Source organism: Dendropsophus ebraccatus, chromosome 3, assembly GCF_027789765.1.
Source record: "Dendropsophus ebraccatus isolate aDenEbr1 chromosome 3, aDenEbr1.pat, whole genome shotgun sequence".
Taxonomy (NCBI): domain Eukaryota; kingdom Metazoa; phylum Chordata; class Amphibia; order Anura; family Hylidae; genus Dendropsophus; species Dendropsophus ebraccatus.
In genome coordinates this window covers 60037848-60109936 of record NC_091456.1, presented here as the reverse complement: position 1 = coordinate 60109936, position 72089 = coordinate 60037848, and the positions used below count along the sequence as shown (strand labels likewise).

At 43.1% G+C, this 72089-nt stretch overlaps 1 long non-coding RNA gene across 1 annotated transcript; it reads left to right on the top strand.

Annotated features, from left to right (window-relative positions):
- Positions 1 to 52979: 52979 nt before the first annotated feature.
- On the top strand, positions 52980 to 71860 carry LOC138787123 (uncharacterized). Its single transcript, XR_011362304.1, has 3 exons — positions 52980 to 53074; positions 69369 to 69559; positions 71736 to 71860. It is a non-coding gene; the product is annotated as an uncharacterized lncRNA (long non-coding RNA).
- Positions 71861 to 72089: the final 229 nt, after the last annotated feature.

The window sequence follows — 72089 nt, the reverse complement described above, 5'->3', positions numbered from 1 at the left end:
AAATTAGGTGTGGGATGTTTTTTGGTGGGGAAGGGGATATATAATTTTAGAGCTACAGTATACAGCTAACCCTTTTTTCTGTTTGTTAGATACAAACTGGTAAATACTGATGGTTTCTTTCTTTATCTAATAAAAAGCAGTTGTGTGAGGTTAAAGAAAAGTCACTCCTTATCCAACATAAGCAAAGAAAGAAAATCACAGTGACCTAATGACACACCATGTCATTGTCAGGTCCAGCGTGGGCATTCTATCATATACTTCCTCATAACATAAGTCGAGTCATATGCTAATTTTCACTTTGTGAGTAGAATTAGGCTTTAAAGTAAATAAGCAGATAACTCAAGTGTTGTACACCATAAGGCAAGAGAAAAAGTTTTGTCTCATTTGATGATTTATGATGATGATTAATGTTGTCACATGTTACTCTAAAGAAATATTCTTATATCTGAAGATACTAAAGAAGATCCTCCACAGGATTATTAACAGCCCCTTAACACACTACACAACAAAAAGGTCATAAAAAGAATACTCCCAAATGCAAACCCATCAAAACTGGAACTGCAACATAAGTGTATCTGGTAGTGGCAAACTTGAATGGCAGAACCAATTTACCAGTAATTATAAATATAAAGTCAACATACAAAACAGCATGCAAAAATGAGCCACAAAACATTAAAGTGCTTATCGAGAGGGAGTAGAGATCACGATTTCAAAGGAAAAACTGCTCTTGTAGAGATCACATATGATGGGCTCTTTTATTCCTTTCATCCAACCCTTTGCATAGAGCACATGCTATTTGTATGTTAAGCAGAAACAGATGGTTTATTTATACGTAGAGAAATTAATGCAGCTTCAAACAGCATAGGTAATCTTCAGGACTAACAAAAAAGACATCCATACCTTTAACTTTATTAGTTTTATTATACATCAGTATAATAATTTTTGTGGATTAGGCTTGACAAGCCTTCTAGTGTTATAGCTACCATTTGTGGTCCTGAATGAAACCAGTAATATGTTTATATTTCTGCACTATTCCGGACTTGGTCATATGCCTATTAACTGTATTGGAAAAAAACAGAAGACAAAAACATTGGGGGACAAGTATTATGTGGTGTAGGCACCCATTTTGTGGCATAAAGGGGCCCGATGCAAATAAACTTTTTGGCGAAGGACTGTTTTGCAAATATCTTTATATCGGGACCCTTTGCGCCGCTTATGCCAGAAGAAAGGGGGCAGAATGGGGGGGGGGGGGGGGGGGGGTTGCAGCCACACACAGAGGAGGAGCAGCCTCTGCATGAGCCGCATTTAAAATTTTTCACCAGAAAAATGTCAGTGAAACCTATGCCAGTTCTAAGCTAGTGTGGGTTTCACTGCGTGTGAGCAGAGGGGCTCCGGTCGCACAGGATTTATGTACCATCATTGCGTCTCTACATAAATCCTCAGAGCCTCTGTGCAGAGGGGACATTTCTAAGCAAAAAATCCGGACTTAATAAATGTCCCCATTGTCTACATTTTTTTAATTTTTTTCTCTAGCATAAACATATGCAAGAAACACATATAAAAGAAATTGCTTTATATTAAAGAAGGGCTGTAAAAAGGAGAAAGAAAAAAAACATTGCAATAGTTTATAGTTGGATCTTTTTTTTTTACTTTTTTAGTATACAAGAAAACCCACACTCTTGAAGGTATATCACAAATTGTTTAAGGCCTTTGGTACATGGCTTCCCTGGAGCCATAGAAACTTCACATTATGGTCTCTCCATATAGCATAGCATGTGTGATGTTTCAAGGGGGAAAATACCTCTGAAATATGATAGAGAGCACATAATTAAATATCCAATGGTACAGGGAGGTACAGTATGTCCCATCGATAATTCACAGCTTGCATGGCGTTGTAAAACTGCAGTGTGCATGACACCAAATAATAGCATTTAGGTCACAAAGCAATCAAATCTCAGCAAGTTTTGTAATAACTAGACCTAGTACAAGCAGTGTATACTATAACTAGACCTAGTACAAGCAGTGTATACTATATGTGATGTGTTTTTAACAAATCACAAGTAAAATCTTCACCATGTCTCTGACCAAGATTTAAAGGAGACTCGTCTGAGAATTTTAATATGTTCAAGTACCCAGCAAGATTTGCTTACACATCTGTTATCTAACATTCTTTTTTGCAATTTAACAACATACAATAAGCAAACACAATACTTTCTGCATGTAGGTTTTATTATAAAACCTAAACACCAATAAAAGAATCCTACAAGTGTTGCATTCCCAGCAAAACAGCAGTAATAAAGTTTTTCCCTTCTAAAAAAATAACTTTTTTAAGTCTATACTTTCCTAATAATTCAAACATAGACATAGCATATTTATATGAATTATTTTTAAATTGTTTATCTTTTACTTTACCCAATTTTATATTATCTATTCATGTCACAATTAGATTGCATCCAGAATAAAACTTCCCCGTACAATAGTGCTTATAAATAAATAAACCGACAATGAGAATTGCTACATTCCTGACCTTTCCTACATAATAACAAACGACTACTAAACAACATGTGGGAAAACTACAAGTATTATAAAGAGCAATGTTTTATCACTTTAGAGATCTCATAGATTTTTTTTTATAGTTATATTGTAGTGTTTAACCAGTATACAAGCTAATCTACAAATTGTATGTGCATAAAGTATTACTATATCAAACATATAAAAGTTACATACTAGATAGATGGATAGATAATAGACAGACATTTTATGTAGTTCCTGTTCATATAGATATAATAAAGTATACTCATAATAATATAAATTTATCTGGAATTGTTTCCCCCCTCTAAAGAATAATAATTTCCATCACATTGTCCATTTGACAAGTGAGGCACTCACCAGACTGGCTTGTTTGTTTTTCATGTCTGCAGCAGGTTAGTATGGATTACTGACTGGCATCCAGCAAATCCTCCCTGGTTTTTGGCAGTCCTCACAGTTGTAGCTAGGTGATTCCACACCAGTTTTTGGAGGATAATCTTCAAGGTTAATTTAGCCAGCAGCTCACAGGGAAAGCTAAAGCAGATTGTCTTTCCCACAAGTGACAGTGATTGGCTTTGGCTGACAATTTCCCTCAGTGACTTTGCTCCCTGTCGAGCTGGGATTGTGCAAATGAAGACTATCCACTGTTTGCTTAGGCTAAATGTTGGAGTTATAGACTGTGATGTTTCACCATACAGATACAAAATAATAAGAGGATTACTCCACCAAAGGTCAAGTTGCTATTCACTTGCACTAATATTCAAACTTCTTTATGGAAAATAATAATAAACAACAAAATGCCTAAGTTTTATTATATCACATGGATCCTTCCTTACTTTTCTCGTTCCGGGTTTTTTTTGTTTGTTTTTTTTTCCTGCATGACTTTACCAAAAATCACAGAGACAAAATATTTGCAGACAAACTGCAAAGCCAAAAATGATTACTAAAGATAAGTAACACAAATCTGTAACCCAGATACTAATATAAAATCATTAGCAGAACGTACTGTAAACTTTGATTACAATTCGGACAACCTGCACAAACTCCATTAGCCTCCAAAAATATCACTGACACATATATTTTCTAGCCAAAAATTATTAAGGACAGTTTGTGTGTTTATAGGCAGTTGTCAACCCTGCCGGGTATTATTATGTACAATAAACTGTGACTGAGCTATGTTCCATCAATTTGTAATTTTAGGCAGAATTGCGTGACTTGCGAAACGTCCTATATCTGTGTTGAGGTTTTGTTAGATTAACAATTTTTAAATTACTATATACCCATTATCTCCATCTTTCAAGAGACTGGATATATTGAGCAGCAAATAAACTGGGAGATTCTGAACTTAGGGGCATCCACACATTCTGTGATTACGGTCTATGCACGGAAGATGTGCTAAGGACCGGCATCACAGAATGTCCTTAACCCCTTGCCAAAAAATGACGTTTGGGAAACGTCATGTAATGCAGGTATTTCCTGCAACATGACGTTTCCAAAACGTCATGCTGTCCCTAACGACAATCAGGCAGTGTGTCATACAGCCTCCTCCCCCTGCCACTGCCCGGAGGGGATAAGGCCTCTGTGACATGATATAATGGCTACAAAAAAAACTGAAATAAAAAAGGCCCCAAAATTCACCATGTCTGCGGCCTGTGGTTGAGTCAGGTGACGCACTGTGGCCACATATGGGGGATTTCTAAAAACATTGGAATAAGGGGGATCAATAGTGAGTAGTATTTCTCAGTTAGTATTTGCTGTGATAGAGGAAAAAAAATAAATTAAAATCGAATATATGCCAAAAAAAATTAAATTTTTAAATTTCCCCTCCAACTTGCTTAAATTTCTGTGAAACACATAAAGGGTTAATTTACTTATGAAATGTTACTTTAAATACTTTGAGATGTGCAGTTTTTAAAGTGGAGGGATTTATGGGGATAACTAACATACAAGCCCCACAAATCCACTTCAGAACTGAACTGGTCCCTAATAAAATCAAAATTGAAATTTTCATAAAAATTAAAAAAATTGCTGCAAAATTTCGAAGTCCTCTAACATCCTAAAAAGTAAAAGGAATTTCACCAAATGACGTCACCATAAAGCAGACATGTTGTAGATGTTGCAGTAATAATAAGTTTATGACTATCTTTCCTAGGAAAAGAGAATTTTGAATAAAAAAAACTATCTCAGAATAGTTAAAAGCACCGTAGAGTTATCACTACATAAAGAAAGACAATTTACACACAAAAAAGGCTATAATTTAAAAATATTTCAACAATTTATTGGCATGATTTAAAATCTACAACAAAAATATACATTTAGTGCAAGAAAAATCCAGTAGAAAAAAAGCAACACAATGCCACAGTACTTAATAGATCATATTAGCATATATCTGTAATGTTAAGCATGGAAATCACTGTTAATACACATGTAGCGTACCCACATGGTCTCCCAGGCATCCTAGGCATAAATATACCTGACCTGTATCGGTTCTAAGCCCTAATCAAGACACATGCTTACCCATGGCAATGATGTCGCTAACCCCGACGTACGTTTCGCGTACTTCCGCTTTCTCAAGAAAGACAAGTCAAATTTGAAAAAAGGCCCTGGGCATTAAGGCCAAAACAGGCTGAAGAGGCAAGGGGTTAATGTGTTTGAAGCAGTAAACGTGGATCTAAAGGCCCTATTCCACAGGCTGACTGAGAGGAGCAAACGAGCGCTATCAGAGCTCATTTGCTCCTTGTTCCCAGCTCGCTGCCGCCACTATTCCGCGTGGCGGCAGCGAGCGGGTGAGTGTGGGAGGGGCCACGGTGAAGTGCATGGGGGGGCTGCCCAGGTGATCGCTAGATCGGCCAGGCAGCCCATAGCATACAGCAGCGGTCTGCTGCCACTGCTCCTATTCCACGGAGTGGAATCGTTGCTGTTTGAGTTGTTTGTCTTTCAACACATTTGAAAGACAAGCGACGCAACAATCAGCCAACATGAACGATGTTGGCTAATCGTTGCCTTCTATTCCACGGGACGATAATCATCCGTAACGGCCAAATACGTCCTAATACGGCCGTTAATCATTCCGTGCAATAGGGTCTTTAGTGACTCTGGTAACTAGAAGACAACAGCAACCCTCTGATATATCTATCCATCAGCCAACTACAAATCTACTGAACTATCCAGGGATTAAGTCCAATTTTCACCTACTTCTCTTATGAGGAACTGTATAAAGGGCTTTGTTAAAGTCCAGATTCATTAATTCAATTATCTTCTCTTTCAGAAGGGTGTCCATCATTTCTACTACTACAGAAGTAAAGCTAACTGGCCTGTAGTTACTTACCTCTTCTGTACTTTCCTTTTGCGGATGGATATAAGATCAGCTGTTCTTGAACTATCAGGAACATGTTTGGAGAGATTGGTAACACAGATCTGTGAGGAGGGCAGCAATCACAGATAGGAGTTTAGAATGGATGGGGCGGAGACCATCTGGACCCATCACCGTTTACAAGTTTAAATGGGCAAGTTCTTTTGAAACATTGGCCTCTTCAAACACTGGCGCTGAACCCTCACAACTGGAGGCAATGCTATGTCCAACCATATGGTAATTTTGAAAGCCTATGTATCTCATGTGTACAGTAGAATTATGAAACTGTTTTAAAAGTCCATACAGATGGCAAACAGCAATATCAGACCAGCCCTTTACAATAGATAAATATTAGGCAAGTGGCCTGCAAAACTATACACAACAACCTGTTTGAGAATCATTACACCTGATACTGCTAAATGACTTACAAATCTATACAAAATCTTAACCCCTTAGTGTCCGCCTATATGGCTTTTTACGGCGGTCACTAAGGGTCCTTATTCTGCCGCCATCAGCTTTTTACGGCGATGGCAGAGAATAAGGCTGCGGGGCCGGGACGGGACGTTGGGGCAGTGTGTGGGGTCCGTCCTGCCCCCCCCCCCCCCTTACCGATGATCGCCGCTATTAACGTTATAGCGGCGGCCGTCGGTAAAGGGGATTACAGGTGCCGCCGCCTTTCATCTCCCCCCGCCGTGAATCCACGGCGAGGGGAGATGAAATAAGTGTCCCCCAGACCTCAGATCAGCCCCCCCCCAGTAGGGCGATCACTAACCCCCCTCCCCTGGCGGCCATCATTTCCAAGATGGCCGCCGCCATCCCTGCGAACAAACGATGTTTGTTCGCAGGGATGGAAAAGTTTAAATGAATGAAAGCCCCATGCTCTCCGCCACCAGAGGTAGCGGAGAGCATGGGGCAGTCATCGGGGGACCCCCCTGTGGGGTCCCTGGTACAAGCGTATACTATATAACGCTGATCGCTTGTACCATGTGCCGCCGGCACTTTTTATCCCCTGTCACCATGAATGATTGGTGACAGGGGATAAAAAATGATGTCCCCCCCACCCCCCAAGTCGCCCCCCACCCCCCCCTGTCATCCCCGTCCCCCAGTCCCCCCCCCCCCCTTCTCCATATACGTTACCTGATCCTGGAGCTCCTTCCTCGGCGTCCTGGCTGGTTGTGAAGTGCGTATGCGCTTCACAACCAGCTAACTCTGGAAAATTTAAAGTGACAGAGACCAATTTGGTCTCTGTCACTGAACTATGATTACTGTGATAGAAAATATCACAGTACTCATAGTAATACAGTGAAAATGAATGTATAAAGTACAAAAAGTGACAAACATACAAAAAAAATAAAACACACACTTTTTATTATAGTAATAATTGCAGTTTACTCCCAAATTACCCCTAACCCCCCCCCCCAGATTACCCGTAACCACCGCACGTTGCCCGTAACCACCGCACGTTGCCCGTAACCACTGCACGTTGCCCGTAACCACTGCACATTGCCCGTAACCACCGCACATTGCCAGTGACCCCCTCCAGATTGCCCGTAACCACCCCAAATTACATGTACCCACCCCAGATTACCTATAAGCACTTCAGTTTATCAGTAACAATTCCAGATTGTCTGTAACCCTTCCAGGTTGCACATAACCCCCCCAGGTTTCCCATAATCACGCCAGATTACATGTAACCCCCCTAGATTGCACGTAACCACCGAACGTTGCCTCTGACCACGCCACGATGCCTCTGACCACGGCACCTTGCCTCTGACCACGCCACGTTGCCTCTGACCACCCCAGTTTATCTGTAACCACCCCACGTTGCCCGTAACCACCCCAGATTGTCTGTAAGCACTGCAGGTTGCCTGTAACCACCTCACATTGCCCGTATCCACCCCAGATTGTCTGTAAGCACTGCAGGTTGCCCGTAACCACCCCACGTTTCCCGTAACCACCCCAGATTGTCTGTAAGCACTGCAGGTTGCCTGTAACCACCCCACGTTGCCCGTATCCACCCCAGATTGTCTGTAAGCACTGCAAGTTGCCTGTAACCACCCCAGATTGTCAGTAAGCACTACAGGTTGCCTGTAACCACCCCACGTTTCCCGTATCCACCCTAGATTGTCTTTAAACACTGCAGGTTGCCCGTAACCACCCCACGTTGCCCGTAACCACCCCAGATTGTCTGTAAGCACAGCAGGTTGCCCGTAACCAGCCCACGTTGCCTGTAACCACCGCACGTTGCCTCTGACCACCTCACGTCGCCTCTGACCATGTCACGTCGCCTCTGACCATGCCACGTCGCCTCTGACCACCGCAGGTTGCCTCTGACCACCGCAGGTTGCCTCTGACCACCCCAAATTGCCAATGACCCCCTCCAGATTGCGGTAACCATGCCAGAGTACAGGTACCCACCCGAGATTACCTATAAGCACTTCAGTTTATCCGTAACCACCCCACATTGCCCGTAACCACCCCACGTTGCCCGTAACCACCCCAGATTGTCTGTAAGCACTGCAGGTTGCCCGTAACCACCCCACGTTGCCTGTAACCACCCCAGGTTGCCGTAACCACCCCAGGTTTCCCGTAATCACGCCAGATTACATGTAACCCCCCAGATTGCACGTAACCACCGCACGTTGCCTCTGACCACGCCACGATGCCTCTGACCACCGCACCTTGCCTCTGACCACGCCACATTGCCTCTGACCACCCCAAATTGCCAATGACCCCCTTCAGATTGCGGTGCCCATGCCAGATTACAGGTATCACCCCCAGATTGCCTATAAGAACTTCAGTTTATCCGTAACCACCCCACGTTGCCCGTAACCACCCCAGATTTTCTGTAAGCACTGCAGGTTGCCCGTAACCACCCCACGTTTCCCGTAACCACCCTAGATTGTCTGTAAGCACTGCAGGTTGCCCGTATCCACCCCAGATTGTCTGTAAGCACTGCAGGTTGCCCGTAACCACCCCACGTTTCCCGTAACCACCCTAGATTGTCTGTAAGCACTGCAGGTTGCCCGTATCCACCCCAGATTGTCTGTAAGCACTGCAGGTTGCCTGTAACCACCCCACGTTGCCCGTATCCACCCCAGATTGTCTGTAAGCAATGCAAGTTGCCTGTAACCACCCCACGTTTCCTGTAACCACCCCAGATTGTCAGTAAGCACTACAGGTTGCCCGTAACCACCCCACGTTTCCCGTATCCACCCCAGATTGTCTTTAAACACTGCAGGTTGCCCGTAACCATCCCACGTTGCCCGTAACCACCCCAGATTGTCTGTAAGCACAGCAGGTTGCCCGTAACCAGCCCACGTTGCCTGTAACCACCACACGTTGCCTGTAACCACCGCACGTTGCCTCTGACCACCTCACGTCGCCTCTGACCATGCCACGTCGCCTCTGACCACCGCAGGTTGCCTCTGACCACCCCAAATTGCCAATGACCCCCTCCAGATTGCGGTAACCATGCCAGATTACAGGTACCCACCCGAGATTTCCTATAAGCACTTCAGTTTATCCGTAACCACCCCACATTGCCCGTAACCACCCCACGTTGCCCGTAACCACCCCAGATTATCTGTAAGCACTGCAGGTTGCCCGTAACCACCCCACGTTGCCTGTAACCACCCCAGGTTGTCCGTAACCACCCCAGATTACCTGTAACCACCTCAGGTTGCCCATAACCACCCCTGGTTGCCCGTAACCACCCCACAATACCTGTAATCTCATTTTTTTTTTTTTATTGTAGTAATTGCGCTATTCTAATAACCATTACTAGCTGCGGTTTTGCTCCAGTAAATTGGCACTCCTTCCCTTCTGAGCCCTGCTGTGTGCCCATACAGTGATTTATGCCCACATATGAGGTACCGTTTTACTCAGGAGAACCTGCGTTACAGATTTTGGGGTATTTTTTCTCTCCTGTTCCTCGTCAAATTGAGAAATTTCAAACTAAACCACCATATTTCGATTTTTTTCATTTTTACTGTCTAATTTTGAATACTTTCCTCTAATACCTGTGGGGTCAAAATGCTCACCACACCCCAAAATGAATTCTTTGAGGGGTGTACTTTCCAAAATGGAGTGACTTATTCGGAGATTTTACTCTGCTGGCACTACAGGGGCATTGCAAACGCACCTGACGCTCAGAAACTTCTTCAGCTAAATCTGCATTGGAAAAGCTAATTGGCGCTCCCTTCCTTCTGAGCCCCGCTGTGTGACCATACAGTGGTTTACGCCCACATATGGGGTACCGTTGTACTCAAGAGAACCTGCGTTACAAATTTTGGGGTGCTTTTTCTCTCATGTTCCTTTTGAAAATGAGAAACTTTAATCTAAACGTATATATTATTGGAAAATTTTAATTTTCCATTTTTTTACTGCCTAATTATGAATACTTTCCTCCAGCCCCTGTAGGGTTAAAATGCTCATTATACCCCTAGATTCATTCTTTAAGGTGTGTAGTTTCCAAAATGGGGTCACTTATGGGGGTTTTCAGGATACCAGACTTCTAAATCCATTTAAAAAAAGAACTGCTCCCTAAAAAAAAAGTTTTGGAAACTTTCACGAAAATGTGATCATTTGCTGATAAATTCCTAAGCCCCATAACACCCTAAAAAAGTAAAATATGTTTACCAAATTATGCCAGAATAAAGAAGACATATTGGTTATGTGACTTAGTAACTAATTTATGTGCTATGACTTTTTTTTAGAAGCAGAGAATTTCAAAGTTCATAAAATGCTAATTATTTAAATTTTTCATGATATTTTGATGTTTTTCACAAAAAACACACAAAGTAGTGACCAAATTTTGCCACTAACATAAAGTGCCATATGTGACGAAAAAACAATCTCAGAATCGCTAGCATACATTAAAGCATCACTGAGCTATAAGAGCATAAAGTGAGACAGGTCAGATTTTGAAAAATTAGCCTGGTCATTAAGGCCCAAACTAGCTGCAGCACGAAGGGGTTAATTAAAAGCTTGTATGTTCATCACATGGGGGAGATCTATTAAACTGGTGTAAAGTAGATTTGTCTTAGATGCCCCTAGCAACCAATCAGATTCCACTTTCCATTCCTCATAGACGCTTTGAAAAATGAAAGGTGGAATCTGATTGGTTGCTAGGGGCCACTTAGACAATTCTACTTTACACCAGTTTGATAAATTTCCCCCGTAGTGTTTACAAAAGACAAGTACTGAAGGAATATACAAGAACATTCACTTACATTATCTTTCCCTGCTTGGGCTTCAGGAATAGAACAACCACCTATCCTGCTTGTATTTTGAAGTGGCGTGTAGCTTGATTATCCAAAATTACTATGTTGTGAATAGTTCCATTTTGAGTCATCTCTAAGTAATTTTCTTTTTTGTTTTGCCTTTTGAAATTGAGGTCTTTAGAGCATCAATGTGCTGTGATGTTCTTGATAGTTATGTCTTTTTGCGCTGTACGACCTCTATACAAGAGGATTATTAAATATTTAGTTTCTAACATTTAGTTTCTAACAGTTTTTATAATGAACTCAAAATATTCAGTTCATGTAAAATGTTGTTTGTGTGTTTGACTATGATTCCTGACTGTTTTTATAGTCTTCTCTTCTGTAAGGCTGGGTTGTCATGTAATGTACCTTTGAAAAGCTGTGACTATTTTTTGGGGGACCAATTGTACTTTGTAAATAAACTCTGGATTTCTCCATAAAACATGCAGTGAAAATGGGGAAAAAAATTATTGTTAAGGAAAATTGAAAAAAAATATATATATAATTTAGGTGTTGTTTTATTCACTGTGTAGTAAACCTGATGTGTCTTCTATATTCTTCAGGTCAGTGTGATTAAAAGGATACCTACTTTATGTACATTTTTTAATTTTGCTACTTAAAAAAAAACATAGGCGGACGGCCTCCGTGTCATTCCTGCAACCGATACTGCTGTATGGGCTGCAGGAACATTATTTTTTTTACAATTGAATTGTGGGCACCATTGGGTGTGGCCACAAATCAATAAAACACTAATTACAATGTAAAGTATGGCCGCTGGCCGTACTTTACATTGTGTGATAAGCTATTTTTTCCAGATGCTGTTTACATGCTAAAAAAAAGGCGTTAAAATAACAATGTTGGAACACAGCAGGCGACATTACATTTTTGCTTTTCCCTCCTTGCCTTCTAATAATAATATTAATAATTTTTATTTATATAGCGCCAACAGATTCCGCAGCACTTTACAATTCTGGGGGTACATACATAGACAAAAAATAGACATTACAGAGATATACATATAATTATCCATACATGAGGAGTGAGATCCCTGCTCGCATGCATGAGCTTATATACTATCAGGAGGGGGTGCGAGACAAAATGGCAGAGAGCAAAGGGCATCATTGTCCTTATGGTCCAGCCATCTTTATAAATAAGGCAGTGCAGGTAAGGGTGGGTGAACCTGTCACCAGCCAATGCCTGCATGCACAGGTCTAAGTGCTTAAATGCTTGGCGTGTGTGTACAGTATGTATGTGTCTGTGTGTGTGTGTGCGCTTGGTGGAGGTGTGTGTGTGTGTAGGGGGGGGGGGGTTGAGGGTAGCAGTCAAAATTAGGGAACCTGGGAAGCCTGCTTGAACAAATGTGTTTTGAGGGCACATTTGAAGTTTTGTGTATTGGAGGTGAGTCTGACAGTCTTGTGTAATGCATTCCATAGAACTGGTGCAGCTCGGGTGAAGTCCTGGAGACGGGAGTGAGAGGTGTGGATCATGGTGGGTGGATGTTAGTTGTAAGTCTTTAGAGGAGTGTAAGGCACAGGTAGGGCGGTAGACAGAGATGAGGGAGGAGATATAGGGAGGTGCAGCACTGTGGAGAGCTTTATGGGTGAGCAGGAGGACTTTTATATTGTATCCTGTGTTTAATAGGGAGCCAGTGTAGTGACTGGCACAGGGGGGAGGCATCGGTATAGCGGCTGGACATGGAGATGAGCCTGGCCGCTGTATTGAGAATGGACTGGAGAGAGGAGAGTTTAGAGGAAGGAAGGCCGATTAGTAAGGAATTGCAGTAGTCAAGACGGGAATGGATTAGAGCGACAATAAAAGTTTTAGCAGATTCAACAGTAAGGAAGGGACGGATTTTAGAGATGTTTTTTAGATGCAGGTTACAGGAACGTGAAAGAGATTTAATATGAGGAGTGAAGGACAGATCCGAGTCAAACATAACCCCAAGGCAGCGGGCTTGCTGAGCAGGGGTTATGGTTGCACCACAGACAGAGATGGAGATGTCAGGTGGAGGGTGTTTAGCAGAGGGAGGGAATAAAAGCAGCTCAGTCTTAGCAAGGTTTAGTTTTAGGAATAGGGAGGACATAGCATTAGAGACAGCAGGCAGACAGTTACTGGTGTTCTGTAGAAGAGCAGGGTTGAGATCACAGAGGAGGTATACAGCTGGGTATCATCGGCATAGAGATGGTACTGAAAACCAAACTTACTGATGATTTGTCCGATGGGTAAAGTGTAAAGTGAGAAATGGAGAGGGCCCAGGACTGATCCCTGGGGAACCCCAACTGTAAGGGGGATAGAAGATGAGGTGGAGCCAGAAAGTGATACACTAAAGGAGTGGTCAGAGAGATAGGAGGAAAACCAGGAAAGTGCAGAGTCCTTGAGGCCGATAGAGCGGAGGGTGGAGAGGAGGAGCTGGTGGTCTACAGTGTCAAAAGCTGCAGATAGGTCCAGGAAAGAGAAGTGAATGGTTACCTTTAGATTTGGCGGTGAGGACATCGTTAGAGACTTTAGTAAGGGCAGTTTTGGTAGAGTGGTGAGGACGGAAACCGGACTGAACGGGGTCAAGGAGAGAGTTGTCAGAGAGGTAGCGGGTTAGGCGGGAATAGACCAGGCGTTCCAACAGTTTGGAGATAAAAGAAAGATTAGAGACAGGTCGATAGTTGGCTGCGCAGGATGGCTCTAGGGAGGGTTTTTTCAGTAACGGAGTGATGACGGAGTGTTTGAAAGCCGAGGGGAAGATGCCAGAGGAGAGGGAGAGGTTGAAGATTTTAGTAAGGTAAGTAGTGACAACAGGAGAGAGAGACTGGACAAGGTGTGAGGGAATAGGGTTACTAGGGCAGGTGGTGGGACGAGAGGAGGATAGGAGTCTGGAAACTTTCTCCTCTGTTAGAGGTTCTAAGAGCCAGAGCGCTTAGATTTTTTTTTAACCTACAGGGCTGGTTGGTGGGGTCATTTTTGGGCCACAATTTCTAGCTTTTATAAAAAAAAAAAAAAAACCTTTATATTATTCTTATAATTTTTTTTTTCTGATAAAAAAAAGTTACAAAAATTGCAATCCTGGTACCTTTTTTCTCTTCTCAATAACACCATTTAGCACACCAGATTGCATACACTGGTCAATACTATGCCACAGCATATCATTGATCAGTGTTATTTGCAATCTTTACATAGATCCTACCTGTGGCAGACCCTATGTGAAGATTGCAGAGCTGACTGCACAAAAATAAAATGTTAGACCTCAGGCACTCAGGGATGGTAAGGACTGGTCCCACTTCTTTCAGTTACCGTATTTTTCGCTTTATAAGACGCACTTTTTTTCCTCCCAAAGTGGGAGGAAAAACTAAGTCCGTCTTATAAAGCGAAGACGGCTCCCAAGCAGTGCTGAGCACCGCATGGAAGCCGACCCGCCCGCCCCCTGTCTTGCTGCTCACTATGCATATGCATAGTGAGCGGCCCTGAGCGATCCCCTCCGCCCACCTTGCCCCTTCTATCCTCGCTCAGCTGAGCCGATCAGAAGCCCAGAAAAGTGCAATGAGCAGCACTTTCCTGGGCTCCTGATCGGCTAAGCGGCGATGGAGGGGGCCGGCTGGGCGGGCGGAGGGGATCGCTGTCCTACTCACCTCTCCGCCGGCCCCAGAAGCTCCTCTCCCGACACTCCGGTCTCCCGTCATCCTCCGGCCTCCCGTCATCCTCCGGGCACAGGCAGCGGGGTACAGAGAAGCTGCCTGTGTCCCGGAAGTGTTCTGCAGCTGCAGTCTCTCTGTCCCCCGCTGCCTGTGCCGGAGGATGACGGGAGACCGGAGTGTTGGGAGAGGAGCTGCTGGAGCCGGCAGACAGGTGAGTAGCCTGTTTGTTGTTTTTCTGGTTGCAGGGGATTGGCTACTATGGGGGGCATTGGCTACTATATGGGGGCACTGTATGGGGGCATTGGCTACCATGGGGGGCATTGTATGGGGGCATTTGCTACTATATGGGGGCACTGGCTACTATATGGGGGCACTGTATGGGGACATTGGCTACTATATGGGGGCACTGTATGGGGGCATTGGCTACTATATGGGGGCACTGTATGGGGCATTGGCTACTATATGGGGCACTGGCTACTATGCTGGGCACTATATGTGGGCACTGGCTACTATATGGGGCACTGGCTACTATGTGGGGCACTATATGGGGGCATTGGCTACTATGTGGGGCACTATATGGGGGGATTGGCACCAAACACACTGCTGCTATCTCCAAACTGTGACAATGAGCAAAATATTTTTTTTCTATCCCCCCCCCCCCCTAAAATCAGGGGTGCGTCTTATCAAAAGGCGCGTCCTATAAAGCGAAAAATACGGTAAATGCAGCGATTGCATTGAAAGGTTTAATGGTGTGCAGCTGTGCGGTGACGGTGGACCATCACAGTGAGGACCCATCTGCTGATAATATGCATGGATCGTTAAGGCACAAATTTCCATGGCATACATTTACGGCCATGGCATACATTTGTGTAATGCTGAAACATTGCATCTGGTGGGATTTAAGGTCACATTTTCATTTTAAGTGCTCTCTCTAACCTCCATTTTTTTGCTTTTTTACAGCAGTTTGTCTACAACATTAAAACCTCTCATGATTAAAAGGAGGTTATCCCACAAATGGAATAAAAACTAAAGCACTTAAGTAATACGTACCACTATTCTAACTTCATTTTAGCCTATTCACCTCTCTGCAGCTCTGGTCTCTTCACTTTCTGTGGGCAAGCCCCAGTTTGATCATGTAGCCAGTAAGTAAATTTCCCAGGATTGCATTACAGTCTGGTCCTTGGTAAGGCCCCCTTCACACGTCCGGAAAAACCACCCAGATTTCCTATCAGGAAATCCGGATGGATTTCCGGACCCATACACTTTGATTAGGCACGGACACCCTTACGGATTTTTCCAGAAGGGTGTCCGTTCCGGAAAAATGATCCGGAAAAAATAGGACATGTCCTATTTTTGTCCGGAATTCAGGCCCGGACGCCCCCATAGAAGTCTATGGGAGCGCCGGGATCACGGGCACTTTCCTGACAGACATCAGCTGCTGCCGCCGCCGCATCGCACCTCCGGAAAGGACATCAGCTGCCTGATCAATGCCCTCCCGCCCTGCCCCCCCCGGACTCCCTGCACCCGGACAACAACTGCGGCCGCCACCCCCGAACTTCCCTGCCCGCCGCCCGATCAGTGTCCTACTGCCCCGCCCCCCCCCGGACTCCCTGCACCCGGACAACAGCTGCGGCCGCCACCCCCGAACCCCCCTGCCCGCTGCCCAATCACCCAGCCGCTGCCAGCCTGCGCCAGAGTTCCGCCCCCCCCCTCTCCTGTGCGCCCAATACTAACCCCCCCCCCCAAGACCGCACCGGGTTCCCCCCGCTTGCCCGGGATTCACCGCCAGCTGCCGCCGCTGTTCCGCCGCCGACAGGTGAGATAACAGTCCCCCCTCCCCCGAGAACTAAAACTCCCACCATGTCCCCTGCTGACAGGACATGATGGGAGTTGTACTTCTGCAGCCTGTGGCCATCCAGGTTGCAGAAGTATAACCCCCATCATGCCCGACTGACAGGACATGATGGGAGTTGTACTTCTGCAGCCTGTGGCCATCCAGGTTGCAGAAGTACAACTCCCATCATGACCTGTCAGCCGGGCATGATGGGACTTGTACTTCTGCAAGCTGTGACCATCCAGTTTGCAGAACTACATCTCCCATCATGACCTGTCAGATGGGCATGATGGGAGTTGTACTTCTGCAAACTGTGGCCATCCAGTTTGCAGAACTACATCTCCCATCATGTCCTATTTTACTTCTTCCATCAGGAAATCCTGAAGGCTTTTCCTGATGGTTTCCTGAAGGTAAAAACGGATTACTGTCAGGAAATCCTGTTACTTTCCTGATGACATTTGAGGCCTCCTGATCAGGATTTCCTGACAGTAAAAACTGACACAGACGTGTGAAGGGGGCCTAACTCCCTAGTTTTCATGAATTAACTACTTCCACTAAGCTGTAGACAAAGTACTGCCTAACACACAGCTCCAGATATCTAAAATCCCTGTGTTTTCTACTGCAATGTCCAAATTACCATTCCTTTAAATAGTCAATCTTCATATAATTTATTCCTTTTAATAGTTGTCCTTCATATAATTTCTTTATGCTTTTTAATAAGCCTTTATAGCTAAAGAGAGACAACTATAGTAATACACAAAATCCATTCTCTCTTTTTCTTTCTCACCCTCTTACTCTATAAGAAAGATATATTTCTATGAATCTCCCTTTAGTACTAGTTTTCACTCTCTTCACATATAGGCTATGTCCACAAAATGTCAAAAATAAAGAAAAGGCGGCTGCTTATTGCCGTGATTTAATGCAACGCATTGAAGTCAATGGAAAGACAGACATCCAATGAACACACAATGTATTGAATAACAGACATTATTGCCGCGGACGTCAAAATAATGATCATGAAAGTAATTTTCAGACGTCTTTTGCAAACAGCGGACATTTTTTATTAGTTGATCACACAGTTTTTCTTTTGTCACCGTTCCTTCTCTATTTTTACTATTTTTTTTACTATTAAATTTAATGGACTTTTCAATTAAAGGACAAGTGCCATGAAACACTTTTTCCCAGTAATTGAAGCACATTACAAAGTTATATAACTGTGTAATATGCTTCAATCACCTATCTGCCCCCCTTCCCTGTCTTTTCCCCCCTCCACCCCCCACCAGGAAGTGTCCTGACTCACACAGACCTGATTACTGCCATCACCGTCACCAGGCAGCTCCTTCTTGTGAGGATGAGTCATCAGCAGGAGGGGCTGCTCTAGGTCCTGTTACACCAGCCTCCCCCTCCCCAGTCCAAGTGATGGCTTGCAGTTGTTCAGCCAATGGGAGCTAAGCAAGCTGAGTCACCTGACAAGGCAGGGGAGGGGGGAGGCTAGTGTAACAGGAGAAGGAGCTGAGAGAAGAGCTTGGTGACGGTGACGGCAGTCATTAGGTCTGTGTGAGTCAGGACACTTCCTGGTGGGGGGTGGAGGGGGGAAAAGACAGGGAAGGGAGGCAGATAGGTGATTGAAGCACATTACAGAGTTATATAACTTTGTAATGTGCTTCAATTATTGGGAAAAAGTTTTTCATGGCACTTGTCCTTTAAGCCACACCCTAAGGGCAATTAGTAATCCCAAACTAGAATAATGTAACAACAGCTGTCATTGCACTAAGGGAAGGCCAGGCTGTTAAATGACATCCGTTATTTTAGACTTACATCAATGTAAGATATCTCATAACAGAAACAGAATTTTTAATTAACTGCTGTGGAAGAAATATTTATTTTCCCACATACTGTTGACATACACACAATACTTTTTACAACAATTACTGTACCAGATACAGAACGGTCTCTGCAGTGTTGCTTTATTATTGTGTTTGTGTTGTTCAACTTCTATCTGTGTTGTTCACTGAACACACAGAGAACTAGTCCTAAAAACTGCTTCTTTTAGGAAGACTGTCATTTTAGTGCTAAAAGATGTCCGTCTGTTGATAACGGCTGAAAATAATGTTAATAATCGTCATTTACGTCCATCATTAACAAAAGACGGAAAGACCGCTGTGAAATCCTGTTGTGGTCACATAGCCCTATACTGCTTCCTGATTGGAGGGGAAGGCTGTTAGCAAGGCAATATGGACTACCCTGAGGTCATTTGATCTTTCTGCCTTCTCTTTTCTTCTATATGGCTGATGCTATTTTAGTAGGTTTGGCCAATATGATCTACCTAAACTTCAGGTTTACACTGTATCAAAAGTTCAGACCAGACAAGAGTTTTATGGGTTCAGTTCACTCATCTCTAATTCTAAAAAAAATAACTCTTCACTGAGTAACAGAGAGTTTCAATTGTAGAACCACCAGTTGTGAAAAAAGAGATTATCCATTGTGTATAACTAAATTGCTCAGTGCATATTTTTATCTTTGCCCATCAGCCTTTTTCCAAAAAAGTTTCTATGTAAGCCCTACTTTTAACATTGGTTAAATTACTAAGTAAGGCTATATTCACGCTACCTTAGTTCCGCAGAAATCACGGCTGGTATACTATCCGGCCGGGATCCCTAGCGGCGCTGTAGAAAACTGACTGTCAGTTCACACAATAGGGATTTCTGATGCAGGCGTGCACTTATGCGCCCACATCAGAACTCAGCGGCGCTAAAGATCATTCGACCGGATCTTATCTGACTGCGGCCGATCCTTGACCCGGCCGAGTCACGGAATGGCCGGTGTCATAAAATGTGTGAACATAGCCTAATACTGTATACTATAATCGAGTGTATGATTTATTGCATTGCAATGTACAGTAGTATCCTTTGCCCTTAACCCTTTATCATAGTGTACACAGCACGTCCTAGTTTGGATATATAAAAAACATACAGTTCTCTCTTGAGACCAAAAATTCAGTTACTTTTATAAAGTAAATTGTTGCTTTCAATTATTAAAGCTTAATTAGGAGACAAATGAATTTTCTAATGCCTCAACAATATTTTACCTACTTCTTGATGTGTTGAATGTAATTACTTTTAACAAGCTAAGCTATTTCCTTCTGTATTACATAATAAGACTGACAGGTTCTGAAATAATAATGGAATTTCACTAATAGGTATTCTAAAATGTAACTTACTTGTGTAACCTAGAGAATAGATTTTTACATCTGTAAGAAAATGTAATTCATTCTAAGGTTGTGTTGACATCTGGATTGTGATTTCTATCCTAAATGAAAGCCACAATGCAGTGCAGGATCTGTCATGCACAGTTACTGATGGACCACATTGATTTCTAATGGGACCTATCCAGTTCCACAATCGTGTCCATTGATTTAACATGAAAACTTGCTTCATGCTGCATTATTCTCCCTGTCAAATTAGGGTGAAATCTGCAATAAAGCATCAATGTGAACAAAGACTAATTAAGCTACATAGTAGCCAAGTGATTCATTTATTCACAAGAAATATGAGCATATACTTTATCATGCATGAGAGATTTATTCTTCTTCTAGCACGTCTATTCAGATCAAAATGAGAATCCAATCTGAACGCAAGACAAACAAGGATATTTTTTTTTATTATTTGAAAGGGAAAGTTCTTCCTCTCAGTTATGCGCCAATTAAATCATCTTTTGGATTTAAAAATATATATGGGGGGTCCATATCGCACATGAGGTATTAAGTTTCCCCACTAGGTGTCAGTATTTCTTATATGCTTATTTCTATGAACAGCTGAAGAAAGTAATGGGTTGATGTTTATCTGTGTGCCATGTGTTTCGTGCTGACCACTAGGAGGTGCTCTTTTCTTCTATCCTGTCCTCTTGTTTCTTCCTTCTGCACGCACCACGCACTGCATCCCCACCACTCACGGGCAGGTGCACGGAGAGGCCGCTGTGGGAGGAGTCACTGGTGGTGGAAGTTCAGTTCAGTCCTAGCTAAATTCTCAGTGAGAGAGGACACACAAAACCAAGTTCCTGCAGAAGCCAAGTTAGGGCCTGGCTTAGGCCGGGACCCTTGTCAGGGACAACAGTTCAGTTGAGTCTGGTGTTCAGAGTGAGCAGATGCAGTTAGAGACCAACGCTTCTTCTACAAACTCTACCACTTTTATTATGCAGTGCTAAGCACCAACAAGGGAGAGTAGTCACCAAGGAACACCCTAGCCTATGCCAGGAACACATTTAAAAAAGTGCAGGGCAGTATCATAAAGTAAGAGGAACTGACCTCAGTAGGACAAAGCAACCAGTATATAAAGGTCTACGTATCCTTATGCATAGTGCAAGTAACTGGGAAGACTCGGACACCTAGCTACACCCAGATAACCATGGCTGGGGCTTGTGCTACCCTACTGGGATGGGTTCTCCGATACCAGAGGGCAGAAGGCAGTCAAAAACAGTCTAAATATGACAAAGTATCACTTCACTAAAGATATCTATCAAGGTTCCGGCAGAGTACAAGTCTACATTGGGTTGGGGCTCCTCTGGCAAACTCCTCTTCTCTGTTCTCTACTCTCTAAAGCACTACAACAGCTGCTCCTTTGACTCTTCTCAAGCACCTACCTCAAGCACTAAGTTCAGCACTAAAGTCTGTACCAAAGTTATTGTCTGTGATACATGTACTGTGAAACTGCAAAACCTTACAGTAAAATTGTTATATTTTTATACTAATGCACAGGACTGTCATCTTCTGTCTGCACCTGTACACTCAGGGTTGCCGTGACAAAAGCCCAAGGGACCCACAAAAACCTGAAAGGTTACCGACCATTTGGGGAATACAACTGGCCATAAACAAACAGGTATAAACATTACACCTGTATGCTGAACTAGCACTGGCGTCTTGACAACTAACATTACTAGCCATACACCACAGACTTGGCGTCACGGGCTATGTCAATTACTGGCCGAGTACTAAATAAGTAGGTCCAGTGACAGTTAAAGAAAATTAAATGGTTTGTGATATTCAATTCCTATTCAAAATTATTGTACAACATTAACTGTGGAAAATTTTTGTTAAACTTTTTATTTGGAAGCATTGCACAAATACCTCTTAATAATGCCACATCCAGACGTCTTTTCTCAGGTCAATTTTTTTAATTTGTGAAACATTATACAATTAAGTTTGAAAAGAAATAGCCTTTAACCTACAGTATGTTGTCAGAATACACACATATTCTTTTCTGACTCATATGTTTATATTATTTGATCCTTTACATATCCATGGATTTATTATCTCTTGTATATATTTATTACATTACATACATGTCAACAACTGCCTTCCCGACTGCTGGAGAAAGGTGTAGGCAGTGCATAGCAGCCAGCTCCCACTGGACATGAAGTGGGCTAGACTCCTAAGCTGGTTCCATACACCCACGCCTAACATTTCTTCTACATACTAAAAATAATATAAAAGTCCCCTCACCCACTAGTATGTACCTAGTTCACATGTAGTATCTACATACCCCCTCCAGCTGGACTCATTTGCATGGATGAAGCGTTGTATTAGCAACCGGTGAGAATCTCAGGAGAAAAATCCATATTCCAGCAAACAGTAATCCACAATTTATTCAATTATTTTAAGAATGAAGTGGTCACCATACAAAAAAGTATTAAAACAGATAGTACAGATGTAAATTTGTGTTTGTTTGTTTTTTTTTCACCCCACAAATAATCCCTTCCATGCAGCTTTGTTACTGGAAACTCTAATCTTAAAGGGGTAATAGTTGGAATGATGAACATGAATGCTGAATTTAAGGGATTGTCTGGCACTTAAAGGCTTTTTATATGTTTCTGCCTTTATATAAAGCATAAACATCTTATCCTTACCTCTTCACACTCCCCCCGTGTCCTCCTGCAGTGTCTCAGGGTTCCCCACTGACTGTAACCACTGTTACTTCCGAGACAAACCTGTCTTGGCAGTGACAGCCCACTAAGCCAATTACTGGCCACAGCGCGGTCCCATATTAATCAGTGATTAGTTGAACGGGCTGTCACTGCCAAGAGGAGAAGTGGCGATGGCTGCAGTAAGTTGGGGACCCAAAGAAACTGCAGGAGGACACCACTGGAGTGTGGAGAGGTAAGTTTAAGATATTTTTATTTTATATAAGGGCAGCAACATATAAAAAGTTTTTAAGTGCCGAATAACCCCTTTAATGCAGCAGTCAAAACCCTGTACCAATCACTGTACCAAGAATTTCATATTTGTGAATACACAGATACTCGGTAATCCATCTGTCTCATCTGTCTTATGTCTGCTATAATATTTTTGTGAAAGATGGCTAGAATAATGTTCAAAATAAACACTTTTTACCTCATGTATTATCCCTCTTTCCACATTCTGTAGATTGTAAGCTCTCATGAGCAGGGTAATAGTCGGGGGAAAGAAAACTGAAAATCAAAAGGAGTGCTTTTTAATGATTACATTTTTAATTAAGAAGGACAAATTGACTATCTAGAAAGTAAAATCATAAAGACGCTTAATGACAGTTTATTAATAAATAATATGTCAAAATATATGAAGTTAATAAAAAACATACATGACAGCTAGATTTATGATTGACAGGTCATATCAGATTAATATTCATGCTATTAATGAAGACTGGAGGTAACTAGATTATCTGAACATTCAGGCATTACTTAAATTTCAGTGTCCAATATAAATAAAATGGCTTTGAAGGTTGGCAAAAAAAAAATGTTAGAGAGAAAAGGGAAGAGGTTGTTCAGCTTAGATCTTTAAGTATAATTTTTTTTTTTTTAAGGGAAACTGAAAGCACAGATATCTATATGTATTTTTGTGCTGACAGTTTCCCATTGCCGATCATCCGAGCAGTGCATACTTACCTTTCAAGTTGCTCTGTGATCTAACCTATTTCTAAAAAAACAATCTTTATCTCTGGGCTGACAGTGTCACAAAGGTGTATCTGTGACACCGTCTGTGCCTGCCCCGCACAGCCTCTGTCCATCCCTCTCTCCGGCTGATGCTGTATCTTCAGGCCGCTGCCCATTGTCAATTATTCTGGAGGAGGAGGGGAAATTTCCTAAAGATACAGCATCAGCCAAACAGCAGGGAGGGCTGTGCAGAGCGGGATAAGGCAGTGTCACAGATACATCTCTGTGACACTGTCCGCCAAGGGAACAGGCTGGATCACAGAATGGTGTGGAAAACAAGTATGCGCTGCTTGTGACATTAGGTATAGGAAACAGGCTGAGTGGATATATGCATTTCCATGCTGTCAGTTTCCCTTCAAACGAATAAATTATAGGCTAATAAATCTAAGCTTAAAAACCTACCTTGACACGCATCTGGTAGACATGCATTTAAAAAAAAATGATAGAAAAAAGAAAAAAATAAAAAAAAGTTTCCTCTGTATATTACACGTAACGATTATCGCGCGATAACGATCGAATTTGAACGATAATCGTACGTGTAAACGCAGCGAACAATCATACGACGAACGATACATCGCGCATTTTGATCTTTCAACATGTTATCAAATCGTCGTTCGCAAAAAAATTTGCAAATCGTTCCGTGTGAACAGTCGTTCGCCAATTTAACCAATGTGTGAGATAGGCTTAAGCGTTCGCAAAATGATCGCACAACGAATTTTCCGTACGATATATCGTACCTTCTAAACGCTGCTCGCTATGAAAAAAAAATCCTTACTCCGACATCGTTAATCGTACGATCGGGCCAATTATCGTTACGTGTAAACGCACCATAAGATAGTTGTGTATAGAATGCTTGCTTGGTTAATGGCTTTCTTAGAGTCCTTTTACACACACAGATTTCTGACCAATTTATCTGAAAGATTTTTTAAACCACAACCAGGAATGGATTTAAAAGGAGACGAAATCCCAGTCTTTCTTTATGACCTGTTCCCTGATTATAGTCTGTTCCTGGCTTTGGCTTCAAAAAATTAAGATAAATTGTTTAGATATCTATGTGTGTAAAAGGACACTTACCCATAAAAAAAGCATATTTGGATTGTCCGAGAATGTTTATTTAATTGGAAGACAATATAAACAGCTGTCAGATATATTTGTCAGTGTCTTATTTCCCATGGGAACAAAGGATCTATCCTTTATTCTTCTGGTGCAAAGGCTTAGCCATTTAAAGGGAATCAATCAGCCCAATCGTGCTGATATAGGTCCGTGCTGTACCAAATAGATCGATTACACAGCTCCCCTACCATACCAGCATTGTCCTCACTGGTATGTGTATATGCAGGAAAAGCTTCTTTTTTTTAACTTCTTTATTTTTTCCTTTTAAAAAGCAAAAAGTACATATAACAACCATAACATACTCATATAATTCACAATATTAGAAGTAACGTCACAGGAGTCACATTCCAGTATGCTATCATAATTCAGTATAAAATCTCCCCATAGCCCATCTACCTACCACCCTCCCTCATAATCCAAAACCCCATCCAACCCCCTCCCCCCGATCGATAAAGCAGAAAGAAAAGAAAAAAAATTCATTAAATGACACAATCCATTTTCCAGTACCCCCATATCTTTTTATATTTTTTCATACCATTAGGACTATTAGCAAAAAATATTTTCTCATAATTTTGTACTTTAATTACCGGTTGTTCCCAGTTCCCAAATGGAGGGGGATTTTTTTTTTTTTAATTCTGGCAAGTGAGGCTGGGATTTAGGTGGAACTAGTAATCTGGGCAGAGAGCTGGCCATGACTAGACACGGCTCTCTGCCTGTCAGCGTGCTCTATGGGGATGATTGAAAGGCAGAGAAGCCACTCTGCTTGTCAATCATAACCACAATACTGCAAAAAGTCAAACTCAGCACTCACCATAAATGCTTCATAGTTTTATTGTAGAGAATATATATCCATAGTAAGAAAAACAGGACATTTTGGCGTTAGCGTTAGAGATAGTTGTGAAAGGCTAACGCCGAAACATCCTGTTGTGCTTACTATAGATATATATTCTCTACAATAAAACTATGAAGCATTTATCGTGAGAGCCGGGATTGACTTTTTACAGTATTGCTGGGATTTTTACCTGCCACGTGCACCACCTACAGACACAGAAGTGCCGTCTAAAGACTTTTTCCAATCACCACAGAGACAGAGACAGAAAAGCATGGTAAACACCAATAGGGAGCAGTGTCTATCTCTGTTTCTGCCTCTAGTGAGCTGTGTCTTTGCCCCTGGATAAAAAAGAAAGTAGACTCAAAGATTGCATAGCGAGTGGTGTGCAGCATGGTGCAGGTGCTGCAGAGAGAGCTGGCTACTTAAGTCAGACCATCCACCAAAGCTTTTGGCAGGACCTGAGGAGGATATGGAGTTATTATAAGCGGCGCCCAGCTACAATGTGGCTATTGAGTCTGGCTGGGGTGAGGATCCAGTTTCAGAAGAAGAATCGCCGTCATACTGGGAAACAACATGGGGCATGGACACAGTTATGGCCCATGTGAGTGAAGTCTAGCAGTCTCATTGAGGCTGTCAAGCTTTGGCCCCGAATCCCCTCCTGTAGCAGCATTTACTCCCTCGAGTAAACCGCAGGTATAGACTTAGGTTCAGGAAAAAGAAAGAGAAGGAGTGGTAAGTTCAAAGATGTGTGGCTGTCTGAACTTGGGAGTACAGTGTTCTGAACCGAGACAAGCCATCATCCAGAAATTTGATAAAATTTTAAAAAATTTCTTTTTGAGGGATCTCCAACACGGCAGTACTTTGTTGGCACTCTGTGAAGAGGAACTGCTTCACAGAGTACTTGCATAATCTTGTAGCCGGTGAAGAGTTGAAGTAAATATCTATGCCTCTCTAACCTTGTCTTTCTGTAGCAGAACTTGAAGTGCGGGAGCAAGATCCTCAACAGCCTGCACAAGCCCTGGTGGACACTCGAGTCCATGTCTGAGACCATTGCCAGGAGCAGAATCCTGGCCCTGCATAAGTGACTTGCTAAGTAAAGACAGTTATAAAGCATCTTTTTTATATACCCTTTGGGCAGTTCCGCCTTGCTACGTTGTCAAGGTTCAATTGTCCAAAGTTGTGCCATGTTGGCAAGATGTAACGTTAAAGGAATGCGCCTTGTTTTCTGACAAAGAAAGGTATAGTTCAGTATAGTAACTAAGCTAAGTGTATATGCCCGGTCATAAGACCATGTATGTAGCAGTAAAACAGCTTATTGTTATTGGAGGGGTTTCGTTTTGTTGGCTTTAGAGTGTTAAAAACACACTACTACTTGAATTGCTACGGCCATCTTTTATAAAGGATCATATTTGGTAACCATTTTATGCAGAGACTCTAATGGACCTTACTTGCTTTGTGCTAGAGTATCTTTATCTACAAAAAAGAGACTTTTAATTCAAAGGACACTATTTAGATCACCACTAAGGCAGTCACCAGACTTTTTTTCACAGGTGTTTATAGGAAAACTTTAATATGAGCGCTGTGTCAAGTGTACTCAGTACCCTAATGGACGCTGGTTACAAGTGCTATTTATAAATGCCTTATAAAGGACTTGTGTTTCCCATTGGGCAGAAGCCTATCCTACTTTGCAGGTCATGTTTCTAGTTATTGTAATATTTTCCTCCTAGTTTTGTCAGATTAACATATTGTAAAGAACCACATGATTAAAGGGAACCTGTCACTGAGTAAAGCAGGGCAAAACCCACCCTACCCTTAGTGGGTGATTTCCACCACAGTAAATAATAAAGCTTTTGATACTTACCCTCTCCCCCAGGTGACACTCAGTAGGGTGGGTTCTGCCCTGGTTTCCTGCATTGAAAGTATATATATACATGGTATGGTTTACTTATTGTGTTATGCCAAGTTTTAACTGGGCAACCAGGCCCGCTTCTGCCATGAGGCGGAATGAGCCTTCCTCCTCAGGCGGCAGATTTTGCGGTCCGGCAGGGACCCCAGGATCGGCCCTGTGGGCAACAAGTTCAAAGTTTGTGAGAATTGTAAAGATGCCCCTTTTCTCTCTTTAGTTGCCCATATCATGCATTCATAGCAAAGAAAGGCAGAGGTATTACGGGTCAAAGTCTACTCCTTGGGACCTTGCAGAAGATTTGAAATCAGATTTCTTTACACAAAATGGTATTTGCAGTGTATTTTCTTTATACAGTCTCCTCCAGTGTGATGCAAATAGTGGTTGACAGATTTTGAATATATATTTTATGCAGCAGTAGAAACATAGATTTCCACTACAGTAATATTAATAAGTAAACACTAACTGGTATAAATATGTTCTCTGTTCTTATATTAAAGGGGTTAATATTGACATTTGACATCTAATCTTGAGTATAGTTCTTTAGTGTAAAATGTTTAAAGGAAAACTATCAGCAGTTAGACGAAATACGGAGAATGAAGTTATGTCTCTCACCTTGATCCTCGGTGCTGTTCCGATGCAGCTAGTCATTTTCTTCACGGTCCAGCCAGCAATTTTTTTGTGCCTTTAGTTCCAGTCTGGCCCTCAACAAAAGTTATGTGTTCTGCTCACTAGTTCTACTTTACATAGAGAAGTTCAAGCGCTATCTTTTTATAGCTCTTATGATTTGGCTTTGACAGTTTAGATCCTCTGCTTTCTCACAATGGTGGTGCTAGGAAGCAACCAACTGTATTGTTACACGGGGTCCTTTTCACAGTTTTAGGCCAGAAGAAATCACTTCTTCAGTCAGTCAACAGCTATTAGGGCTTATTCCCACGTGCCCAATTCTATAAACTCTACGAACAGGGAATCCCTGTAGCGGAATCCTTCCCCCTGTGCAGCTGCTTCATTACCGTGCCACAAAGATTTTAAAGACTTCTCTGCTCCCGGCATAATACTGATACATAATGCAGGGCAACGGGGCTTCCCCGTCCTTAGTGTCCGTAGAATACGGGATGTGGGAATAGGCCCTTAGTGTTTTAACAGTACAACAACTTGGTGGTAAACCTGCCTGTTTTTATAAGTTACATGTTTTTGTTTTTCAATCCTGGCAAAAAAAAAAACATGCTCCCATTTCAGTATAATCTACAAGGATTTCAATTGTAAAATCTGAAGTATACACACTGCATAGTTTTTGTAAACATATGTAAACAAAGTGTAATATATATATTGTGGGAGATTAGCTCTGTAGAGCCGGGCAGACAGCAGGATTGGCAGTGAGAGATAGTGACACAAACTTGTATAAAACAGAGATTCTCCTGTTTGTTTATTGAAACCAAAAGAAATTCAGCCTTACATACAGGCACAAAGTAAAATAAATCCTGCTTGTCTGAGCTCTAACTAACACAGCAAATCCTAGCTATACAGGTGACTTGCTACCAGTCACCCAACATAAAACAACATCAGTTGGTACAATACCAGTGTGGCTCGAAGTCCCAGCAGAAACTTTAGCAGCCCTGACCCTCTCCACAGCCAGGAGAGACCTCCATGTACAGGAGAGACATCCACAGCCAGGAGAGACCTCCATGCACAGCCGCACCTCTATACACTCTGTGCATCCTCTTATGAGACCTGTGATGAGTGGCCTCCAGCACCTGGGCTGACTTGGCCAGATAGAAAAACCTGGACTGGCCAGAAAGGGAATGACAGGCCCCACTACCAACCTGCCTGTTATTCCATATAGGTCCAGGCCCTTTTACAGCAACTAAAAACAGTCGCATAGCAAGTAGTTTGCTATGGGTTTTAACTTTCCTGGATTCCTCCATATCTCACCCAGCTTTCCCTGGATGAGGTATGGACTTTCTGGAACCTAGTGTTCACATATGACAGGTACCTCGGGGAGATATAGCGATTACTAGATTTATACCTGTACCAGTATACTGTAACACTATCGGTATCACTATACCATATAAGGCTATGGTCACACATAGTAAGAGTCTGGCCGTTCCGTGATCCAGCCGGGTCACAGAACGGCCGATCTCAGAAAAGATCATCCCGGCCGGCTGCAGTACTGGCAGGATGATCTTTAGCACCGCTGAGTTCTAATGCGGGCGCATCAGTGCGCACTCACATCAGAGCTCCCAACTGCACACAATGGAGCATGCGGCCGGAGCTGCTCGCTCCACAGTGTGCACTGACAGGGTTTTCTGCGACCACTATTCAATGTGTATACACTCCGGCTGGGATTCCTCAGAAGGCAGCACTATGTAAGTGCCGTAGAAATCATGGCCGTTGTTACAACGGCCGTAATTACTACGGGGCTTACGTAATGTGAACATAACCTAATACTGGTATATTGTATTTAATATAGTTTTTTTGTGTAAGTGTGCGTGTGTGTGTGTGTCACACTGTGAGATTACTGGTCCTGAAAAGGACTTTTTGGTGTATGTTAGCTAGTCGCCTACCTAACTAATAAAACTAAACCCTACAATACCGCTGTCTCTCCCCCCAGCAGCTCCCCTTCTCAGCTAACAGATGGCCCGTACATTGTGCATCAATTGACTATATACACCCAGTTTACCTGATGCGACCAGCCAATCACCGCTAGTCCAGCAGCCAACATGGCACCAGGGGCAGGCTTGCTGGCCCCCAGTTTGATGATCTCCCCTACCCTCTGTGACGCGGCTCCATTGATTCTAATGGAGCTGGGTCACACTGGAGGACGGCGGGACGACCCCCCAATGCTCCAGGGTGGGCTGGTGCTTGGGAATAGACAAGCTACATGCGCGGTAACCAGGCAGTGGTTCAAAAAAAGGACCATGCCACCAGCATCCCCCTGCCATCCCCGGTCTGTTAATGTAAAAAACCCAAAGCGTTTCGCTTTAAGTAAACTCATGAGAGGAGAAAAATACAATGCAAAAATAAAAATCTTAATATAATATATTCATGTATCATGTATTCTATATGGTTTTAACTGTCCTATTATTTTGTGTGTACACAATGAAATGTAAACGGCCGAATGTAAAGTATAAAGTTCAATATAACGTGCTGTATTGTCCAATAAAGATCCATGTTTATGTAAAAAAGGAGATATTTAGATCATTAGAACTAAAACAGTCATAGATAAATGTACATAGTACACTAACCTGCTGTTTCTACCCTCAGCAGTAGGTAGAAATGTCCATGGAAACGCTCCTCAGGTAGTGATGAGAAATCGTAAATTATTAAGGTGCAGAATACTAATTGTAAATTTTTATATAAAATGCAACTAATAGAATATCAGGTGAGAACAGGAAATTATACTAATACACCAACAATAGCGATTACTCATTAGCATTTGATATAGTTTATGAGTTTTAATTTAATTTTCCTTATATACCATGACTCACAATACTAGGAGCAGGCGTATAGCTCTCAGATGTAAATCACCCTCACACATAGGAAAATGGTAATTAAATCCACTCTCACACGCCAGTATTTTTCCATACAATTTATGTCAGCTATATCCAATGCCACTTTGCACGGCAGTATTTTAGACAGTCTATTATATTAGTAATTGTAATGCTGGGTTTACACGGAGCGATAATTCTCCCAATTGATCGTTTAACGATTTTGAAGCAACGATTTGGTTTTTATAACGATCAGCGTTTAGACGAATAAATCGTAAGAAAAATCGTAAGAAAATTTGAAGAAAGATCGTTAATGCGATAGTTTTTAAGATCGCTTAAGCCCATCTTTTACATAGTCTTTGAAAGACTGTTTACACAAAACAATCTGCAAATTTTTAGCGAACGATGAACGACGATTTGAGAACATGTTAAAAGATCAAAATAAGTGATTTTTCGCTCATCGCTTGATCATTTGCTGTGTTTACACAGAACGATTATCACTCAAATGCGATCGTTATTGCGAAAATTTGAAGATAATCGTTCTGTGTGAACACAGCATTAGCCAAAACTAGGAGTAGGAATAACATATAGAGCAGCTGATCAAAATAATGTGAACATAGCTTTATGTTTTCTCTTTATAGGTCCCCCCTTTCTGGCAATATACTGGCAAACATATTGCCATGTGAAAGTGTCCTCTCTCTTTTGTTCACATTATTTCCTTCCTGCACAAGGCTTTTAAAGCTCAGATAACAGCATTACAGCATCAACCTTTTCCCAAATGTCACTTTTTATTGGCAAAATATAGTGGCAAAATTGTTGAAGAAAATAATATGTAATAGAAGTCACTTAAACATTTGTATAACTTTCTGACACAGGTTGCTTTAAAAACATTTTATTTTTCTCCAGTGTCCCCCTTTAATAAATGTCAATCCGAAAGCTATTATGCTAAAAGTCAGGACTCAAGGGTAACAGGGCACATTGTGAAAGTCCTGGGTTTTCACCCAATAGTCACTAAAATCTTAAATGTCTGTGTAAGTGTTGTTGCATTTTTTCCCCCCTATGTGTTGTAGACAGGGTACATATTTAGCTTTCATTGTTTGATGGGAATACAGTATGTTTGGTTGTGTTTGCTTCCTTTGTGTATGTTTGATGTGATGTTTCCACTAAATGACATCAATCCTAAATGTAATCATTAAAGACAGCGATGTTATCTATCAACATTTACTTTTAGCTGAAAGCTTTGAATGTATTCAGCATGTTACTAATCTGCTGTGATCTGACGTGAAACTGAAATCAATAGAATCTGTCAGTGTTTGTGTTCAGAACGAGATTTGTTGGCATACCTCATTGTATAGTCAGAATTTGTTTTTCATATAATCTATTGAATGTACATGTTAGACCGTTTATCGTTTTAACAATTTTACTAGTAGATCAATTAATTAATTTATTAAGATGTAACTATAAGCAGTGGTAAAGAAAAAATACCATATATAATGGATATAAAAACTCTACATGAGTTAAATGAATTTTCTCATGAAAGTCATTAAAAAATAAAGTGGCTCTTTAGAGTGAAAATGTCATTAGAAAATTACCTATTGTTTACAGTTTTAGAAATGTTTTCTCTCATTTTCCATTTTACAACCTATATTTGAAAATAGTCTTGAAATTTTGCAGCTCTTAGACTGGCCTAAAACTATAGGATGAGACTTCCTGTTCTGTGCAATGTACAAAATACAGTGAAAGGCGACACCAGTATATAGATAAGACAATAAGTGATGTCCACAACTTAGTCTTAAAGTTCTCCCTGTGCAATGACTACTGGACAGGTCACAGAGCATGTCCAGAAATCTTTACCATTTATGTCAAAGGGGCAAAAGGGGAAGCTCCTGTCTACTGTTGCCTATGTCCATGAATGTCCATCTCTAAATGCTGTAAAAAAAAAAAAAAAAAAAAAATTTCAAGCAAGATTATTTTTCCCATAATAATGTAAAAATAGTTAAATACAAACAGATTAGGGAAAAAAAGAAGCGTTTTACTAGTTTAAAAACATAGATACAGGAAACCATGGATACAGCCTACTACAGTCTCCTGGGCTTGAAAGGTCCTTGCTAGGGTGCTGGGCTGGGCCTCTCCTGGGAAGGGTGCCAGGTGTGTTAACAAAGGGGGGGGGCTGGGGGGGGCTTGGGCGTTCAAGCATTCTGTATAAATAAAGAATAAACAATGACAATAAACTAAATTATTTTATAACTACCATCTCTATGCAAAAAATTGGTATTGAATTTCATGTCTCGAACATGTCGAACCATTCAGCATTTGCCTATTTCTATAACTGTATAATAAGATTGTTCACAAATAAAGGCCAACTGGTCTATCGTGCCCGCCCTTATACACGTTTTGTATACATTAAAAAGTGATGTGTTTTGACCTTTTTTATTTACACTTTTTTTTATTATGGAAGTCAAATGAAGAACAGATTAAAACGGATGCACACAAATGCATCAATTTTTAAGCCCTTTTTCAGACTTTTTTTTTTTTTTGGTCGGGGAGACAGACTGAAAAAAAATTGTGTGAACCCAGCCTTAGGTTACGTTCCCTCAATGTAAAAATAAGTGCAATAATGGCCGTGTATCTGTGTAAACAAAGGACATGCGGCCTATAACAATAAGTGTTAATGGTTGCATGAACTATGCCACGATGGCCACTTCCATTATCATAAACAAAAAATGAATAAAAAATTATCTATAATGAGCAAAGTCCATCCTTCTTTACTATCATGTATTTAAAGGGATACTCTAGAGAATCATTTTTGGAACCAGCGCAGTTTCCCTGCACGGTGTCGGTCTACTACTGAGCATTGGCTCGGCATAGGCACAGGAGCTGGGGCCGCCAGCCCCCAGTGTGATGATCTCCCATCCCCTCAGTGACGGGAGGCACAGTTCGCAGGAACCGGGCAGTTTGAAGACAGGGCTCATTGCATTGAAGTCAATTAAACTGCGGCAATAACGGACATTTTTTTTAATAGAAAAGGTGGATAGCGTGTGAACATAGCCTGTACTTGACAACGCATACATTTTTTAACAACTAACCAGTAACTTTAGCAATATATGAAATGTATAACTGTTGAATATGAAATGTATAATTGTTGTATATGAAATGTATAACTGTTGAATGCTACACTAAATATTAGATAGTGGTACATATGCAGCTAAAACTATTAGGCTGCCATCACACACAGCAGTTTTTGAGTGGATTCATAAGTAAGGTAAACATATAGGAGGAACTTTTGCTTCTTTCCGGATTTACTTCTATGATCTGGAAGAAACATTTTTGGAGCCAGGGAATTAAAACAAAAAAAATCTATAATTACAAGGAAAAGGAGCATGAAACAAGTGCAAATGTAACATTTCCTAATATGACTGGTGAAGCTGAGAACGCTACCTATGGCCTCCAAACATTAAAGCAACTATTAGGCTTGTTATTTGTGCCAGCTATAATTTCTTCCATCCTTTATAAGTACATGATTTCAGTAAACTACCTGGTGATCATAGAGGCCCGGGTTGGTGTACGTTGTAAGCCCTTACAGGCAGGGTATGTTCTCCCTTTGTACCAGTCTGTCTTTTTTTTCTTTATTCATGTAGGTTTATGTTACATTCTGTATTTATGTTCACACTTTGAGGCTGGGTTCACACTACGTATATTTCAGTCAGTATTGTGGTCCTCATACTGCAACCAAAACCAGGAGTGGATTAAAAACACAGAAAGGATCTGTTCACACAATGCTGAAATTGAGTGGATGGCCGCCATATAACAGTAAATAACTGCCATTATTTCAATATAACGGCCGTTGTTTTAAAATAACAGCAAATATTTGCCATTAAATGGCGGCCATCCACTCAATTTCACCATTGTGTGAACAGATCCTTTCTGTGTTTTTAATCCACTCCTGGTTTTGGTTGCAATACTGACTGAAATATATGTAGTGTGAAGCCAGCTTGAATGTTAACTCCTTATCCTATGTACAGAGCGCAGGAATCAAGGGTGCCTTAAATAATAATAATGGGATGACAGATGGGTTTTGTATATCATGCAGACTGTGTTTTCAAATCTAACCCACAGTTTGGATTCACTACATTGGTGACAGTCAAGAATTCTAGTAAGGACAAATAGTAAAACAACAATCGGGAAGTACAAGACTCCCTGCCTGTTTTTGCATATTAAGACAGAGCAGACGATCGTAGGCAGTTTTTCGCCCCAGACACAAATCATGAAAGAGGGTAATTCCCTAACCAAGACATGTCCTTTTATCCCATATGACCAGGTCACAAGAAAGCAAAGGGTAGTTAACAGAAGAGATATTATGAATGGTTATGCCTAGATACCTGAATGAGTAAGAGAAAAATCAAGAAAACTCACACAGTTCACACATTACTGCAAGTATGGATGCAAATGGATCTGTGACAACAATAAATCACATTTATGGTAATATCAAACATATCAAACAAAATCTGGGTTTCCACAGTAGGCTAGCAGGAGGTGCTCCATACACAGCACATAGCAGTCACAAGATGCACCCCTGCCTGGTCCTGTTATGGATAGGCAATGTGCATCACCAGCCGTATAGCAATTTAAACTAGAGAAGTCTCTGTGAATCACCAGTCCACCTGGTAAAAAATGCCTCCTAGGCATCTAATAACATCATTAAGGGGATGTAATGATTATAGGAATGGTAAATGATAACTTAAACCCATTAAGTGTTGTCGTAAGCTTCTCTAGACTGAACAAACCTCATTTGGTGCAGGGGGACCAGGTAGCACCCCAAGATGCCTTGTAATCAGGGCAGTTTCTGGGTCATTTTGGCAACAGGGCGAATTTTGATAAAAGCGCCATCCCCTCCCCCCCTTCCCCCCCCCCCCCCCCACCTCACTCAGTTCCGCTCTGGGGAAGGAAGGGGGGCTTTTATCAAGATTCAGGATACTAGGGGGAAGCAGTGTGTGTATTGCAGCATAGAGCAGTGCAGCGCTCCTAACAGATAATGTTTTACTCAATACAAATTCATCATACAGTAACTTACAGGTGACGTCTTCTTTGATCTGAGGCGTCACTTTCACTTTTTCTCTCCATCCGGCTCAGACCACCATGACGGTTTCTTGCAGCTACAATTCATCTCTTCTGAACCTGCCAGACACACATCTCAGGATCCGCACTTCCAGAAACTTCCTTCCCACCTATAAGGTCCCAAACTGTATGCTGGGAGAGCTGGATGACCTCCATTACTCTGACATACAGGATGCTGGGAAAGCTGGGTGACCTCCATTATACACTGACATACAGGATGCTGGGAGAGCTGGATGACCTCCATTACACTGACATACAGGATGCTGGGAAAGCTGGGTGACCTCCATTACACTGACATACAGGATGCTGGGAAAGCTGGGTGACCTCCATTACACTGACATACAGGATGCTGGGAGAGTTGGATGACCTCCATTACACTGACATACAGGATGCAGGGAGAGTTGGATGACCTCCATTACACTGACATACAGGATGCTGGGAGAGCTGGGTGACCTCCATTATACACTGATATAGTGACATACAGGATTAGGGGAGAGCTAGGTGATCTCCATTATACACTGCCATACAGGATTAGGGGAGAGCTGGGTGACCTCCATTATACACTGATATACAGGAATAGGGGAGAGCTGGGTGACCTCCATTATACTCACATACAGGATTAGGGGAGAGCTGGGTGACCTCCATTATACACTGACATTCAGGATTAGGGGAGAGCTGGGTGACCTCCATTATACACTGACATACAGGATTAGGGGAGAGCTGGGTGACCTCCATTATACACTGACATACAGGATTAGGGGAGAGCTGGGTGATCTCCATTATACACTGACATACAGGATTAGGGGAGAGCTGGGTGACCTCCATTATACACTGCCATACAGGATTAGGGGAGAGCTGGGTGACCTCTATTATACACTGACATACAGGATTAGGGGAGAGCTGGGTGACCTCCATTATACACTGACATACAGGATGCTGGGAGAGCTGGGTGACCTCCATTATACACTGATATAGGGACATACAGGATTAGGGGAGAGCTGGGTGACCTCCATTATACACTGACATTCAGGATTAGGGGAGAGCTGGGTGACCTCCATTATACACTGCCATACAGGATTAGGGGAGAGCTGGGTGACCTCCATTATACTGACATTCAGGATTAGGGGAGAGCTGGGTGACCTCCATTATACACTGCCATACAGGATTAGGGGAGAGCTGGGTGACCTCCATTATACTGACATTCAGGATTAGGGGAGAGCTGGGTGACCTGTCAGCTCTGGCGCCGGGGGTGGGGCTTATCATCGGGGGGGGGGCTTATCGGGACATATCGGGGCTCCCTCTGTACAGGATCCCCCACCAGCTACTCACCTCTGTCCCTGCTGCCTCCAGCTCCTCTTCTCGGTGAGTCCCTCCGTCCTCTTCTGGCTTCCGGTGCAGGCAGCCACCTGTCATACAGAGGCCGCCTGCACAGGAAGCCCCTGTGTCTCTGCCCCGGCTGCTGTTTCCTTTAGCTGTGTATGCTGTACACACAGCTAAAGGTCGCTCTGGCCAGGGGATCAGGAACTTAGATTCCAGATCCTCGGGCCAGTCCTAATGATGCGGGGGCTGCAGGCCGGGTACTGTCGGGCGCCGCCTGGCGCCCCCTAGCTGTGGGCGCCCCGTGCAGTGGCCCGGCTCGCCCGCCCCTAGAAACGGCCCTGCTTGTAATCATTTTGGCATACATTGTAACTAGAGATGAGAGAATTTACAGTAATGGCAAAGCAAAGCGCTCCCTCATCTCTGCAATCGGCTCATTAGCCAGCTGCCTTTTAACAGGCTGACGCTCCTTCCTGGGTGCTGGGAAAAGCTGGATCCAGTCCTGGGAAACTCCTCCAGTTCTCAGGATTGGATGCAGCTTTTCCCAGTTCCCGGGGAGGAGCGGTACAGAGCAGCAGTCAGTTAAAAGGCAGCCGGCTGATGAGTGGATTGCAGAGATAACAAAGCACTTTGCTTCCTTATTACTGTAAATTCACTGAGCTCTAATCGGAGCACCCGTTTTCATTACAGGACAGTAACTGGCACAAAGCTGAAGGTTTGTACCTTTTTTGCGTAAGACAGTAAAATGCACCATGACAACTGCAGACAGGAAAGGGACAGAGGCAGAAATATTATTAAACAATGCAAGGATGATGGCTGAGAGTTCCCTCTGAAGCAGTTTATATAATCTAGCTTAGTAGCCTTCAGGCCCGGGGCTATTGCCAGATGACATGTAGGAAAACTGAAATTCCTCCAGGGCAAAGGGAGCAAGGGAATTGCATCATTAGAAAGCCTAGGGAAGTCATTGTAAGCAATATATTGGAGCGTGAGGCAGGATTGTCAGCAGCATAAAGAGCAGGGAGGGGATAGAGTGCTGAGTAATAGTCATGGAAGACCCGAAGAAAATAATATAGTACTATGTAGGACTAGTATAAGAAGTAGTAGAAGAAATATGCAAGGCAGAATGTTCTCTAACTGCTTTAGCCAGAAGATTCCCAGGTCAGAGGCCTTATCCATAAAACAGCTTTCCACACAATTGTTTTTACCACTTATTCTTTAAATTCAAAAGGTGAATCAGTGAACTGGTATAAGGTTGCTGCCTAAAGAGAGTGTTTATGTAGTATAGCTTCACTAATGGTTTAAATATGGTGCCTGATATAAAGCGGATGCCCTGATACTAGTGCGAACAGAGCCTAAGAAAGACAGATTGAAAAGAGTTGCAAACTTGGAGTTGTAGCATGGCACAGCAATCGGCATCCCATTGAGTGTTAACTGCTGCATGGATGACCATGGATGACATTGGATGACATTGTCACCATTAAGTTTTATTGAGCCCAGCTTGTTGAACTGCTACAAATAGCAGGAATCATCCTACTATTCTGTCTTCTCCAATCAGTTTTTTTAGGGGCAGTTGCTATGCAGCCATCACCCAGATGCATTCCTTTGAATTGGTAGATCTTGACTAGTCTGGGCTAGTTTAGAGCGGAAATTCTGATTGGTTAGCTTCTCCTGATTCTGATTGGTCAGGGGCCCTATTACACGGGACGATTATCATGCAAAAAATCATTATATCGTTCGAATTTAAACGATAATTGTTCTGTGTAATTGCAGGCAACAATCGAAAAATCGTTCGTATGTCGTTGATGGTTGATTTAGATCTGAACCTAAAATTATTGTTAATCGTTCGCTAATCATTAGCTGTAATTCCACATTCGTTCGCTCAAGTTCTGCATTTTTTCACTAATCGTTCAGTGTAATTGCACATTGTTCATTGTTTTGCTGGGATCAAAAGGAATAAACGATCATAGTAACTATCGCAATAACGATCATAGTAATGATCATAACTAACGACCATCGTTCTGTGTGATATGGTGAACGATTTCAGGTTAATTATAAACAATCTCATTTGCAATTGTTTATCATTAGTTATTAAAGGGGTTATTCAGTGCTGCAAAAACATGGCCACTTTCTTTCAGAGACAACACGACTCTTGTCTCCAGTTCAGGTGTGGTTTGCAATGAGGCTCTATTCACTTCAATGGAACTGAGCAGCAAAACCACATCCAAACTGGAGACAACAGTGGGGCTGTCTCTGTAAGAAAGTGGCCATGGCGCTGGATAACCCCTTTAATCGTTAAAAATCATTCTGTGTAATAGGACCTTAACACTCCTCTTTAAGTTGAGTGTAGATTATAACACATGTTCCATGCATTTGTTTCCATTGGTCTTTGTGTTTTCTTTGCCTTGTTCTAGTTTAGTTTTGTAATAGTTTGTTTAGTTGATTTTGTTTTTTCCTATCTGTATTTTTAATTTACCACTGTGACTCTCAGTTTACTTCTTTGCTTAAAGGGGTTGTTCACAAAAAATACTTTTAAATCAACTGGTGCCAGAGATTTTTAATTTACTTCTATTAAAAATCTCAAGTCTTCCAGTACTTAGCTGATGTGTGTCCTGCAAGAAGTGGTATTCTTTCCAGTCTGGAGAGTGGGAGAGGTTTTCTCTGGGAATTTGCTACTGCTCTGCACAGTTCCTGACATAGACAGAGGTGGCAGCAGAGAGCACTGTGGCAGACTGGAGCGAAAACACCTCTTCCTTCAGGATGTATAGAAGCTGATAAGTACTGGAAGGCTTGAGATTTTTTAATAAGAGTAAATTGCAAATCTTTTGCACTTTTGGCACCATTTGATTTGAAAGAAAACAATTTTTGGTGAACAACCCCTTTAAACCAAGAGGTATCAGCTTTGGTACAAGTCAACCAAGCGGTTCATATGATAGACATAATTAACAGCATTAAGCAGCTGTGATGTATTTGGAATATTAGAGGACATTTAATGTCTACCAATAGCAGTTTTAGCTGCCATCAACAGGGAGGGAGATCTGCAATATCCACATGTAAGAGAGCATTACTTAGGGGTGCAGGGGAAGGGGGTGAAATAATACAGAAGACAATATATCTTCTACTGCAGACCAGAAGGGGCGCATCACAGCACCAACACAAACTATATACACTACAATATATAACTGCCAAGTGTGATGGGCTATAGTACAAACAGTAGAGAACATTCTCTGTAGCTCCTAAATGGTTGGTACACCTGGATAGAACAGTCGTGTGTACAATGGGAATACATCTTTAACCCCTTCCCGTCAGCAATCTGTATATACATACGTTCCTACTGCACATACCCCGTGCAGTAGGAATGTATATATATGTTCCTGACTTTAGGGGCTTCTGATGTGTGCGGGACCGCTGCATTGAGAGCAGCCCCGCACACATCAGTGTGTCCAGGGCCAGAGGTAATGAGAGGCAGCTGCAATCCTGCAACTGCATCTCATTAACCCCTTAAATGCCGCGATCTATAGCGATTGCGGCATTTAAGGTACTCAGTGACAGAACAAGCTTCTGACACTAAGTGATCGGGACCCCCGCAGCCATGCTTTCCTGTTGGATCGGCGATCCATGTATAGAGTCTGCTCTCAGGCAGGCTGTATACATAGATCGCCGATAACACTGATCTATGCTACGGCAAACGCCAGGATAGATCAATGCATACAATCTATATATAAAATATAAAATATATTTAAAAAAATAAATAAACATATGAAATATCGCAGCATACGGAATTGTCCGATCTATTAAGATACGGCGTAAAAGGCGTAAACGAAAAGAAAAAAAAAACACCCCAGGATTGCTGATTTTAATAAATTATATATCAGAAATAAATTAATAAAAAGCGATCAAAATTTTTCTGTTACACCAATACGATATTAATAAAAACTAGAGATCATGGCGCAAAAAATGACATCCCAACCAGCCCTGTAGGTGGAAAATAAAAGCGCTATGGCTCTTAAAAGGCGGGGAGGAACATTGCATTAATTTGACTCAGACTTTTGTGCATCAAAGGGCTCTGTCTTGAAGGAGTTAAAAAACACTATGGGGGAGATTTATCAAAGGGTGTAAAATTTAGACTGGTGCAAACTACCCACAGCAACCAACCACAGCTCAGCTTTAGGCAGTGCTGAAAGGAAAGCTGAGCTGTGATTGGTTGCTGTGGGCAGTTTGCACCAGTCTAAATTTTACACCCTTTGATAAATCTCCCCCTATGACTTGCTTTTTACTGAAGACCCAAACAGAGATGAGTAACATAGTGTGAAGGTTTTAGATTCTGCTGCTGTCGATATGTAGTAAAAGACTGTGGTCAGATACATTTGTACAATGTTTTGTTTTATTTTCTTTTTGTTACTATGTTTTTTTTTTATATAAACCATAATAATAGTGACTGAGGCCAGCCATCCCCGTTATTTTACTTGTCTTGTGTATACACAAGGTGACATTAATTATTTATCTGTGATATTTGCATAAGAGATTGTAACTCTTATGTCAAAATGCCAAATGACATCCTTTGCTAGTAATTAAGCTGTTATGTGAGCTTATAAAGGGGAAAACAAACTGTTAGTCAATGGCGTAACTCCTGTCTTTGAGCTGTTATCACTTTGTGGTGATATTTTCCTGTGCCAAAGGCTGAGATGCCACAAAAAAAGCTTCTAAAAAGCATTATCTATTCATTTCAAATACTGCGCTTTCAACATCCTTTAGTTATGAGCCAAACACATTGCTAAATGACCTGTAGCATGCATAAAAGGCAACGCAGAGCTTTATAAGCACACCAGATAGAAGTGGTGTCACAGAAGGTGAACGGCTATGATCTGCTCAGAACAATTTGTTTCTCGCTGTTACTTTGTAGCTCTTACTAAATAGTAGCCTAAAGACTCTCCAATTTATAAGCTAAGAAATGAGATAGAACAAAGGTTCAGTAATTAGTAAAAAGGAAAATACATTCATCAAAATCTTATTCATGAGACTCTAATAATAATTGTTTAAATCATGAGTCAGAAGGTAGATCAGTTACTCTGCAGCATTGGGTCCTTGGGTTAGGCCCCGTTCCCACTGAGCAAAGGTAGCGGAATTCCGCGACGGAATTGTCCGCCGCGGAATGCCGTTAGCCTCCCGCTCATAATCGGAGTCTATGGGAGGCGCGCGCTCCTGCTCTGTACGCGCTGAAGAATGAACATGTTTTTACCTCACAGTACAACAGGATTTCTTGTTCATTTCTGTCTTTTCCACACAACAGAATCCTGCTTCTTTTTACCTCATAGCACACACACTGACTCACAGACTCTGACTGAGGTTACAAACCCACTTGCCGGATCTGCAGCGAGTCTCCTTGCTGCGTTTTTGCAGCTAGACTCGCTGCAGATCCTGGCCCTATACTTTCAATAGCAGAGAAACTCGCAGCAGGGATGTACATCCCTGCTGCGATTTTGTCTGCAGCCCGCCCCATTAACCCCCCGGCCGCCGGACATTATACATTACCGGGTCCCCGTTCCTGCTTGCTTCAGGGCTCCCGGTGTCTTCACGGCCCGCCCGGCCAATCAGTGTGCTGCGGCGGGGCAGCGCACTGATTGGCCGGGCGGAACGTGCCGGGAGCCGCCGAAGCAAGCAGGAGCGGGGACCTGGTAATGTATATCCTGCCCGCCCCCCTGCAGCCCCGATCGCCCCACAGCCCCCGGCCGCACGATCGCCCCCAGCCCCGCAGCCCCCGGCCGCACGATCGCCTGCAGCCCCCCAGCCCCCGGCCGCACGATCGCCCGCAGCTCCGCAGCCCCCGGCCGCATGATCGCCCGCAGCCCCCAGCCCCGCAGCCCCCGGCTGCACGATCGCCCGCTGGGGGCGATCGTGCGGCCGGGGGCTGCGATGCTGGGGGAGATCGTGAGGTCAGGGGCTGCAGGGCTGGGGGCGATCGTGCGGCCGGGGGCTGCGGGCGATGGTGCGGTCGGGGGCTGCGGGGCTGGGGGCGATCGTGCGGCCGGGGGCTGGGGGCGATATACATTACCTGATCCCGGCTACTGCTTGCTTCAGCGGCTCCCAGCACGTTCCGCCCGGCCAATCAGTGCGCTGCCCCGCCGCAGCGCACTGATTGGCCGGGCGGGCCGTGAAGACACCGGGAGCCCCGAAGGAAGCAGGAACGGGGACCCGGTAATGTATAATGTCCGGCGGCCGGGGGGTTAATGGGGCGGGCTGCAGACAAAATCGCAGCAGGGATGTACATCCCTGCTGCGAGTTTCTCTGCTATTGAAAGTATAGGGCCAGGGTCTGCAGCGAGTCTCGCTGCAAAAACGCAGCAAGGAGACTCGCTGCAGATCCGGCAAGTGGGTTTGTAACCTGAATCTCCACACAAGATCTTTCTGAGCCCCTCCCCTTTTTCCCAGCATGCACAGCACACATCTGCCTGTTAACTGCTTCACTGCTGGACAATTACCAATATTATGTGCTGGCACCACTGGCACTCTCTAACTGCCAGACAGTGGTCATTATTACCCTTTATGGTGCGTTCACACCTACAGGATCTGCAGCCGATTTTCTGTAGCAGATTTCATTTAAATAACTGAATACAGCATCAAATCTGCTGCAGATACTGTAGGTGTGAACGCACCCTAACAGTAATAGTCAATATTACCCTGGGCCACACCTATATATTCACCATAGAGGAAAGGGGACATCTCTGAGAATGCAGCCTAACCATTCACCATAGAGGAAAGGGGACATCACTGAGAATGCAGCCTATACATTCACCATACAGGAAAGGAGACATCACTGAGAATGCAGCCTATACATTCACCATAGAAGAAAGGGGACATCACTGAGAATGTAGCCTATACATTCACCATAGAAGAAAGGGGACATCACTGAGAATGTAGCCTATACATTCACCATACAGGAAAGGGGACATCACTGAGAATGCAGCCTATACATTCACCATAGAGGAAAGGTGACATCACTGAGAATGCAGCCTATACATTCACCATAGAAGAAAGGGGACATCACTGAGAATGTAGCCTATACATTCACCACAGAATAAAGGGGACATCACTGAGAATGTAGCCTATACATTCACCACAGAAGAAAGGGGACATCACTGAGAATGTAGCCTATACATTCACCACAGAAGAAAGGGGACATCACTGAGAATGTAGCCTATACATTCACCATAGAGGAAAGGTGACATCACTGAGAATGCAGCCTATACATTCACCATAGAAGAAAGGGGACATCACTGAGAATGTAGCCTATACATTCACCATAGAAGAAAGGGGACATCACTGAGAATGTAGCCTATACATTCACCATAGAGGAAAGGGGACATCCCTAAGAATGCAGCCTATAAATTCACCATAGAGGAAAGGTGACATCACTGAGAATGTAGCCTATACATTCACCATAGAGGAAAGGGGACATCACTGAGAATGTAGCCTATACATTCACTATAGAGGAAAGGGGACATCTCTAAGAATGTAGCCTATACATTCACCATAGAGGAAAGGGGACATCTCTAAGAATGTAGCCTATACATTCACCATAGAGGAAAGGGGACATCACTGAGAATGTAGCCTATACATTCACCATAGAGGAAAGGGGACATCACTGAGAATGCAGCCTATACATTCACCATAGAGGAAAGGGGACATCCCTAAGAATGCAGCCTAAATACAAGTTTAGAGAGTCTCTAGGGGTGACTAAAACTAGATTCTCTCCTCTAACAGTCATACAGAAAAGTGGCAGAACGCAATTTCCAGGCAAGTGGCTGACACAGAAATAAATAGAATTATATTTAAAAACGGCTCAGCTATGCCCAATAGATTAATTGGCAATAATTTTGTTGTACTCGGAATACCCTTTGAACGTATACTTTTGTAATAAGATAAGGATATGGCCCCATTGTGCTACCAAACCAGTTTAACTTCTGGCCACACAAGGGAGCGGACTGTAAGTGCCCTCTAGTTCATTACCATTCATCCCACTACACAATTCGGAAGCTGGACTTCTGAAGCTAGATGACACCAGATCACTCCACAAGCGTGGTTCTGGTGTGGTTCGTAGAGGAAAGGGGACATCCCTGAGAATGTAGCCTATCAATTCACCATAGAGAAAAGGTGACATCCCTAAGAATGCAGCCTATCCATTTATTAGGGAGCAAGTAGGACATTACTGGGAATTCAGTTCATCCATTCACTAGACAGCAGGGATGACATGAATGAGACTGCAACTTATCCATTCACGAAAGAGAAAAGGTGACATCACTGAGAATGCAGCCTATCCATTCACCAAAGAGCAAAGGTGACATCACTGAGGCTGCAGCCTATCCATTCACTAGAGAGCAGGTAGGACATCACTGAGATTGCATCCTATTGATTGTGAGCCTATCCACTGAGAATGGCCCCATTGTGCTACCGAACCAGTTTAACTTCTGGCCACACAAGGGAGCAGACTGTAAGTGACCTCTAGTTCATTACCATTCATCCCACTCCACAATTCGGAAGCTGGACTTCTGAAGCTAGATGACACCAGATCACTCCATAAGCGTGGTTCTGGTGTGGTTCATAGCTAGTCCGAAGAACCAGACAGTGCTGGTGTAGGGCACAGATTGAATAAGTGTAGTCAGCAGCAAGTCAGTACCAAGTCAGTACCAAGGATGAAATTGCGCAGTGTGGAGTAGGATCAGGGCAGGCACTTTCAGATGTAGGTCAGACAAACCAAGTTGGTGACCAGAGAGGAAAACGATACAGAAAGGGTGAGGCAGGCCAGCAGAATCCTAGGAACAGGCATAGATCAGGGTACATGGATAGCAATCACAGAAATACACCTTTGCTAGGAACACAACAATCCAAAAACACTTAGGCAAGGAGGAACAGACAGTGACTTTAAATAGGTGGCTCTGGAATTAGTGGAAGCATAAATAAGTGGACACAAGTAATCCCCTGCTTAAAAGAAGCAGCAGAGGCCAGGAGAAGTGAGAACACCAGAGGACACCAGTGGACATCGGATGAGTGGTGGAGGAGAAGACAAGACTAAGACCAAGGTAGACTAAGACTAAGACGATGGTGCCAGGATCAGTGATAAGTACCAGAGTGCCATAAAGTGCTATAAATCCCTTTAAATTTGTGGGTGTCATTTCTACTTCACTCAGTGCTGTAATAATCACTGTTGACAGGCTGATTGGACTAGAAGCTGACAAAAGCTGCTTCACTGGTGTGAGTCAGGACTTAAGTAGAAAAACAAAGTATCAGCTCACCAGTTGATGGCAATCCTTGGTGCTACGTATCACCTGGCTGGTGTGCACTTGTACATCCGAAAAAGACCAATGATCCAGCACTTGACGAAGAAATATGCCTTTATTTTAATAATGCAAGTAATGACAAGTGAAACACCATAGTGCAGGGACCCCAAAGAAATCAGACGCGTTTCGAGTGCAGGCGTACTCTTGCTCACTGATAACCCCTCCTACCCACATCCTACCTTAAGTACAAACCCAACAGGTGAAATTCACAGGTGTGGGAGTGTTTAAATAAATACATGATATGTAGCCAATCCTGCCACTAGATTTCCACATATACATATAACAAATATATACAAATATAATTATAAACATAAAAGGACAGAAGACATGAAATGCAGAGAAGCATAAATGGACAGTAATGAACTGTTCTAAATTATTGAGACATGAGACAATAAGCGTTTTGTGAATAATGGCATGGTAAAAATAAAAGATTTTACTACTTAAATGGTTATCTATCAAGTAGATAAACGCATTTAACAAACCAGCCAATACACAGTTTCGCGAGTAGGTAGCAAAAAATGCCTGTTAATGTATGTATGTACTATACGGTGATATTACTAAGAATGCCCATTTACTAACAACATGTTCATGCGTTCATACACATGATGATATTACTTAAAGTTCCCACTAAACAACAATATGTGCATATATTAATTGCTACATTTAATCGGGGACTATAATTCATGTATGAATGTATTTCTACAGATAAAATGCATAATTACATCGGGAACCGGAATTCATATATGAACAAATCTATGCAAAAATATATGCATAAGAGAACATAAATTCAACACACTTGTCCTGGTCTCAAAAGCCATCACCGTATATATTGGATATAAAGAGAAAAAATCACATGTAATGTGAACATGCGCCCAAACAAGATAAATGTTAATTGCAATAAATGATGCACACTAACTAACAAGTGTGTATGTACTATTCATAAGATGGTATATATATATTAATAATGAAATAGCAATTCTCGGCGCACATTCATACCATCTGGTGCACGTGTGCCCAAGGTATTTTGCCAAAAGGCTTCATGGCCCCCCGTGCCGGGGTGACAGGCTCCCGACCCCCCGTTAGAGCCCCATATACTTACCTAATCCCGCCGGGTCCCGCTTCTGGAGGTGGTCGGGTGACGGAGATCTCAGCCGCTGCAGCCCGGCGCGCGCGCTGAGAGATGAGTCCAACACCCATAGAGAATGACAGGAGAGTCCAGCGCTCTGTCATTCTCTATGAGTGTTGGACTCATCTCTCAGCGCGCGCGCTGGGCTGCAGCTGCTGATATCTCCGTCACCCGACCACCTCCAGAAGAGGGACCCGGCGGGATTAGGTGAGTATAGGGGGCTCTAACGGGGGGTCGGGAGCCTGTCACCCCGGCACGGGGGGTGACAGGTTCCCTTTAAGGCGTCCTCGAGACATGGTCCCTACGTTCTAGTAGTCGCCTGAGATCTCAGCACCCGGACCCTACCAGTACCAACTAACTACTAGAGATAAGTGATATAGAGATGAACGAACATTTGGTCTCCGAAATTCAACTATATTTGAGTGTTTCTTTCAGACATAAACTGCCTACAGAGGACTGATCTGCAATCAGAGACACTGGCTGACAGATGAGCGAGCAGGAGGTTGGAAAGCATTGATTATTGATTATGGGGTGGTAAGGTGTGCCAGAATGCAGCACAAACAACTTCTCTTTGACTCTTTATTATAGTAGGATTGTGCATAATCCACTGCATGGACAAATTACCAAAAGGCACCATGCTCAACAGGGGACTGCCAGCTACAGCACACTGTCAGCACCTCAGGTAGGGCTGACAGATTCCCTTTAAATGATAGCTACATTTTAAGTAATAGTATGCTCAGGGTAGCCTAGTTTTAACATATATAGTTCTTACTGGGCCATTGCAATTCAAAACCATATTTAATGAGGTAAAAAAAATTGCGTTGTGTGCCTGGCATTTTAGACATTCTTTTCATTACATAACTAACATGCTCAAAAATACAAAACTTGAGCTTACAAGAGATGTAGCACATATAAATTATATCATATATCATGCAGTGAATGGCATAAACAGCAAACATGAACCACTAGTCCTAAATGTTTTTTGTTAAACGTTTGTTAACCGCATGAAGTGGAAAATTGCTTTTACACTGCATGTTTACAGCTGTCTACTGGCTGTCTGAACAGGAAAAAACCCTGTTCAGTAGTATGTAATGAAAAGAATGTCTATCACATAAGAAACAGAATGTTATTTCATGAAGCAAGATTTGGAAAATTCAGATTCATTTTTGTTTTATGCTTTAATTGAACATGTTTTTTCCAATTTGTTAATAATTTTGCTTGGTTTGTTTGTAATACATGATAATTTACATGTTTGTAAATAGAAGCATAAACTATATCCAGAAATCCAGGAAATGAAGAAAAATGGCCTCTGTGCCAATTCACATTGTCTCCTGCTCCCTCTGCTCTCCCACCTTAGACAAATATTCCATAAAGAAAAAGTATCAGTCCCGGCACTACTAATCACGGCAACACATGTATTAAATCAGCTCCAACTCACACCTGGTAGCTTGCTTACATGGTGCTCTGAATACCAAAGTCCAGTATTCACATAGGGTAGTGAAGAAAAATAAATTCTGCGGCATTCAGGAGCAGGGCCGTCTTTCCCATTGGGCAGGGTAGGCGGCTGCCCGGGGGCCTATGACTCATGGGGGGCCCCAATGGCAGTCGCCTACCCTGCAGAAAGGGATTTCCCCGGTGGGCCCTGAGCAGGAGTGGGCCCTGCCCCCCAGTCAGGGGACACAGGGCTGGAGACCACATCAACGTGGTTTCCACCTAGTAAGCCCAGTGGGGCCCCCCGTGCTCCTGGGGGGCCCACTCAGCCGGCGATTGCCGCACCTGCCCTTTTAACTGAAAGCGATCGCTCCCAGTTAAATGTAGCAGTGTTACCATTGACAGTGCGAGAAGCCATAGACTTCCAAACGCCTGAACCGTTTGACCCCAAATTTGGCACACAGATACATAGGGTGCCCGGGAAGGTTATTGCGAATGTCCCGTCCCCGCCAGATGTACAGGAGGGGAGGGGGAGGGGAAAGAGAGGCGCCCCATAGAGATGAATGGGAAAATCTCCTCACTGCAAACACAGGTGATATAATTAGCTGCAGCAGACACGGCAGTTGGAGCCTTAGCAACCAATAGGATTACTGCTTTCATTTTCACAGGGAGCAATGGTTGCTAGGGAAGCTGCCTCACAACATCCACAGTAATAACTGGTAGACCCCCTACTCCATCTATACAGTACATGTATATACAGGACCCCCTACTCCATCTATACAGTACATATATATACAGGGCCCCCTACTCCATCTATACAGTACATGTATATACAGGACCCCCTACTCCATCTATACAGTACATGTATATACAGGACCCCCTACTCCATCTATACAGTACATGTATATACAGGACCCCCTACTCCATCTATACAGTACATGTATATACAGGAGCCCCTACTCCATCTATACAGTACATGTATATACAGGGCCCCCTACTCCATCTGTACAGTACATGTATATACAGGACCCCCTACTCCATCTATACAGTACATGTATATACAGGGCCCCCTACTCCATCTATACAGTACATGTATATACAGGACCCCCTACTCCAAGTACATGTATATACATGTATATACAGGACCTCCTACTCCATCTATACAGTACATGTATATACAGGGCCCCCTACTCCATCTATACAGTACATGTATATACAGGACCCCCTACTCCATCTATACAGTACATGTATATACAGGACCCCCTACTCCATCTATACAGTACATGTATATACAGGACCCCCTACTTCATCTATACAGTACATGTATATACAGGGCCCCCTACTCCATCTATACAGTACATGTATACAGGGCCCCCTACTCCATCTATACAGTACATGTATATACAGGGCCCCCTACTCCATCTATACAGTACATGTATATACAGGACCCCCTACTCCATCTATACAGTACATGTATATACAGGGCCCCCTACTCCATCTATACAGTACATGTATATACAGGACTCCTACTCCATCTATACAGTACATGTATATACAGGACCCCCTACTCCATCTATACAGTACATGTATATACAGGACCCCCTGCTCCATCCATACAGTACATGTATATACAGGGCACAACAGGTACACCAAACTGTGACTGGGTAACACTGCTACACCAGACCTGACCAATACTGCCATACTGTGCTGGATAACACTGTCATACCAGACCTGACCAATACCGCCATACTGTGACTGGATAACACTGCCAGACCTGACCAATATCGCCATACTGTGACTGGATAACACCTCCATACTAGACCTGACCAATACCGCCATACTGTGATTGGATAACACCTCCATACCAGACCTGACCAATACCACCCTACTGTGACTGGGTAACACCGCCACACCAGACCTGACCAATACTGCCATACTGTGACTGGATAACACTGCCACACCAGACCTGACCAATACCGCCATACTGTGACTGGATAACACTGCCACACCAGACCTGACCAATACCGCCATACTGTGACTGGATAACACAGTCATACCAGGCCTGACCGAAACCGCCATACTGTGACTGGATAACACTGTCATATAAGACCTGACCAATACCGCCATACTGTGAATGGATAACACCGCCACACCAGACCTGACCAATACCGCTATACTGTGCTGGATAACACTGTCATACCAGACCTGACCAATACCGCCATACTGTGACTGGATAACACTGCCATACCAGACCTGACCAATACCGCCATACTGTGCTGGATAACACTGTCATACCAGACCTGACCAATACAGCCATAATGTGACTGGATAACACTGCCATACCAGACCTGACCAATACCGGCAAACTGTGACTGGATAACACCGCCACACCAGTCCTGACCAATACCACCATACTGTGACTGGATAACACCATCATATTAGACCTGACCAATACTGCCATACTGTGACTGGATAACACCGCCACACCAGACCTGACCAATACCGCCATACTGTGACTGGATAACACCCCCATACCAGACATGACCAATACTGACACACTGTGACTGAATAACACTGCCATATGGGTAAATACAACCCTGCAGGTATACAGGACACTACAGGTATACAGGACCCCAAAACTATACACTACAAGTGCACGGGACCTCCACAAAACTATATGCTACAGGTATACAGGACCCCAAACTTTACACTACAGATATACAGGACGCCAAAACTATATACTACAGGTATACAGGACCTCCACCAACTATATACTTCAGGTATACAGGACCTCCACCAACTATATACTACAGGTATACAGGACCCCAAAACTATACACTACAGGTATACAGGAACTCCACCAACTATATACTACAGGTATATAGGACCCCAAACTATACACTACAGGTATACAGGACCTCAAAATCATACACTACAGGTATACAGGACCTACACCAACTCTATAATACAGGTATACAGCACCTTCACCAACTCTATACTACAAGTATACAGGACCCCAAATATACTACAGGTATACAGGAACTCCACCAGCTATATACTACAGGTATATAGGACCCCAAACTATACACTACAGGTATACAGGACCTCCACCAACTCTATACTATAGTTATACAGGACCCTCAAACTATTTACTACAGGTATACAGGACCCCCGAACTATATACTACAGGTATACAAGACCTCCACCAATTATACACTACAGGTATCCAGGACCCTCAAACTATAAACTACAGGTATACAAGACCTCCACCAACTATACATTACAGGTATACAGCACCAACTATATACTACAGGTATACAGGACCCCCAAACTATACAGTACAGGTATACAGGACCTTCACCAACTGTACACTGCAGGTATACAGGACCTCCCTCAACTATACACTATAGGTATACAGCCCCCCCCCCCCAACTATGCACTACAGATATGCGAGACCCCTAAAAACTATACATTGTGGGTATACAGAACCCCTCCAACTGTGCACTACAGGTATACACTAATTCCACTGATTAACTCAGATGAAGCAATACCTTTAGCTTGGCCTCCTGGGCACCTTAGAACAAATCTAATTAACACACTGACACTTTATACCCGGGCAGCGCCGGGTACATTTTCTAGTATATATATATATACATAGTCAAATGAGGATGTAAAGGGGCCAGTACAGATGTGCATTGTGTAGAGAGATGAGGATGGTGACAGAGTGAGGAGCCTAATATTTTTCTCTGGCAGATTCTATGAATTCGTGGCTCGGAGAAGTTCTCATAATGGCCCAGAACAGATGGGGAAGAAGATGAAAAGGGAAGAACTCTGATCAGAGAAGACGTCCCCTGTGAGTCAATTGATATAACTGCTCTGTAATGTATATGGTGTACAGAACCTGTGTAGAGCTGGCGCTACCTCTATGTGACTGGATGAGGTGATAGTGATCTGTGTACAGAGGATCTTATTCAGTAGCAGCGGTGGTGTTAGTCAGTATGTGGTGGTATTAGTCAGTATGTGGTATTAGTCAGTATGTGGTGGCATTTGTCACTTGTAATCCGGTAATGTGTTTTATTGGTCTTAGTATACAGGATTTGGTCAGTAACAATATAGTATTGGTATGGTTGTGGTGTGGCAGTAATATTTGGGTCGGGGGGGCCAGTTCACAGCTGTGCCCAGGGGTCCATAGTTTTGTTAAGACGGCTCTGTTCAGAAGCGCCGAGAGCGTGAAAAGCTTCTAGCCTTATCTGTTTCTATCCTCAACCTTGTGATGGAACACGGATTTGCAGCAATTTCGTGAGTGCTGCAGCATTCGTTTTTCTTTACTACCCTATGTGACAAACATTCCATGCTTCTGTCTTACATTGTGTGTGTTTGCCGGGTAACGGCTGGTGATGCAGACGGGGGGGCAGGGTGTGATCTGGATCTGGGCTTGGCTGGATCCCCCAATCCCCTCAATGATTTACCATCTCTGAGCGGCCAGAAGCAGCAGCTGCAAGGACTGTGGACTGTGATGAACAGCTGAGGGAAAGCATTGCATTCTGGAACCAGTACTGCATTCTGGGAACTGCTCAACCAGGAAGTACAGAAACACAATACAGAACAACCTCCCCCCCCCCCCCAAAAAAAAAAAAAAAAATGGATTTTTGGTAGTTTCAAAACTGTGATAGATAGGTAAGTAATGCTCTATGCTTCTGCAGAAGTTTCATTTTTTTAACCTCTACCTGGAGTTCCCCTTTAATGACCTTTGTCCCCCTCCTCTGCACCCTCTCCTGTTCAGCTGTGTCCTTCTTATATACTGGTGGCAGAAACTCTACACAGTATTCCATGTGTGGTCTGACCAGTGATTTATAAAGAGGCAAAACTATGTTCTCATCTTTAGCATCTATACCTCTTTTGATGCATCCTATTATTTTATTAGCCTTGGCAGCCGCTGCTTGGCACCGGTCACTAAAGTTGAGTTTACTGTCCACCAATACCCCCAGGTCCTTTTTAGAAGCAGTTTATATGTTATTGCCCAACAAAAGTTATGAATATTACTAATAGACACCTATTATGGGAAATGCACCTATAGTGTAAAGTTGGTGATGTCATGTCACATAAACTGCTAACTCCTGCTGCTCCAGTCTGTCCCACTGCTGCAGCAGGTTTCGGCAGTTTATGTGACGTGACATCACCAACTTTACAGAGACCTGAACATGCCATGCTGTAGCAAGTGCAGGGAAAATGCACTATAGGTGCATTTCCCATAATAAATGCCTATTAGTAATTTTCATAACTTTTGTTGGGCAATAATATATCTTAAAATTATTTTGCCCTGACTTCCCCTTTAATAATACTAATAGGCCTTGGTGGACATGCTTAAGGGTCTATTTTTGACACCATTTGCAGGAGCAGAAGACAAATTGACAGGGGCTGAATCCACCTCACCAATTTTTTTTTTTTTTTTACTTCCAAGGGAGTCCCTAAGTCGGCAGACATCATCTCATCTTCCCCTACAGTGTCAGCCCCTAAGTCAGCAGACACCATCTCACCTTCTGCTTTAGGGGCAGTCCCTAAGTTAGGACACACAATCTCACCTTCAGTTTTAGGGGCAGTCCCCAAGTCAAGACAAACCATCTCATCCTCTCCTCTAATGGCAGTCCCCAAGTCGGCGGACACCATATTATCTTCTCCTGTAGTGCAGGCTTTTCCCCAGCACCAGGGAGGGTTTATTCCATTACATTGGCTGTCACTTCTACATCTACAGGCTCCTTACTGTGTGTGCACGCCATCAGGAGTAATTGGATGCCCAGATGTCTTAGGGTCCACAAATCAAGGTTTGTTGGCTCTGCATAAGTGAGGTGCCCACTATGGACAGTTAGAGACCCTCTGTTATGCACTTCTGCACTTAAATATTAGGCAGTTTAGCTTTATGTTACTATATGTAGGCCCAATTGGTCAAAAGTTTGAAGTTGTGCCATGTTGGCCATATGTAACATTTAAGAAATGTGCCTGATCATTACACCACATATGTGGCAGTAAAACTGTATATTGTAACTGGGAGAATAGTTTTGTTGGGGTTTATTGTGTTAAAAACATGTTACTACTGTGTTACTGTGGTCTTTATGTACAAGCACTCTTGCATTGCTTGCCACTTCTTGCCCTCTTATTGGTTGCACTTAACATAAAACGTTGGATATTTTTTTGCACTTTAAGGCTATGTTCCCACTACATATAGAGACCGGCCGTTCTGTGACCTGGCTGGGTCACAGAACGGCCGGTCTCTGCCCGGATCATCACTTAAGTACCGGCCGGATGATCTTTCGGCCGCAGGGTTCTGATGCGGGCGCATTAGCGCACGCCCGCATCAGAACCTCCCATAGCACACAGTGAAGCGAGCGGCCAGAGCTGCTCGCTTCACTGTGTGAACTGACAGGGTTTCCTACGGCCACAGTTCATTGTCAGTTATTTGTGGCCCCGGGCAGGATGTGTATACGCTCCGGCTGGGATCCCATAGAACAATAGGCATTGTTCACCCGTACAAAGTAAGGCCGTTGTGGACGTACTTTTATGTAGTGTGAACATAGCCTAACCCCAGCAGAACCTGCATGTGGCAGTGAAAAGTGCACTGGGTCTCTGTGCTCTGGTTTCCCATCCATATTTCATCTACTATACAGTGGTTGCAGTTGGATCCTGCTCATTTGTAATCCTGGGTAAACTTTGCATTTTAGCCCATGATGTTATGATTTGAATCATTGCCATTTTTTGTACCTTGGATATATCTTTGCCATATTATTAGTTTAACCCATATAGGAAAATTATAGGAACATTAGTTCCTTTGTGCACATATCAGGCCTTCATATACATTGGGCATCACTTTTTGACATAATCAGTGTTATCTACTGCAACCCCTTTTCACATTACATGTAATTCATTGTTATAAAGGGATCTGTTACCGCTTGAGTAACGTTCTCTGCACATAGGGCATCTGTTATAACATTTCTTAAATACATTGTGTGTATTGTCGTTTTCTGTTTTTTAACTGTTGATTTTTGTTCAATCAAATTATTTTTAGCCCTTAAAACCCTTTTGCAAATTCAGCAACCCTGCAATTGTTGCGTGGGATATTACTTAATTATTTGGAATGCCTATTTGTTAATCCGTTGTACCTAATGTTCAAGTAATGTCCCTGTCAAACCATGATATCTTATATCTTTGATGGCTGATTTCTACTGCACCTAACCAATACCAAGGGCTGTGATTACCTTAGGCAGCAGTATAAGTTGGCCCTGGGGCAAACTACAAGATCCATCAATATTACCAACACCTACCCGCAGAACCCCTTCACACTCTGTGGACGATCTCCTCAGGAGGGAGTTATAGGAACTGGCCTGTGACAATACTTTATTATTGCTTCAACATACTTTTGCCTTACTAATAGGGTTTACTTCTCCCAGGAGAGCTGTGCATGTTGGTGGATCATGTCTCAATGAAGGTCAGTGATCCACCAAAATTCACAACTCTCTTGTTCAATCTGTCAGTCACCTCCCATGTAACATCAGGTGGCCCCTTTTTAAAACCCTGTCTGGCAGAAGAATAAGTGTTATTGACAATGACACTTATTCTGCTGCCAGACAAAGTTTTAGAACAGGCCACCTGACATAACCCAACTGGTAACTCACTGGGTTAACTTCCCCCAGGAGAGCTGTGGACAGCATTGGATCACTGGCATACAATGATTTATGTCTGGCAGTAGAATAAGTGCTTTTGCTTATGCTTATTCTGTTGCCAGACACTGTTTTAGGACAGGCAACCAGATGTAACCTGAGAGGTGACTCACAGGGTTAACTTCACACTGTGTACTGACGCACAAGTGACAGGACAGGAGTGATTTGACAGCTACACAAATTACACTACTACTATGCTCACACTATCCTCTATCTGTCCCTGATACCTAATTAACCTTCTATAACCCTCTCTAACCCTGCCTCTCCCCATCTGTCTCTAGCTAGTGTAAAGTATGTTTTCAGTTCACTTGCTCCAATATATATAGTGAAGGAGAAAGCGTGAAGCTGCAGGGGGTTGCCTTGCATTGCTGCATGGGATTATGAATAACCCTTTGCACACAGGCTTTTGATATTGTAATGTACAAATGTGGTCACCATTTTGGACCTGGGATGGACCTTTGAACCTTTTTGGACCTTTGGACCTTTTGAAAAAATTTGTTTCATTACTAAACCAAACTTTTTGCACAACTTATAATGAATCTCAGTTTGGGAAGTTTAGTTCGCTCATCTCTAATGCTCAGATGGCATCTACTACTAAGCCTGTAAAGTGCTCAAAAAAGCATCCGCACTTAACTCCCTGAGTGCAAGACTGTTCTGCTCTAGCTGTGCTGAGCGCATTGTGCCCAGCCACACCCCCCAATGAAACACAGAAAAAAAAAGACAAAATTGGTCAGCTCTCCTAGAACACTGTTCACACTAGGCAGGAGCATGTTGCTATGGCTGAAATTGCAAACACACAGAAATACAGAAAAATGCAACAGCTCAATGCAACAGCAAGATACAGACCCACCATAGACATGAAAATAGTTAAAAGCAGCCCCCCCCCCCCCAACTGCTAAAAAAAATTCCCACAAAAATAATGAGTCTCTTGGTTACTATTTGCAAACAATAGCATATGCTATTAACTGTCTTTTATTTTTGTGATGTGTGTTAAATTAAAGCGGAGCTGTCCTGGCCCCGCCCACCACAAACTGCCGATACCGTTCTACAGTCTTCCCCATGCCATGTCTGGTCCCAGGTCAGCCTTCCTTCTTACTCATGGTTAAAAACAAGTGGAGAAGAAGTGGGGAGTCAATGTGGTTACCGCAGCGCCTGACTTTCCAACTCTGTTATTTTATCAGCCCGCCCCTGGGCTGGATGGAGGTGAGGAGAGAGGATACAGCAAGCCTACGGCACAGATGCTCTAGGCCCCACCCCACTGACTCCCCATCCGGCCGCAAGAATAAAACTTGTTTTTTTCCATAATACCGACCCCAGGAGGAATGCTGACCCTGTCACTGGACGTGGGGTGAAGAATGAGGAACGGTACCAGCGGTTGTGGTGGGTGGTACAGCTGGTACAGATTCTCTTTAAGCCAGAATATTCAGCTATTAAACATTTTTTTTTGTCATGTATGAACTGTGAATTGTATACTTGCTATAAAGTTAGAAAACGGGGTATGGTGATTCCATAATTTTTGCTTGTATTTTTAAATTCTGTAAATTAATGTAAATATATTTTTCTTTAAAGTGAAGTTATATAGCTATAAAATATGTTTTCTGATGCTACTAGTGACTCACCGTTATAAAATGTGCTGTCTTTTTAATACAACAAATTGTGATATTTTATTATATTTAAAACATCCTTTAGTCAACAATTTAGTGAACTATATCTTCTCCATTCATCCATTCGCATTTGTCTTATCAATAAAATATTAGTAATAAAATATAAATGAGAATTCTAATGAAAGTATGTTGTGTGTAGAAGTATAGTATGCATTTCCCTAGTGGGTTTCTGCTGTATGCAAGACGGAATAAGACTAGACTGCCCTCTGCTGAGTTTTAAGTGTATATAATACTGTCTTTTCAATGAGTTCAAATATATGTGGAACTCATTGGAAGGAAAGTGGTGAGAGGATTGCCTAATGTACAAATAAACATAAGAACACACAAGTCTCATATTTTCTTAGAAAAAATAAAAGCATAAATAAAACTTTGAATTTGGGAAATATTTTACCACAAGTCTTTGTAGCCTGTTGATGCTGTTTTTAAAGTATTGATTGTAAATGTTCATATGGTGAAGAAGTTATCATTAACGGACAGATACCTTTAGTGATTTTGTACAAAGGGTAGTTTATCAGTGTTGGGCTACTAAAATCTTAGTTGTGCAGGTGTAGTTTGGATATTTTTTCTTGTTTTCCATTGTAACTGGCACATCCATAATATAAACCCATTGTGATGATATTATTCATTGGCAGAGCTCATCTCTTGATCTTCTGTGTCTTCTAGGACCCAGCACCTATAGCAAGTTAAAGGGGTTATCCAGCGCTACAAAAACATGGCCACTTTCCCCCTACTGTTGTCTCCAGTTTGGGTCCAGGTTTTGAAACTCAGTTCCATTGAAGTAAATGGAGCTTAATTGCAAACCGCACCTGAACTGGAGACAACAGTAGGGGGAAAAGTGGCCATGTTTTTGTAGCGATGGATAACCCCTTAAAGAAAGGAGAGATGGTATAAGCGGTCAGCGATCACATGATGCATGGCAGGTATAACAGAAGAATTATTGAAAGGCATCAATAATTGGCAGCAAATGGTATAAATTTGCCTTTTTAGTTGCCTATTCACTTGTGTAAGGGGCAGACAGATAGGAAACACATTCAGTTGTGACCTTTGGTTAATAATGGTGAATTAATTAAACTTTTATTGAAAAGGACGTGAGTTAAATAATTTCACCACTTAATGTGTTTGTGTTCAATCAATACTCTTTGGCAGGGATTTTTCAAACATCTAGGCCTTTTTTTTTTTTTTAATGTGGCCCTAACACCTTTTAATAAGGTGGATGGGGCTTAACATGAATTTTTCAAAACAATCTGTAAACAGAAGGAAATTGAGGCTGAACCTTACAACAGCACATAGCAGGCGTAGAGCTCAGACACAGATAAATTAGCACCATGTACTAGAAGACCTAGAGCCAGGGGTGAGACAAGGGATAGGCAGGGTAAGCACCCACCTGGCCCAAGGGGTGCAATTGCTGGTGATCGCTAGCATAAGGAATCCAGAGAACTTGCTCTGGATCACCAGTGTTAGAAAGCCACACTTTGCCACATCTGCCACAACATGCTTGCTGGTGAAAGCTGGCAGGGCAAGGAATCTCTGTTTCCTCTGCTTAACCTGTAGGCTGTAGGCTGCATTGAGCCTGCGGTCTATGGAAAGCCAGGAGCAGGATCTCTGTGCTCCACCCCAAGCATAGATACACAGTGTCGGACTGGGGTCCCTGGGCCCACCAGGGAAATTGATTCTAGGGGCCCACCCTACCTACATATACTGAACATAACCGATGCCAAACCTTTCATGTTAGTACAGTGTGCTAATTCTTTTTTACATAAATCTGATAGTACATTTGGATTAAGGAATAATCTGACATTGTACACATGCACATATACTGAGATACACACAGATACACACACACCTTACATGCATACATCTAATCATACACACACACACACACACACACACACACACACACCTTCCATACATACATCTAATCACACACACAGACACATACTTCAAGGGCACTACTCGGCTCTTAAGGCCCTATTGCACAGAACGATTATCGGCCGTACTTGTCCAATATTGGCCGTTACGGCCAACAACCGTCTTGTGTAATAGAAGACAACGATCAGCCGACATGAATCATGTCACCTGATGGTTGCAGTCGTTTGTCTTTCAACATGTTGACAAATGACAAATATAGCAGCGATCTGCTGCCGTCGCCCCGTGGAATAGGAGCAGCAGCAGAACGATGCTATTTACACTGAAGGTTTCTGGTTTATTATAAATGTATGCAGAGTGCAGGTATAGACCCTACATAGAAGTATATAGAGAGTATATACACTCTCTCTCATCTATGTGTTACTACATACAGTCTATACGCTTATCTGTACAGTCTACATTCACACTGCATATATCTATAATAGAAACTTCTAGAAAGCTGCCGACCATTTCTGTCTCTCTATAAACGTCCATAGAACTACATTATATAATATACACTATGGGGGAGATTTATCAAACATGGTGTAAAGTAAAACTGTCTCAGTCGCCCCCGGCAACCAATCAGATTCCCCCTCACAGACTCTTTGGAAAATGAAAGGTGGAATCTGATTGGTTGCCGGGGGCGACTGAGACAGTTTCACTTTACACCAGGTCCCCCTATATACATAATAGGTGCACACACACACACACACACACACACAGATAGCCACACTACACACACACACTACATAGACACACACAGATAGCCACACTACACAGACACACACACACAGATACACACAGATAGCCACACTACACACACTCTACACAGACACACACACACAGATAGCCACACTACACACACACACACACACAGACACACACAGATAGCCACACTACACACACACTACACAGACACACACAGCCACACTACACAGACACACACACACAGATAGCCACACTACACAGACACACACACAGATACACACAGATAGTCACACTACACACACACAGATAGCCACACTACACACACACTACACAGACACACACACTACACAAACACACACACAGATAGCCACACTACACAGACACACACACACAGATAGCCACACTACACACACACACACTACACACACACACACAGATAGCCACACTACACAGACACACACACACAGATACACACAGATAGCCACACTACACACACACTACACAGACACACACACACACACAGATAGCAACACTACACACACTACACAGACACACACAGATAGCCACACTACACACACACTACACACACACACAGATAGCCACACTACACAGACACACACACAGATAGCCACACTACACAGACACACACAGATACACACAGATAGTCACACTACACACACACAGATAGCCACACTACACAGACACACACACTACACAAACACACACACATATAGCCACACTACACAGACACACACACAGATAGCCACACTACACACACACACTACACAGACACACACAGATAGCCACACTACACAAACACACACACACAGATAGCCACACTACACAGACACACAGATAGCCACACTACACACACACAGATAGCCACACTACACACACATATAGTCACACTACACACACAGATAGCCACACTACACACAGATAGCCACACTACACACAGCCACACTACACACACAGATAGCCACATTACATGCACAGATAGCCACACTACACAGACACACACAGTCACACTACACACATACACAGTCACACTACACACACAGATAGCCACACTACACACACAGATAGTCACACTACACACAGCCACACTACACACGCACACACAGATAGCCACACTACACAGACACACACAGATAGCCACACTACACAGACACACACACACAGATACACACAGATAGCCACACTACACACACACTACACAGACACACACACACACACAGATAGCCACACTACACACACATACACACACACACACACAGATAGCCACACTACACAGACACACACACAGCCACACTACACAGACACACACACAGATACACACAGATAGTCACACACTACACACACACAGCCACACTACACACACACACTACACAGACACACACACACTACACAAACACACACACAGATAGCCACACTACACAGACACACACACAGATAGCCACACTACACACACACACACACTACACAGACACACACAGATAGCCTCACTACACAGACACACACACACACACAGATAGCCACACTACACAGACACACAGATAGCCACACTACACACACACAGATAGCCACACTACACACACAGATAGCCACACTACACACACAGATAGCCACACTACACACAGATAGTCACACTACACACACAGATAGTCACACTACACAGACAGATAGCCAGACTACACACAGATAGCCACACTACACACAGCCACACTACACACACAGATAGCCACACTACAAAGACACACACACAGATAGCCACACTACACAGACACACAGATACACACAGATAGTCACACACTACACACACACAGATAGCCACACTACACAGACACACACACACACTACACAAACACACACAGATAGCCACACTACACAGACACACACAGATAGCCACACTACACACACACACACTACACAGACACACACAGATAGCCTCACTACACAGACACACACACACAAACACACAGATAGCCACACTACACACACAGATAGTCACACTACACAGACAGATAGCCAGACTACACACAGATAGCCACACTACACACAGCCACACTACACACACAGATAGCCACACTACACAGACACACACACAGTCACACTACACACATACACAGTCACACTACACACACAGATAGCCACACTACACACACAGATAGTCACACTACACACAGCCACACTACACACACAGATAGCCACACTACACACGCAGATAGTCACACTACACACACAGCCACACTACACAGACACACACACAGTCACACTACACACACATATAGCCACACTACACACGCAGATAGTCACACTACACACACAGCCACACTACACAGACACACACACAGTCACACTACACACACACATATAGCCACACTACACACACATATAGCCACACTACACACAGACACACTACACACAGATAGCCACACTACACACACACACATAGATGACAAGGATACACAAATATACAGACACTCACACACACTGACCTACTTATGCACTTACTGACACACTGACTGCTTTATGCAGGAAGCTCCAGGGCCTCTATTACAAGATAGACTGTAGATAGCTGATATAGCCTCGGCGCAGGACTTGCAAGACGTACTCTCCAGTATAATTCATAAAATTGGTTTAATGAGCAATGCATTTGTTTATGCGCGGGATGTTTATGCTGTTTAAGCATAAAAGACCAGGCACAATGTTTTAAATCCAACGTTACAGGTGAGGTTTTTAATATTTATTCCGATTTGAACTGTGGCTCTGATTTTGTGATTTATCTTCTCGAGTGTGAGTGTGGCCTTCAATACGTTGGGAGGACCACGCAGGCACTGAGAAGAAGACTCACAGACCATCGGTTTAATGCTAACTCACATTTTTTGAAGCACAGTGTGTCCCGACACCTCCATGAATTCCATCAGGGGAACTTCAGTTGCATCAGTGTGATGCCGTTAGAGCAAATACAGATGAGTGAGATCAATAGATATAAGGCCCTAAATAGAAGGGAAGCGTTCTGGATTTTTAAGCTGAAAACGTTAGTTCCCGATGGTCTGAATGAAGCGCTAGAATCGGGGATCTGAGATTTTATGGTCTGCAGATAGATTGCTTGCCTTCCAATTCTTAATTTTAATTAATTTATTTATTATTTTTTTTGTGCAATTATTGTAATTACTGATTAATCTGTTGATACATTCATGTGTCACTATGTATTTTATATTGTATGATTTTATATGCCTCATTACAATTGAATGTGCTTTTTTAGGTCCATTAGATTAGGTTCATTAGGTTTTTATATATTTTTTTCTACACAATTTTAGTTTTTAGTATCTATTGTCTCCGATTGCTCATCGGTCGCATGTGCTCGTGTGCCTAGTGACGTTCGTCGGGCGAGGGACCAATGATCCAGCTGTTTCCACCGACCGAGGCCGCGTGACACCTTCCAGCTCACAGTAAGTCAGCAACCCGGGACTCCACCCACTGACGTCAGCGGATGAGACGTCTCGGAGTTGCACGGCTCGGCGCACGGCCACTACGAGTACATACAGAGACGGTAAATCTTGGAAGTCATGTGATACTGTGAAGTCATGTGATACTATGAAGTCATGTGATACTCATGAAGTCATGTGATACTCATGAAGTCATGTGATACTGTGAACTCATGTGATACTGTGAACTCATGTCATACTCATGAAGTCATGTCATACTCATGAAGTCATGTCATACCCATGAAGTCATGTGACACTGGCCCCCGCCCCTTAGGTGGGAGGTCACAGAACCTAATGGAGTGTATAAAAAGGATCATTTGTATACATGATGTAGGAGCTTTATAAAGGCGGCAGTACGTCGCCGAAACGCGTTGCTCATTAAACCAATTTAATGAATTATACTGGAGAGTACGTCTTGCAAGTCCTGCGCCGAGGCTATATCAGCTATCTACAGTCTATCTTGTATACACATTTGGCAAGTATCGGCATCTAGACGGGGGCCGACCACTTCCACTGTTTGCCTGGCTACAGACTTCTGTGTTATATTGGGCTTTGCTAGTGTTGTGCCTATCGTACGCACAACATGAGAAGGTTAGTCTACAACTTGCTTTTTATATTGGAAATTCCACTCCATTGAGCTACTACACTATATGAGCGCCCCTCTCTGTTCATGTTTGTCCGTTCTTCTAGGGCCTCCATTAGTCACCATCTCCACCATCTTCTTCAGTGCAGCCTGCAGCCTCTCCCTCTTCTCATCGCACCGACAGCACAAAGCAGCAGGAGGGGGGAGACATGACTGCAGGGGGAGGGGGGATGGAAGGGGCCCTGCAGCTGTGGCTTCTCTGTTCAGCTTTCAGCATGTCCCTGCTGCCACACGAGGGTTTGTTTACTGCAGGGAGGAGGGAGCCTCTAGTGACAGGCAGGAAGAGAGCCAATCAGGAGCTGATTAGGACGGACTGTACCACTTACAGTGCAGGGGGAGGGGGGGCCATGGCTTTACAGTGCTGGAGTAAAAGAAGGGGCCCTGCTGCCGTTCTTTAATCACTAGAGCACCATGGAAGTCAGCTGAGGGCCCCCTGATCTCCTGATCATAAGGAGAGGCTGAACAGGAGGCCCACCTCCAGCACAGGGCCCTTCAAAGGGGGGCGGGCCCACCGGGGGATCCCCCGGTGGTCCACTCTGACCCTGTAGATACATGCATGATGACTTTACTCATCGTGTGTGTTTGCTGTTAGCAGTAGGAGGGAAGAAAGATGGTATGTAGTATGGATGAAAGTATGTATTTAGTATGTGTTTATTTTTATTATTTTTTTTAGTTAAAGATGGTAAGTCCCTACGGGGGGGGGGGGCATATGCCTACTAGGGGCACCTGTCTATTTGTGGAGTGTTGGCACCTGGCTAGCTACAGGGGAGGACTACTATGGCAACAAATAGACTGATGAGCTATCCACATCTGCTATGTGATCAGCTTTTCAGTGCCCTCACTACACAGTGAAGGGGGCTGGAAGCAGGTTGTCTCCATTCACTGTGTAACGGTGGTGACTACAGCTCAGCTCCTGTTCAAGTTAACAGCAGCTAAGTTGCAGTATTCAGATCTGGCTGCAAGTGAAGCTGAAGGAGCCAGCTGCTTCCAGGTGGACACTGAACAGATGCTTGATGGGTGTGCCAGGTGTTACCCCACCAATGAGTGACCAATGGCTTGGGTTGAGCAAACTTGCTGAACTGTTTGAGTTCATTAACATTCTCCCAATTCGAACGCTCAGCATTTGTTTCCAGGTGGCTGGAGATGTTGTATGCCACCCTAGGGAGCCCTAGAAAAAATGGATACAGACAAGTTTGCTCAACACTACTGATGACCTATCCTAGGGATAGCTCATCAATCTGTTCTGCCTGTAAAACGTCCTTTAAGTATACAGAATAATCTTGGTGAACATTCATGGCGTCAGTCCCATTTGCAGCTTTTTAAGATCTCGATGAGATATGCCCATAGCCTCATTGAAGTGATTGACACCATCAATAGATATGTGACCCTGCACTGCTGGTATCTGTATTAGTCTTGTCAGGTAGTTAGAAGCTGACCGAGCAATGTGCCTTATCCTTACTTTTAATGCATTAATGCATATTTCCTCATATGTGGCCATAGCAACAGGGCCAACCACATGGCCGGTGAGGAGCACATTGGGATATTAATGAATTACAGCTATCAAAGGTTATTCTAATTCCCTCCTTTTATTGCACCGCACATTAGCTCAGTAATGAAGTTGACCTATTTCATTGTGCTGGCATAATACTTAGGGTAACAAGGAAAAGTACAGACTTCCTCTCCGTTTTTCACATTTCTGCATATGCTTTATGGATAAGTGGAGAGTAATAGCATTGTATAAATTATATTGGATGTGAGATGACTTGTAATCTCCATATAATGTGTTGAAAACTGGTATTAGAGTAATAGCTTTGTAATTTGTAAGTAGAACTGTAGGCATAATTTAGAAGGGAAATAAAGCTACTGAACATATCAAGGAAGCTATTTTTTCCAGTCTGGTCCCTTTTTAGAGTTTTACAAATTATTCAAAAAAATGTACTGCAGCCTACCATGACCTTAGTGTGCAAAGGGTGAAGGAGTACATGAGGCTCAACTGGGAGTTAAAGCTGCTGTCTGTGCCCAAATGTTTCATAACTAGAGCTACAGTCTGGACAAGCCGGCCTGTTTCCAAACGCATGACCTCATCCACCTGGCAAGAAAATGGTCGGAGCTAGACAGCTCTACTCCTGGTCAGTTCCTAGACATGGGCAGAGGTTATTATTAAATCCAGGCCCTACATGATGAATTGTAATGCTAGTTTGGGCAAGGAGACCTCAGGGATGTCAACCAACAGTTTAAAGGGAAACTAACAGCAGCATCTGCAGAGCCATTTTTCTGCAATCCTCTGTTTTATTATTATGTTAATCAGGGGGCTTGATGCTCTTGGGCGCTGGACTACAACCCCCTGCAGCTCCTAATATGACATTTTCCAGTTCCCCCCTTGTTGCTGTTTGTTTTCCAGGTAGGTGAGTATGCATTTTTTCATATCAGCCCCAGCACAATATAAAATATTTTATATATCTGGCATATCCATTATTCGGAATGACTTTCCAGTTAAAGGGGAACTCTGGTGAAACTGTCCGTAACAGGAACTGTCCAGCTCAGTAGCAAATCCCCATAGTTCCAGTTCCTGACACATACAGAGGTGGTATCAGAGAGCACCATGTAAGGCTGGAAAGAATATATCACTTCCTGCAGGACAAACAGCAGCTGATAAGTACTGGAAATTACAAACCTTTATACGTTTCTGACACCAGTTGAATTAAAAGAAAAATAAATACCAGACTTCCACTAAAGCCGTGTTGGACGCGAGTAGTTTTGCCACCTTGGTGCATGCAGGCTTGATAGCAGAAGCCTATATTCCTGATAATTTTTTTAGTGTAATTTGTATTAACAGAGATACAAAGGTTTACACAATATTTTCACATTTTACACAATTTTTTCCTTCATTAAAAGGATGAAAAAAGGGATGTAAAAACGGCTGAAAAATGGATATAAAAAAAGGATCAAGAAAGGGATTAAAATGCATCCGTGTTTGTAGAGTACACAAAAACATGGTCGACCACGTTTTTGTGTACGCTAAAAAAAGCATGCATTTTGATACTGTATATTATGGTGGTTCTTGATCAGGCAACTTGTGAGGCTGTACCTTTAAGAAACACCACTTCTAACACTATTAAACAAGTGTTGTTTTACATGCTCTCACATAGACATATAAAAATATATTGTCACGGCCGCGGCAGTGTCCCGTGCTCTGGACGGCTGTCGTCTTGCTTCCCCCACTCTGTCCTCAGCAGATGCCGGAGTCCATGTGCAGGAGCCCATCGCTGCTGTCATTTCGGCCCGGCTCCTTACCTCGCCGCACTCCTGTCCAGCCTCCTCTATGCTGACACACACGCCCCCGCCTTCTAGGGTGCACGCGCCGACTCTTAGTGATTTTAAAGGGACAGGTCATCCATAGTTGTAAGTTTGCACCAATCACCTCCCCTATAAATGAAACACCTGTCCTGACCTACCCTGTTGGATCCTCTGCATGCTTCCCTAGCTTGTGGTCCCAGCTCTCCATTGTTCCTGCCCGAGGTTCCTGCTGTCTGCGGCTCCAGCTGCTAGTCCTGCTGTATTCTTGCTGCCTGTGGTTCCAGCCATGAGTCCTGTTGTGTTCCTGCTTGCCCACATGTCTCCAGCTGCACCTTGCCCGCCACCGTTAGCAAGCCTAGCCAGGGGTAGCGACCTGGGGGTCACCTGCCGCAGCAAGTCCATCCCACCTTGTGGCAGGCACTAGTGAAGACCAGCTGCCCCTTAGACTCCGCTCCCTGGTGCGGCTTACGCTATCGCTAGCGGTGGTACAATGAATCCACGACTACAGTCATTACAAACATCTTTTAAAGATATCTTCATTCCATAAACAAAGGAAAGAACAAAACAGATATATAAACATAAATATGGAAATGCAGCATTTCCTTTTAATGGCCTAAGTCATTTGCAACCCTTTCAAGTTTTTATGTAAACTTGATGAAGCCCTGGAAAGACAGGGAATAATTGGTGATTTAAATACAGCTAATAATATTTGTGACCATTTCTCCAGGTCAAGATGGGATAAACTCTTTCAGTGTCACAACAACAGGAAGCTAAAGAGTTTCTACAGAAAAACAACGGGAACTCTTCTGATCTACAAGGATGCACAAACCTAATAAACATCTCAAAGAGCCCAGAAACAAAATAAACCTCAAGCTGTACAAGATACCAGAAGCACTTAGGGAGGCCGTGTCAACTGAGGTAAAATTTACACTACTCACAAAAAGTTAGGGGTACTGTCTTTGGCTTTCGGGTGAATTTATGGAAAACACAAAAAGTTTAGACTACAGTGAAATTCTATCATGAAAGTAAAAGCATGCAATGGTGATTTCATCATCTCAACAAATTTTTTGAGAACAGTATATATGTATAAAATAGTATATAATTATACTATAAAGTGGTACCTTGGTTTAAGAGTAACTTGGATTAAGAGCGTTTTGGTTTAAGAGCTCACAGTTTTTCAAAATTATGACTTGGTTTAAGAGCATTGTTTTGGTTTAAGAGCTCCCTGTACTGGGTGGGAGGGCGAGTGGAGGAGGGACATGGCCTGCATAGTGGGGTCTACAGCCCTGTACTCTGCCCCAGGAAGTCTTCCTCACCTTCCAAATCAGCAGATCCACTTCAGGCTGGGGCTCACATCAGTGGACAGGACTGTGGAGGTAATCTCTGCATAGCTGTAACCCCTCTCTTCCCGGACAGAGAGCGCTGCATGTATGTGCCCACATCTTCCCTGCTCATTCCTTTATGCTCCCTGCAGTCTCTGTCAGCCCTTGTGTTTTCCATCCTCTCCATTACTGTACAGTAACTTATAATAGCACATATTCTGATGTTTCTGAATTTTTTTTTTTTATCTATTTTACATGTTATTCAGAATAATAAATCATTATTTTTGGGGTGTGCAACCAATTGTTTGAATATCAATGATTTCTTATGGGAAAATTTGCTTTGGTTTAAGAGTGGATTTGGATTACAGGCATGGTCCCGGAACGAATTATGCTCGTAATCCAAGGCACCACTGTATATATCAGAAGGGACTGACCAAGGTAAGGAAAAGGACACAACAGTGAGCCCTAAAGCTGATCCCACCTCCTGTCCCAACCTATTTGCCTCAAGACAGTCCTAGATAACTGCGGGCAACAACGGTGGCAGTCCCTATGCTATACCAAGTGAGATACAAATGGAGACAGACAAACAATACACAAAGGCCAAAGTCTTCAGTCCAGGACAGTAACAGCGGGCAGCAAAAGTACAAGATTGTAAAGCAGAGAATGGTCAGATACAGGCAAAAAGGTCAGGGTGGGCAGCAGGCAGGTCAGACAAAAGAACCGTCAGAAGGTCAGAAACACAGTACAGAGAACACATGGATTGCTTAGCTTAGTAATAAACTAATAGCCAGGGACTTGCTGCTGACCATGCTGCCTATTTATGAGGTGAAGGAGTCCGGTCCAGATCCCCATTGGACCGGTGCTCAGATAACAAACACCCTAACTGGCAGAGGCACCTGCCCGTCAAGGACATACAAGACTGCTCAGCTGCCGAGACCGCTAGCAGAGACCGAGTAACCCTATCCTTGCCAGAGGCTAAGAGGCAAGGCGGGTGTGGCTGAACAGATAAAAGCAGAGCCCTGTTCACACCAGGTATAGTGCCTTCTGCGCTGTATGCCCTTAATAGGGGAGTGCAAAGACACATTCCCAACAATATAATAGTATGAGATAAATATATAATAGTATGAGATTGCATATACTTTTACATAGATATAAATGCAGAGGTTAAATGGAATGGGTATTCCAATGAGGTAAAATATTTACTGAATCATTCCCCCTCCTTATCTGTCTTGTTCTCTTAGTTTTGAGCCTGCTGCTTTCTGGTGAAGACACAAAAGTCATTTCCGCTTCCCCCTCCCTTCTAAGATGGCTCATGTAATCAACTCCCTGGCTGGCTATTTCTGCATGGTTTCTTCTCTCTTTAGAGCAGGAAGGGTCAATCACAGTGGAGTTACAAGTAACCCCAGCTCCACACAGTGTATAAACAGCCAGTGATGTTGTTTATGTGAGCCATTTTGGAAGGGAGGGGGGGAGGAGGGGGTTGAGAGCAGAGGTGACTGAACACCTTAGAAAGAGATTTTTGTGTTTTCATCAGAAAGCAGGAACTCAAAACTAATGGAAGTAGCCAGATAAGGTAATGACATGTATAGAAGGAGTTGTTAGTCCCCAGGGGAAGGGATTATTCAACATATATTTTACCTAACCAGATAACCCCTTTATGTACTTATGATGTCATTATTGCATAGTACTCTGTTCGGGTGAGCCCAAGTGTATCAATCAGCTGTTCACTTCGCTGTTCATTACACTTTGCTCTTTGTACTCCTTTTACATAGTTTCTTTGGAGAATAGCTGTTGACCGTATGTCCACGTGTTCCTTCCGCCTGACGCCAGAGCCGAGAGAGATCTTCCCACATGGATGATGCTGGCTAGGGGAGAGGATGTAGTGGAGAACAAATAATGTAAAACCTTTACCTTTTGTTTTTCTTTATGTTGAATTCATATTGGATGCATAAGTACTTTTTTATGTAAGTTTTGTTTGTAAGTTTTTATAATGTGAACTAAGATGGGAAATATCCTGAAGTGCTTTTTATTTGATCATATGTTTGTATTATAACAGAGAGAAAGGCTCTCCGGCATTTGAGAGCTAAAACACATTTCCACAGCTATAATAAATAGCTTGTACTGTC